This window comes from Mirounga angustirostris, unplaced genomic scaffold, assembly GCF_029215605.1.
Source record: "Mirounga angustirostris isolate CCGP_5_RB_7025 unplaced genomic scaffold, mMirAng1.0.hap1 SCAF_8, whole genome shotgun sequence".
In the NCBI taxonomy this organism is placed as follows: Eukaryota; Metazoa; Chordata; class Mammalia; order Carnivora; family Phocidae; genus Mirounga; species Mirounga angustirostris.
The window spans coordinates 112,198,413-112,270,501 of NW_026991716.1; the positions used below are offsets into that span (position 1 = coordinate 112,198,413).

The 72,089-nt window shown below is 37.3% G+C and overlaps 1 protein-coding gene across 1 annotated transcript; it reads right to left on the reverse strand.

The window, feature by feature from the left end:
- Positions 1-1,949: 1,949 nt before the first annotated feature.
- Positions 1,950-27,130, reverse strand: TMEM244 (transmembrane protein 244). The gene is made up of 7 exons (XM_064596965.1): positions 27,098-27,130; positions 19,517-19,611; positions 14,882-15,004; positions 13,279-13,352; positions 9,670-9,795; positions 8,063-8,107; positions 1,950-6,083 (listed from the first exon to the last, which is right to left on the reverse strand). Exons 1-7 carry the CDS (start codon positions 27,128-27,130, stop codon positions 5,989-5,991), a joined length of 591 nt encoding a protein of 196 aa, XP_064453035.1. The 3' UTR covers positions 1,950-5,988.
- Positions 27,131-72,089: the final 44,959 nt, after the last annotated feature.

The window sequence follows — 72,089 nt, forward strand, 5'->3', positions numbered from 1 at the left end:
AATTGTGCAAGACTGTTGAATCTCAGATCTGTACCTCTGAAACAAATAATGCCATATATGTTAAGAAAAAAAAAGAAGAAGAAGGTAGCGGGAGGGGAAGAATGAAGTGGGGGAAATCGGAGGGGTAGACGAACCATGAGAGACGATGGACTCTGAAAAACAAACAGGGTTCTAGAGGGAAGGGGGTGTGGGAGGATGGGTTAGCCGGTGGTGGGTATTGAGGAGGGCACGTTCTGCATGGAACACTGGGTGTTATGCACAAACAATGAATCATGGAACACTTCATCTAAAACTAATGATGTAATGTATGGGGATTAACATAAGAATAAAAAAAAAAAAGATTTTATTTTGGTTACTGATATATATTCACTGTGGTCAGAACCTGACTGGCATATCGGGCATTTTTAGAGGCTATGTGGAGAGAAGGTGAGGAAGCAGAGAGAGACATGGTCATTGGCAGCAGATAGGGAAGAAAGCCAGGATGTCTAAAGAGGAGATGAGTAAGTGCACTATGGTGAGTGAAATATAACCCTCTTCTCCATCTGCCCCCCAAAATCTTGTATAAAATACACATTACTCACCAATACCTTGGGAGTTGAAAATGTTGTTTTTCTGAGTCTGCTCTAACATGAGTATTGTGAAGGTGTAATGTGTCCAATTATGTTCAGCTTAAACATTTCATTCCCTTGCTACTGGGTATCCTCTTTCTCCAAGGGCAATCTGTGCATGTCTTTTCCTTTTGACACTAAAGACTTTGGCTGGATCAGTACAACGATCAGTCACCTCCCAGGTGTGCCATTGTTGGACACGTTCCCAGAGTCTTCCAACATGCAATTAATTTGAAATAAACTTGTTTTTTTCTTCTCATTTAACAAATATTTATCTGCACATGATGTGTCTGATACATCCCAAACTCTATTCTAGGAGCTGGCTATATGACATTGAACAAACCATAACCCTGTCATCAAATAGATTAAATCTCTTCTATTACCTCCCATCATCTACCCAACAACAGTTAAAGATATAACAAGTACTAAGTATGTTGCTTTACCTGTGCTGCATTTGATCATTTCTAGTGCCGGGCATGACAGCCCCAGAACTTAGCAAAAATATTTGTGGGCTGGTTGAATGAAAGGATAGATGGCCACGTAACTGATGTCCTGTACCAGGTAGGCATTTGATCTATATTTGTTGTTAAAGGCCACTCCAGAAGTAGGATGAAATTAAGTTCCTCTAAATTAGAATTGGCTTCCTGACCATCTTAATTTAGGTCTCAGTGACAGAAATCATTTTGTTGTAATAACTGAGGTATTGATATGCATTGTAAAAATGTCATTTAATAGACACATACTAATAGTGTAAACATGAAAATTTTGGGGTTGGAAGAGTATAGCAAAATAGAGACTATAGTAAAATAGGGACTGTGTAGGAGGAGTATAGTAAAATAGACACATATTAATAGTGTAAAAATGACAATTTTTGTGTTGGAGGAGTTAGTAAAATAGGGCTTTTGGTGGGAGAATAAATAGGTTCAAACTTTCTGAATGGCAATTTGGAAATATTTTTCAGTAATTCAAAGACATTTATACCATATGACCTAATAATTTCACTCCTAGTGACCCATTTTAAAGAAATACCTGTGAATGCAAGTGAAGGTGTATCTATTTACTTAATGTAAGAGAGAATTATAAAGAACTTAAGCATCAATAATAAAAAAATGGCTGTTGGGGCACCTGGGTGGCTCAGTCAGTGAAGCAACTGCCTTCAGCTCAGCTCATGATCTCAGGGTCCTGGGATCTAGCCCTGCGTCATCGGGCTCCCTGCTCAGCAGGGAGTCTGCTTCTCCCTCTCCCTCTGCCCCCCTGACCCCCAACCTGCTCACGCTCTCTAACTCAAATTAAATAAAATTTAAAAAAAGAAATAGCTATATAAATTTTTATTCACTTATATTGCACACACACACACACACACACACAAATACTAAATTGAGATTATGAATGATCTTTATTGTCTTCTTCAAAACTTTTATATTTTCCTATTTTGAACAATAAATAATATATTACAGTGATAATTTCTAAGAGTGTTAATATATAAGAGATATACAGGAATAGTAAGATGAGTTCGGTTTTAAATAACTATGATATCAGCTAGATTAACAAACTGATACTTTGTGCAGGTTTAATTTAAGGTAATTATTAAATATTTTTATTTATTATTATTATTAAATTATTATTATTAAATTATTAAATATTTAATTTAAGGTAATTATTGGGGTAATATTTTTAATTCCTTCCTATTTGAATTATTGGTCATATGGGAGAGAGTGAATATTCTTCATCAAGAGAGTCAGTTGGTAATTAACTCTGTTTTTAAGGATGCTTTGGTCCTCTTGTTACTGAACTACCAGAACATTTAGATAGAATAAAAGAAAATCTAAAAGAAACGCTAAGGTAAGTAAAGCATAATGCTTGGAAAAGTTGTAACTTTATTGTCCTCTATTAAAAATGTGAAACATTCTTAAATTTTTACATCTTTTATGAGGCCTTTTTCTGCAGTAGGAAATTTCTGTAGAAGAATTAGATTATCTTCATATGAACCAAATTGTGTTTCTTCCCTTTTCTGAGATTTTTACCACAAACATATCTATGGATGTTCTTGTTATAGACTTATTTGCCTAGCAATTCAGGTTTACAAAGTTTATGGAGCAACAATTTTAGGAAATGCCTTTGTTTCTCCTTAGGATGTTTGTCATAAAATTCTCTATCTCGTAGTATATATGTTAACATTTCCTTTAAATAAAAGAATTTATTTATTTATTTATTTACTTACTTACTTACTTATTTATTTAAGAGGGAGAGGGTAAGAGGAGGGGAAGGGCAGAGGGAGAGAGAATTTTAAGCAGGCTCCATGGTCAGTGCAGAGCCTGACATGGAGCTCAATCTCATGCCCTTGAGATCATGACACTGAACTCATGAACCTGAGCTGAAAGCAAGAGTTAGATATTAACAACTTGAGCCACCCAGGTGCCCCTGTTTGCATGTCTATAGAATAATCCCTACTGCTTTAGAGTGATAGCAAACAGCTTTTGAAATTATCAATTCAGCTACTGGGGTACATTGGCTTAATAAAGCCCATTAAATTGTAGATAGGAGCCTAATCTTTACACTAGAGCTATGAAAATAGTCCTTATATATATATTTTGGGATCATTGTCAGCAAAAGTAAAGATATTTTTCATTCATATGGGAAATAATAACATTATTAAAGGAATATGCAAATTGATTTACATTATACCACAATGGTATAGTAATGGAAGGGATATTAATGGAAGGTTGTGCATGACATAAAAGTATTACCTTTTAAAAAAATATGTAAGTAAATTCAGTCCTGCCTCAAAAATATGCATCAAAATACTGGGTAGGATTTCATCTTCTTATGATTCTGTGAGGGACACTGGAAAAGTATGTTAAGTGGGCATGACTCTTGGTCTTTGAGTTAATATACAGTTCAAAGCAATAAAAGCTAAAGTGATTATTATTTGCTATGTTTGATTTACAATATATTTAAGCTAAAATATGTACTCTAATTGTATTTTTAATTTTTGTGTGCCAAATGGTGTCATCAAATAGATAATGATAATCACTTTAATGAGTAAGAGAAGAAAATCACAGATTATTCTTGTGATCAGGAGAAAAAAAAAATAAAGAGAAGGATTCACACAATAGTAATTACCTGAGCAGATGGATTCCTAATCCTAGAAATAAACATGCTAATTAAGCTACACTACAGAATGACAAGATATTATGGTCTTCTGAGTCTGGAGAAATTGTTATTCTAATTTACTAGTGTAACTTAATTCTCAGTATATTAAAAAGTACTTAATCAACCAAATCTTTTTTTAATTATCAAACTTATTTAGGCAGTTTTAATGTTTCTGTAAATCTCTTCCATGTGTGAGTTTCTATAGGGTCAAACTTTCTCATCAGTGATTTGTTTGATATTTGTATTTTTCATACAGCAGGATTGAGTTTTGTTATATATCTAACAAGACACTCTTTTCTGTATGCTGTCAGTGGGGTTTTAATTAGAGAATCAAAGATCATAATGCTGACCTGTTCATAGCTGTCCTATGCTGCCTTCCTTTAAAGATGACACAAAGTCTTTATTAATAATAGGAATTTACAATCCTTTGACTGATTTAGTGAGTTACATATTTTGCTACTTCCATGACTAAATATTTTGGAGGAAAGTAATGGGAAAATTGAGAATAATGGGTGGAAGACAAAAGTTTGTGGAAATAAGTACATGTGAGAAAGAAGCAAGGAAGAGAGTATCATTATTTTCAAACTTACATGTGCATGAGAAGTTTGAATTATCTAACTAGTAACTGGTCAACACAAAGTAGTTTTTGGAAGGTTACCTGAAATACATATAATTAGCATGACATTTCTTAGTGGTTGGATGCAAATCTTTATGGAAAACATAGATTTTTTTTTTTAAGATTTTATTTTTAAGTAATTCCTACACCCAACATGGGGCTCGAGCCCACACCCTCAAGATCAAGAGTCACATGCTCCACTGAATGAGCCAGCCAGGCACCCCAAAAGAAAGAGATTTTTAGAGTAAAAAGAGTCATCTAGGAAAAAATTCCAGAGCTGGTTTAATTTAGTTTCTAATTGTTTCCCAAAAATGTTTGTGTGTGGGAATATATGGATGGAGGGGAAGTGGTGAATGTTACTTTCCTATCCTTTTTCCTATATTTATATTTTAGTTGTAACCTTGGTATGCACTTCTTTTATATTAAAAGGTATTTTAACTACATTTAAAAGTGGTAAATATTTAAGACAATTATGGAGGTGTAACTCGCCTCAGTTTTAATCTAATTCAACAAACATTTATTGAATAAACATAGGACTGGCAGTACAGAGCTATATAACCTTAAAAAATATCTGGTCCCAACCACTTAGACCTTGTTACTCAAACTGTGGTTCATGGACCAGACAGGCATTTTCCAGGAATTTTTAGATATACAGAATTTTAGGGGCACCTGGGTGGCTCAGTCAGTTACGCGCCCAGCTCTTGGTTTTGGCTCAGGTCATGATCTCAGCATCATGGGATTCAGCCCCGCACTGGGCTCCATGCTTAGTGAGGAGTTGCCTTGAGGATTCTCTCCCTTTTCCTCTGCCCCTCGCCCTGTGCTCTGTCTCTCTCTTTCTAAAATAAATAAATAAATCTCAAAAAAAAAAAAAAAAAGATATACAGAATCTTTGGCTTCATCCCAGCCCCTCTAAACCAAAATCTGCCTTGTAACAAGTTTTCCAGGTGATTCAAAATGCATACTAAATTTTGAGAAGCACTATGTTAGAAGAACATAGTCTAAGGAAGGAAATGGACACTAATATTTTTAAAAAGGCAATAATTTTACAAGAAACAACACTATGGAACAGTAATAGAATCTAATTCTGCTTATAGAGATTTGTAACAGTTTTAACTCCGCTCTCACCTATGTTATACTTTCCACATGATACATCAGCATATTCTAAAGTGTGTCCCTGGGTCAAATACAGCTGCAAAATGGTGCATAATTTGTACTGCTGCTTTGAGATGCCCTGTTCACAGTAGTACGTTGAAGGTTCTGAGAGGTCCTAAAATAAACGTCTGTTTTACATAAACCCAGGAATCCACAAATATACTTAAACATGCAACTTTTTTTCCTTGCGTGGTACTACTCACATGCTACAGAACTAGCGTTCTATCAAATACACTTTGGTAAACAATGCATTTTATGAGTTTGGCAACATTTTGCTCATGAATACCTTCCTAGGATTCTTCTGCTCTCCACTAACACCTCGTTTTCTTTTTATGGTTATAAAGTATCTAGAATAAATTCAACCTTGCATATCGGTGTGAACAAAAAAATACAATTTAGCTGCGACACAATGTATATAATAATATAGAAAGTCTGAGGCGAATTAATTCAGCTGTTCTGTTAAAACTCATCCAGATCTGGATAGATAAAGTTGTCTTTGAACAAACAGTATGCGAAAGCCTGGCCTCCACATATCATTGAAATTAAGCCGGATCCTGCAAGTAATGAAAGGGAAGTTTTGGTTAACTACCAATAATGAATAATTCATTGGTGAGATTATGAATAAGAACAATTGTCACAACTAAAATAATGTTCCTGAAACTGACACAGCATTTGAAATAGGATAGTTTATAGATTCAGCTAAGAAACAGTAGGTATATATTCTGTGCTGATAAATTGTTGAAATTCAAAACTTCCTTCAGGGAATAGATGCATGGTTCTCTTAAAACTCAGAAATTCAAAGGCAATGGAGTCAAAGCACATGCCAAGGATTTTACAATTCTCAATTCTTTTAGCTCTTCAGACCTGCCATTTGTCTTGTGTTGTTGTTATTTAAAAATATTTTATAAGGTATTTTCTCTCTAATTATAAAAGGAAAATATGCTCTCCTCTAACTTGGAAAATATTTTTTAGTGTAGAAAAGATTTTGAAAACAGAAGTCTACCTACCTGAGCTATTTGGTTATATGAAAATGCCTTTAGCTCTTTCATTGGCCCAAGATTCTTGTTCGTTTTAAAATGTTAATCTAGCCTAACAGGGCTTTCATAAATCTGTTATTCCTTGTATGACGATAACAGTGTAACTCTCATGAAAGGTAAAAGTCCCTGAGGTAAGAGCCCTTAGTGGATCAGAGGCTTGGCAGGACCGCACAACTTCCTCACACAAAGACGCACAACCAGTGCGAAACCATGAGATAGAATTTCCAAGATGTTTAGCCACTACTATTTTGTGTCTAAGTTTTTTAACTCAAAGAAAAATCAAAGAAAGTTACCTCAAACATCATTTGGCAACCGTTCTCTGCGTAATCCAACCCTAGTTCTTGAAATTGAAATAGTGACCCAACTATTTTAGCAAATTCTTTTGGCCATTCCAGGATGCCAACCCTGACTCTCCTTGTCATCGAGGTGGCATGGGCTATGTGACTGAATTGCCTAGGGCTTAGTAAATTTTGTGGTATTGTGAAGAAAATCCAAGGGATACGTTGTTGTTTTTCTTTCTTTTTTTTTTTTTTAAAGATTTTATTTATTCATTTGAGAGAGAATGAGATAGAGAGAGCATGAGAGGGGGGAGGGTCAGAGGGAGAACCAGACTCCCTGCCGAGCAGGGAGCCCGATGCGGGACTCGATCCCGGGACTCTAGGATCATGACCTGAGCCGAAGGCAGTCGCTTAACCAACTGAGCCACCCAGGCGCCCAAGTTGTTGTTTTTCATAGAGAGAAAAGATCATTTCTACTTATACTGATAGCACATCTTTCAGGTATCTTCTTTCTGATTCATTAAAAATGTGCATTTTTGAAAAGTGTCATTCAAAATAAAATATCAGTACTTTCTACATGTGTTTTCTGTATGAACCAAACAATATTAGAAAAGAGTACACACTAAGACTTACGGATATGTAAGGGAAGTGGAAAATTAACCTGTAATGAAGGGAGCTAATGGTAATATAAATAATACTGATACTATAAACAGATAATTTGGCTTTGGGGAAAACAATGTGGTGAAATGCTGCATTTCCATTTCTCATCATTAAGCATGACAATACTTAAATAAAAATTATTGCCAAATTTACTGAAAAGGGGAAATGTAAAAATATTTGTAGTCAATACCTAGCTTAAGCTAAAGAAAAAGCTTTAGAAAAGTCCGCTTTAACTGGGTTAGTTTTCTTACTAGATGTAAAATTGATGAATTCAGTTGTTCCATTTGTGGGAAGAAAAAAGTAAATGAAATAATGCTACTATAAAAATAGTAATGCCATTCATGTTGAAAGAGAACCAAAAGAATATGTCACAAATATATATCCAGTGTTTTATTCCATGCAGTTTTAGAGTGATGAACCCTTTGAGCAGTCTTCTAGTCCAATTACCTGACCCACATAAAAAATATTTTGATGACCCCACTTTATATATAAGTATTTATGTTGAACATGATACATAAACATATGTGTATAATATATTTGGGTATCATGCATATATACCTAAAGCAGCCCACCAATGTGATGTCAAGGGGAACTCCAACATAACTGAAAAAGAAAAAAAAAAGTGGTGTTGTTCATTTTAAAAATACGCATTATTTTTTCCACATGAAGAAATACTTCTGTTTGGTCAGATCATATCCACATGACAAAGAGAAATTTTATTCACATTCATGAAATCAGGTAGCCCCAAAGCTGTACTTAGATCATAGTTTACAAAGTCATTTATTAAGTCAGATACCTGAAACTCCTCTTCTAGGAAACATGTTATGAACTGTCAGTTTCCTGGGTCAGCTCACAGAATTGATTTGAGTGTTATGTAACAGATGGTCCTAAGGCCATCCCGAATCCTTGATACCTGACTTTCTCTGGAGTTCTGAGCCACTGCACCCTGAACTCAATTCTATTCAACTTAAAGTATTTTCTTAAGTATTTTCTATGTGCCATGTGTTAGACAATTACCCTGTAACTTTTCTGGGTCTGGTACATATTGCTTATCTCAACCTTGAAGATTCAGCCACCCTATGACCCAGAGCCCTTTTGCAACTCTCCCATGGCTGTCTTCCATGTAAACTTAGCCCCAAAGTAAAATTGAGAATTTGAGATATGGGGTTTAGTGGTTCTGAAAGTTACTAAGGGAGGGCATGTGTCTGGAGACAAGGAGACTGATATACTAGCATTCTCTAATAACAGTGACGCTAGGATGTAACAATTCCTTTGGAAATTGTGTATTCTTAAATTGGAGACTGACAAAGATCACAGCACTGAAAAAAAAATAAGAGTAGTTTAAGTTGTTAATAAATAATAATAACTTTGTATTATAACTTGTGGTTGATTCCCACCCATTCTTTGACTAGTATTTTTTTTTTAATAATGGAAGATGGGAAAGGAGAAAAGTTATAATAGAGGAGTAAATTTTGAATGGATGAATGAAAGAACGGATGAAACTGTCATTTACTGAGTAATTATTATATGCTTAGCCACTATGTCAGACAATTTCTCATTCTCATCAAAAGGTCCTTAGGTCTCCCTGCTCCATAGAGGAGGCAACTAATGTGTATGATGTTGTGATTTCCCTTAAGACTACACACCTAATTAAAAAGGTAGAACTGGAATTTGAATTCATTTTCTTTTGACTCCAAAGATCACAGGTAGAAACAGAACCCCTTAGTTTAAGAATGTGGTATTCTTGGTAGAATAACTATTATGGGGAAGTTTGCAAGCCTGCCAGGATGGGTTTCCTCAGGGCCCTGTTCCTAGCCTTTGTTCAATTTCCACCTCAAGAAAGGGTTTTGGAAGAAGAGTATTCTGAATGGAGGCAAACCCTTTACAAGCTGATGACAAGTTGAACATGACAGGAGAGTAAGAAACATCTACATTCAGTAGTTTTGAATCAGAAGATGTAGCCAATCAAAACCCCTCCCAGGAAGTGGTAGAAGAACTTAGTGGGGGAGGAGAAGTGAGGGGAGGGAAGGAGAACTAGCATCATCAGTTTTTATGCTTAAGCCATCAGAGGACAATATGCATATAACAAAGTTTTACTCTTGTGAAGCAATTTAGGTACAAACTCAGATTTAATATATTTTCTTTGTTTATTTTATTTTGCTTACCAGTGGAAGTGATGACAACATGAAGAATAGTGACTGAAATAGCATAATCCCAGACCCATTCTTCTACAACCAGAATGAAAAGCAATCCGCAAACAAAGTAGGTGACCTGTGTTGAGACTAGAAGAACTGCAAATAGAATGAAGAATATAGTTATTTGGAACTAGAGAAACTAACAGTTTTGAAACACAATTAGTAACAGGACCATTACAACTTACTCTGCGAAGAAATTTTGGTAAGAATTTTCAAAATATCCCATCTCTTAACAATTTCCAAATTTGGATGAGAACTTTTTAACATATTCTGTCTCTAATAACAGTATATAATTTGTTTCACATTCTTTGTACTTGTCACTTTAAAAGTAAAATACAATAAGGAAAAGTTACCCTGTAACCAATACCTGCTGATCTGTAATTGGATTGCAACTCTCTGTTTAAGATATATTAAAAACTAATGAAAAATTCAGTTCTGAGTTTTCAGAAATGAAAAAAAGAAATGTAAGAGTTCAATGACTTATAATATTTCTCTGGTCCCAGTTATTGCCTTACTTGGAAATGAGTTCCTTCGTGACTTTATAATAAAATGGCATGTTCAGATAGTCATCTGGGACACATAACTGGTAACAATGGATGAAAGGACTTGTGTGGATGGAGGCACTCTTCTAAACCACCCCGTTGTCTCAGAGTGGTCTCCCCAAACATGTATAAGGAGCTAGTTACTTACAGGTCAGGACCACAAATCTCTAAAAGCCTTGAACGTGTGAAGGGTCAACCTTTTGCCTCTTGTCTTTGATGTGGATCTTTAAGACTACAGTGGTTTCGAAGGAGAGATCCGTCAAACATATGTGACAAATACATGTGACATACCATCAAGGTCCCTTTGTAAAGATATCACTTTCTGTAAACATTACCTTTCATTTCTTTTTAAACAAAAACTCAGCAAATGATTAGTATGTTCTTAAAATTCGGGAGTCAATGACTCTAGACAGGCAAACTCTCCATTTTTCAAAGCAAAATGTAAAATAATCACATTATATCATATCATGCAGAGGTAATTTATTAACCAGCAAGCCAGTGATTGTCTCATGCTGAACAAGGCACTAACCAAGTGAGCAAGTCCCAAGTGCCATTCTTTTGAAAGGCCTTATACTTTCTCCTCCTCAATTTGGTTTAATTTCACTTACCGGGTTTCAAAAAGTTGAAGGGCGAATTCATACCAACTCCTTTTTTTATCATATGGGAACAAAGTTCAGTTCAGCATGTCCTGTTCCCTAAAATCGAGGCTGTGGAAGGAACTGCATTGCTGTATCACACTGACCCCACCTCTTCTCACCACATGTCCACCTCTACCTCTGTCAGTGGCTCTCAGAGCCTCCAGATTATTCTAGCGAAATAAAAGATGCCTCTTTTATCAGCATTGACAGATTTTATAGGTTAACTTGCAGCTGCTTGGAGACATTGATTTTAGTCTTGAACAAGTTGTATTTGCCTATATTGATAAAAAAAAAAAGGCTTATGCTTTGCTTATAATATGAAAGAAAGCATGATTTAAAAGAAGTAGTACAAAATTTAAAGTCAGGATACCAGTGTTATAGTCTTGCCTTAGAGCTTAGGAGTTATAAAACCTTGAGTACAATTTTAACCTCTGGGTCAGTCTTGCTTTTTTCTCTATAACTGGGAAATGGAGTGCTATCTTATCTACCTCAAGAAATTGTTGGGAGGATTTTAATTTAAAATGAAAGCAATTTGTAATCTATTTTCTGCTATGCAAAAGAAAGATATTAGTAATCAAAATGTTTTAACTAGGCTTAAACTTTCCAGTGTCCTTGCTAAACCTACTCTCCTGGGTGACAAAAATCATTGAAACAGACAAGAAACTTGACCTTAACTACATGCCCACGGCTCTGAGATTACTCTTATACTTTATCTCCAAGATTAAAGTCTAAATTCTCAAAGTAACAACTTTGAAGAGTTATGGCAGTTATCTCCTCAAGCCCAAAATTAAAGATCTAATAGGCTAAGGTTTTATTGATATCTTTGTACAATGTTAGTGTTTTGTGAGAGGAGAGAATGATATAAACTGTGCCAGGCTTCCTGGGGATCTTCACTAATCTCCACTATGTAAAAACACAGCCTCTCCAATAAGCTGTGTCATTCCTATCTTTCATTGACTAACCCAAAGGCAAGAATTAAATAGTAACAGTTGAGTTTTAAATACCCTCCCAAAAAACACACATACTGCCCTTACTTAATTCTTTACTGTGACTATTTCCTTATCAATTGTGGACAGTTTTGATAGAAAATAAGTTAATTCTATCTTCAATAGGAAAGCACATAAAGAGAAAGTTAAGATAGATTGTTGGACCTCTTGTGTCTCATTAGAATGAAAGTCTCTTTTTCCTAACATATTCTTTGTCTACCCAAAATTGAGTCGATAATAGCACCAAACAAGGTTACCCATTTGAGGGGGTTGTTCTAAAGCTTTTTAATTTGAATTCCGTAATTTTGACTGACCATGTTTCCTGTACAAGTCATATTCAAAAATCTGGTTTTTCTGGCTTGAGGCAATTTTTGTATATTTGCATATTTGTTCCAAAAAAAACATGTCCAGTGGTTTTCTAACGAATTGTAACGTTTAAAAAATCCACAATTTATTAAAAAAAAAAAAAGAGTAGGAAGAAATTTAACAGACTGTTGAGAATAATTATGTTTAGAAAGTAAGTTTGTGATTGAATTTCTTCTTTTTCTCCTCCCTACTTATAGGTATTTTATAAGCTTTCATTAATTTATGTGTATTATTTTATAATGAAAATAACATTAAAATCTCATTTTTCTAAAGATGAGATGAACTCACCACAAATCCCCCCAAAACAAGTATGTTTGACATATATTCAATACAAGTAGCTGTTATTATTAACATACATAAGGCTAATGAATGTAGTAGATATTAATTAATAATTATTTTTTCAACCAAAATTATGAATTTAAAAGAGATAAATTTTTTCTTAGTGTACTCTCACATATTACTTTTCCTTTGGAACATTTTTTTTTTTTTTTCCTATTTTCGAAAGAAAAATCAAACTAAGCAGAAATGTACAAAGCAGAAAATGAAAGTCCTCTGTCATCCCAGCTGGGAGAGAACAGTTTGTTGCATAATTCTCCAGATTTCTTACCACTGACACCATGTATTTTACTCTGTTCTACAAAAATGAATAATTACACTACACAAACACAATTGTCATCTTCATTTTCCATGCTATATCTCATGAGAATTTCTCTACATTAATATATTAAATCAGTCTTCTTCCTCATCTTTGAAAAATATTTAATGTGCAAAAAATTTACCTACAAGATCACCAAATAAATATATATATATAATATATAATAATTCTATTCAATTTTTCCACTGTTCCATTCTATCCCATCTTTCACGAATAGCCACTTTAAAATTTGTGATGGCATTTTTCCACATTAATTTTTGAAGTCTGATATAAGATACAGATGGCTGAGAGGAAGGCCTGATATGTTGTAAATTTTTATAAAACAAAAACTATTTTGTTTTTTGAGGCATTTAACTCACTAATTGACAAAGTTGGAAATTAAAACCAATTACCTTTATTATTTGTGTTGAGCCATGAGGGGTTTGTTTTGAAATCAAATGGTGCCAGGACATCCAACTCATACACCCTGAAGATGTTGCAAATGAAAATAGTTTACTCCGGGGGAGGCAGTTCATAACTTCGCACATCAAGGCTTTGAATATTATCGCTTTTCACATGGTAAGTCATTAGCTTTTCCCACATTGTGGCACATTTAGAAGCTGGCTGACTTGCCTGGCAGCCAAATAATCTTTTTATCCACATTGTCTTATTTGTCCAGTTAAGTCCCCCAAGTGGACTTCATTGTGTTTTAGCCCTTAGCTGTCATCTTGAAAGTCCTTTCCATCAAACGTGGGAGGAGAACGCAACCTAATCCTGTGGCAAGAGCATCCGCACAGAAATAAACCAGACCCAGGTTCCAAACCTGATGGTGTTGGGAAACTGTGAATTTGGGCAAGTCAGTTCCATTTGGAGCTGAACTTCAGTGTCTTTTTTGTAAATTGAAAAGGTTAATCTCTCGGCTCTCTTCCTGTTGTAAAATCTGAGTCTATAAATACACACCCTCTACTGTGCCTGTTCGTAGTTGTGTGCCGCTGGTCCATCAGTTAGCTGCCTCCTGGAGCTTTAAGGCCCAAGAACTTAAAATTCCTCTCCTCTGACTCACATTAACTACAAATCCCTGAAATCAGCCCTGAAGATTCTTAGCTCTTCCCTGCTCCAGGCATGGCCTCACCATCTCCAGTCCCAGGAACAGCTGAGATTGTGTGTGAGCAGCAGATGCTTCCTCAGTGGGTTTGCCTGCAAGCATGCTGAATAACATTCTTCCCATTGCAAAAGTTGGGATAATTATTTTTGGTTACTAATTTGCATATTGAAATCAAAGGGTCCTAACTCCTCACTTGCACAATAAAATTAAATTATATCAACACTCGACTTCTTAGAAATTATTTGTAAATCTTCATGATGTATTTCAAGGCAATCAATGTATTGGCGACCTAAATTTGTAGAGGCAAAAGTCAACCATAGCCAGACAAAAAAATTACCTGAAAAAAAAATGCCTCACACTTACATAGAAATATCACTGAAAATACACATTTTACTTCGTCCTCATAATAACCCTCTTTTGATCAATTACTTCCATTTGACAAATGAGGACAATGAAGAGAAGCTCTATGGCTTGGTTAAGATGTTCCCAGAAAGTTAGTAAGAACCTGGGCCAGAAGTTAGGTCTCCTGACTTGGGTCCAAGAGATATTTCAAGTACATATCAGAAAATATTTAAATTTGATATAGATTATCTCTAAATTCCCTTATAATTCAAATTTGCTCTGCTTCAATATCAGCCCAGGGAGTAAGAGCTTCATTTTTTTTCCATCACCATCTTCCGAAGAAGTAAGAGAACGGTCCTGTCTGGTCCTATCTATCCACATCATTTCATGATTGTTGCTTTGATCATTTTCAAAGATGGCACATTTGCTGTCTTTCCTTTAAAAAGGTACAAAAATACACCATTTTTAAAACATTGCATCCTCTATTCCATAAAGGCATGTCAAGTATCAAATATAAACTCCTTTCATATTCACTCTTAGCTTTTTAATTTTGCTTGAAGGCAACTTACTTGAACATCATGCAGCACATGCTCAGAACTGCATAGTACATGGTGTAGAAGAGGATGACACATATAAGAAGATTCTGCAAAACACGCTGTGGAGAACACAGGCGTGAGCACCAAGAGCCTGGGCTTTTTCACATGGTTGTTGGTAACAAGCCTGACAAACAAAAGACGATGGATGAGCCCTCAATAGTGTTGGCTCGCTTTGTTTTGCTTGGAGACCCAGGGGGTGGGAAGGACTTCCAAGTCCACAATGAGAGCTTTTCTGACTGGAAAGCCTGGCATGGTCCACATTTGCACCGAGGATTAATGCAGTACAAAAATCCCTATCACTTATCTTTCATCTACCACAACACACTCCCTACACACTAAAAGTTTACAATTTAATTTGACAAAATGACCTTAAATCGCAGCTATCATAGTAGTCAAAATAGGAGAACAACTGAGAAATTTTGAAAAGCGTGAACAAAAAAGTACATAATAAGACAGTAATAACTAAACCTGTGTGCAAGAATTTACAGAGCAACTGACTGAAACACAATAGACAGTCCTAAAATGGCCTCTGACACAAATGAGACTTTTGAAGGAAGCACTGCAGATTAATGGGGACCAGATGGATTACTCAACAAACAGTGTTGTGAAAATTGTCTAACTTCTAGACAGAAAAATCCCATTAGATTCCAGTCTTGTACCAGACACCAAAATAAACTTGAAATGGATTAAAGGCTTAAATGCCAAGAAGTAAAATGGGAGAAAATATTTGCAATATATATTATGAGCAAAGGATTGATATCCACAATACATAAGCACATACAAATAAAAAAAGACAAACAAACCAAGAGAAAAATGGACAAAGTATATAAATAGGCGGTTCACATGAATAAACATTTAAAAAGCCAATAAACAATTGAAAATGTCTGAACCTCACTATTCATCTTTTGAAATATATTCTTATGAATATAATAAAAATGTCAGCATTTCACATGGAAATTTCCCAGTTTATTCTTTTCCCTTTCTATCTTTTTAAAAGTCTTCTTGTTTGGTCAACACTTTAACACTTCAGCATTATTCATTTTCTCTGAATGACCAATTCACCAAATTTACCAAATCTTTTAATTGGCCTGGGTACAGAAGAGCCTCCCACTAGATGCAAGAAGAGAAGAGAGCATAGAGCACACCACAGCCATTTGGATGAATGGACCAAGTTTACAGACTTACCAAGAACTTACTTCTTTCAACTATCTAAAAATGGGTGGATTGTCTGGCCTAAGAGAACCGGAGGAAATCAGCACTAAAGGGTTCTAGCACCTTCAGAATCCCAGGCCCCCACCCTGCCCACACCCATCCCATCCCTAGCCCCTCCTACTCTTTGTCTGTAGTCTCCCCTTTGCCAAGTCTCTTCTCCCTCTACCCATCATTCTCATCCCCCCTTTGCCCTTCAGGATCTCCCACTCCAGGTTGCATAATCGCCCCTCCCTCATGACCCTTAGTCTCTTCGTAGCCTCATTCTTTTATTTATTCATTTATTTTATTTTATTATTTTTAGTTGAAGTATATTTGACATATAATTTGTGTAAATTTAAGGTGTACAACATGTTGATTTGATACATTTATATACTATAATATGAGTGCCATTGTAGTGATAGTTAGCACTTCATCCTGTCTCATAATTATTTCTTTTTTGCGGTTGAAACAATTAAGATCTAGTCTGTTAGCAAGTTTGATGATTATAATACGATATTGTTGTCTATATTCTCTATCCTGTGCATTCGATATCTAGGACTTACTACTAGCTGCAAGTTTGTACCCTTAACACCTCAATATTTCTTTAAGACCTGGATAGCCTTGTCGTTTCATGATGGCTGACACAATCCTTTTTAAGAGAAGAAATAAAAGGATGAGACCTTCTCACAGCTCTCTTTCTCTTACTAGAGAATAAAAACTTCCCAGAAACCCTCATCAGATGTCCCAATATGTCTCATTGACCATCACTTGGGGTCATGTCCTCACTTCCTGAACAACTGCAGACAAAGAGTAAAGGGGTCTACCATGATGGGTTTAGAACATTGGGACGCTGCTCCCAGGGCTCGGCACCTACTGCTATAAAATAAGAATTATTAGCGATTATTAGCAAGGAAGGAAAAAGGGGAGCAGGGTCTACTACAAGGTAGACAACTCACAGTGTCTTCCAAGTGGTGGAACCAATATGGAAACATTGATTTGTAGAGAAGATTATTTAGAGGTCAAGAGAATATGTGAAAGTTTTACCTGAGTTGAAGGTCCAACTATTGTGCCCACATTTAAGTTGGTTGAATTTCTTCCCAACTGTGGGGATAAAAGAATCTGCTGATGGAAGATGAGTATGTGATAGGGAACAACATTGGTGCTTCTGCAGCCTTAAAATTTTCCTAAGGGTCATGTGTCTTTGGGATTGCTTTACTCTTTATTCTATATATCAATATCAATTTGTTTTTCTTTTAATTTGAGCATTAATAGCCTCTAGTTGAAATATTTCTAGATGACTGCTTCATTTCAATTCAATCTAAAATAAGATAAATAATATATAGTCTCTATACTAATATACAGTCAAACATGAAATTATTTTTATTTCTATGTTAATATTAAAATTTAAATAATTTTAAATATATTCACTTGCTATAAAATTTCACTTTTATAATCTAAACAGGATTGTGATACATCCTTAGAAAACACACAAATACTAATATGTGTAAGACATTTGTAGCTATTCTTTAAAAAAATGAAATCATAATTCGTGGGAGAACATATTTATTGACAAATTTTACATATAGGTATGTCTACTTTCCCCCCAAATTTACAAAACACTATATATAAATAGAATTACACATTTTAAAGTTATTTTAAAAGAAATACTTTGAAAAGCAAGGCATAATTTTTGAAAATAATTACCTGTTTTTCCACCTGAATAATATATTTAGATTTTTCAAATAATAATTTTCCAATAGGCAAATTCAGTTGCCTCTAGTAACTTCTTCCTATAATCTATACTCTACACAGCTTGCAAAAGTAACTTTCTAAAAGGTAATCAGACCATGACATTCCCCTGCTGGATATCCTCCTATGGCCCCACAGTCATCAGGATTCATTCATCCATTTTTTTCATTTGACAAATAATCACTGGGCTGAGTGGCAATGCAGAGTGAACTGGATGTGGTCCCAAGCCCAGAAACTCAGTGTAGCAGTGTTTCTCAAATGGATAAGTATCAGACTCACCTTGAGGGCCTGTTAAAATACAGATTTCTGGGCCGCAGTCCCAGAGTTTCTGATTCAGTAGGTCTGAGGTGGGACCCAGAAATTTGTGTTTCTGACAAGATCCCAGGGGGATGCTGGGTCTTCTGTTTCTATGACCACACTTTGAGGACCACTGAGCTAAACACAAGAATGATGAATAAACAGATAGCTACAATACAGGGAGCTCTGGTTGGGGAGTGTACATAGTGCTGTTTTAATAACATATTTTATTTAGCCCAGTATATCCAACATATTATAATTTCAATGCATACTAAAGATTAAAAATTATTAATGAGATATTTTATGGGTTTTGTTCATACTCCATCTTAGAAACCTAGAGTACTTACTTACAACACATCTCAATTTGGACTAGCCACCTTTCAAGTGCTCAGTAGCCATGTGTGGCTAAGGGCCATTTCATTAGACGAGGTAGTTCGAACCATTGCCATTGCCTTTCCTTCTGGCCTCATCCCCTCAACCCTGTCCCAAACGGTTGACAGTCTAACTCTATTTACTATTTATTGTTGGATTACTATGTGTCAAGCACTATAACCATAATTTCTCAATTTATCCACCTTTCCCCATACCCCATCATTATGTGCACACATGAAAAACTTTCTGGGTATGGGTAACTATTCTCTGCATTTCACAGATTTGGAAACTGAGGCAAGAGAGGTTAAACCTAGCTCAATGGCCTGTATGTGGCAGGGCTCCAGTCCAGAGCTGCAGGATGTCAAAGCTCTTCTTTGTCATGTGCTGTCCTGCCTCCCACCTGCTAGGCTCTCGATAAAAGAATGTTGACTAGTCAATTCATGGAAATGAATGGAATGGTGGAAAACAATGATGGAAACTGATTTCTTGACTAGGTTGAGTGAATGGCCCAAGGTCATACCTTTATTTAGTGGCAGAGACAGAAAAAAAAATTGTATTCAATTACCAAAAGAAAGATACTTAATAATGCTACCCAAATGACTGAATATATAACTTCTTTATGATACGATTATTATTGTACTTTAGGAAAAACTAATACATAAGAATCAGAATTTGTAGAAGTCTAGATATTTAGCAACTGCCAAAATTTTTATTACTCCTTTAAAAAACATATTTGGGTCCTGAACCAAACAAAGTGTAAAAAAAAATGACATTTGGCTATTTGAACCCAACTGGATATTTGATGATGTTAATATTTTAGAGTGTGATAATGACTGGAGATTTATCATATGCAAATACAGATCATTAGAAATGCAATTTCTTTATTAAAAAGCTCCCATGTTGTTTTATTTGTGCATAATAACAAAACTATTTTGAGAGTAGAATATATATGCCCAAGTCTGCAAAATGTGCAAATGTAGGATCTGGTAAATACTTTACAAGTTGCTTTCAAAAACACTGTCTGCTAAAAGTTGTTTTACACTGTCATCTTTTTTGATGCAAAATATTGTGATGTCAGCTCTCCTTTCACTGCCCTAAACACAAAGCATTTTTTTTTAATGAGTTGAAATTAAGAAAGGACTACACCTACTAAAAAAGAATAAAATTCTTTTAGTTTGGGGTCTCAGAATCGCCCAAACCAGAACTACTATCGGCAGGTGGTGTTTCAGAGATTTCGTGGCGTCTGAGCGCCCAGCTGCATAACTCATTCAACTCTCCTGCCAGTTTCCAAACTGGTTTGACTGGTGTAGGACACCAGTCCTACACTAGTCAGCTGGTGTCAGCTGACAATACTGACTCCATCTTTGGCTCTCCATCTTGTTCATGCCCACACAATGACCACCCTCGGGGCTGTGTGTTCCCGGCCCCATGGAGGTTGACCTATGCTCTGACCAGAATGCAGGAAGGCTTTTTCGGATCTCCCCGCTGATGCACAAATGGCGCCACTTTAGATAACTGCCCTTTGCTCTATAAAATCCATGTGTTAAGATCTGGACGTGGTGGAGAATAGCAGTGTGGCACCTGGATCATTATCTACCTGATCCCCACTGTCAGTAAGTTACCCTGAATAAAACTCTGTGTAAATGGTATATAGAGTAGCTTGCTTCGTTTGTTGGTCTCAAAGTGCCTTCTTGGTCTGGAAGAGACTTTACTGTCCCTCCTCCACTTTCTAACTCTGGGCTTAATTAAAAAAAGGAAAAGCTTGGGGCACCTGGGTGGCTCAGTCAGTTAAGTGTCCAACTCTTGGTTCTGGCTTAGGTCATGATCTTGCAGCTGTGGGATCTAGCCCAACGTCCGGCTCTGTGCTCAGTGCAGAGTCTGCTTCAGATTCTTTCTCCCTCTCACTCACTCTCTCTCAAATAAATAAATAAATAAATAAATAAATAAATAAAATCTTTAAGGAAAAAAAAAAAGGAAAAGCTCACATTCATTCCATTCTTCTGGAGTCAATAGCTACCTTTTTTTTTTTTTTTTTAAGATTTTATTTATTTATTTGACAGAGAGAGACACAGTGAGAGAGGGAACACAAGCAGGGGGAGCAGGAGAGGGAGAAGCAGGCTTCCCGCCGAGCAGGGAGCCCGATGCGGGGCTTGATCCCAGGACCCTGGGATCATGACCTGAGCCGAAGGCAGGTGCCTAATGACTGAGCCACCCAGGCACCCCAATAGCTACCTTTGATCCTTCTCTTCATTTACCTTTTAAATTTTTCTTGTTGTATCATTTCATAACACCCCAGAGGGATGTCTTCCACATATTTTATGGTATTTCTTCAAGCAATTGGCTAAAAGATATGGGGTCTAATTGTTCTATGATACTTAGCCCATTTTATCTAGAGGAGGAATGGGGCATGTCCTTTATGCTCACTAATGTATCACAGTGTCTAGTCTGGTTCCTGGCACACAGTAGGTTCTCAGTGAATATGAACTGACTGACTCATTACAGTTTTAAGGATTGAGAGAGCATGGCTGATTTTCAGCCTGCACAGGAGTTAAGGAGTATCCATTATGACAGATCAGAGCCCAGGCCACACGGAACACCACCTCATATAAGAGCAATCTTTGCTGAACAATAAGATAGTAATCAATCACCAGATAGTTATCAAGTGTTGACATCGTGCCCAAAGTTATCACACAGTAAACAATTAGAACAAATCAATATATCCAATATTTACATGACTGTCTAAAGTATACCTCTACAGATGAGCTCACCCTTCAAAATAAACAGTAAGATTGAGCTAGGATAATAATCACCTCTTTTCAGATGAAGAAACAGAGGTTCAGAGAAATGAAGTGATATTCACAAAAGCTGATCAATGGAAAAGTTGCAATTTTATATCTAGTTTATAAACTCCAAGTCAGAAAGTAAATTTTGTGGTTCAGATTATGAGGGCAAAACTACTTCACAGAAGGGAGAGAACCTTGGTTTCACAATGACATAGAGCTGTTAGTAAGAATCATAATGGTCCACACTCTTCATATTTAAATCAGCTCACATGACCTGTATGTAAGTGGTTCTCAAATTTTATTATTCTTGGGGCACCTGGGTGGCTCAGTTGGTTAAGCGACCGCCTTCGGCTCAGGTCATGATCCTGGAGTCCCAGGATTGAGTCCCACATCAGGCTCCTTGCTCAGCAGGGAGTCTGCTTCTCCCTCTGACCCTCCCCCCTCGCATGTGCTCTCTCTCTCTCATTCTCTCTCTTTCAAATAAATAAATCTTAAAAAATTTTTTTTATTATTCTTAAGAAATACCAAGTGCTTGCATGTAGAAAGTGCAAATTCCTCACATTCCATATCTGGATATTAGGGTTCTGTAGATATTGGGTAGAGCCTACTGAGGATGTAGGAACAAGTCCAGGTGAAAAACAGAAGATAGGTTTCTCCTATAGTTTCCTCCTGGGGTAGAATTTCTAAATGGGAAGAGGGTGAACAGCTGGGAGAACTGGATTCCTGACTAAAATGGGCAAGAAGGATGAGAGATAGATTTCCAACCGGAATGAACAAATATAATCTTTTACTTCACTGATAATTAGGAAATGTACACTGAAACAATAAGACACTATTGTTCTCCTGTAGGCAAGATTTTTTTTTTTTTTTAAAGAATCACTTGTTCTGGTGAATATAATAGACATTATTCTAGACTGCTGGTGTGAGTAGAATTTAGTACAAGTCTAAGAGGAAGCAATATATCAATACGTAGTTTTCAAAAGTGTGATTCTGAGCCTAAATACATATTTCTGGTAGGAAGTAGAAAATTCTTAAAGTTGTCTGTCTTTACCTGGTGAAATCATTGGTAATTTCTCCCCCTTTTTTCTGTATTTTATAAATTTTTAATGAAAGAAAGAGACCTAGTTTCTAGCAATCACAACTTGTATGATTGTAGGCAAGTAACTCTGAGTAATGTTTTTATCTGTAAAATAAGGCAATGGTGTTTTTAACCCTTAGGGGCTCATTATTATGTGGAATGTCTAATGTAAACTATGGACTATGCAGAAAAATAGATATGCTTACAAATACACAGGATGTTGTGTGCAATTTCAATGTTTTCACAGAACCTCTGAATCCCATGCATGGATCCCAGGTTATCTTAAAGGATAATTCCAAGTCTAACGAAGTGCACTTCAAATCCTATGGGGGACAGAGTCTCCCCACCCCCATTAGAAGAACTAAAGAGACCATCAGTCTAGTCATCGTATCTATAGCTATGGCAGATGCTGCAAACTATAAAAATATTATTTGTAGGATTAGTACTCTAAATTGTATTTCAAATTTCAATATGTTCACTAGGCTCCTTTTCTAGTTGAAGGGAACAGAAAAGCTCACTCTCTTTTTTTTTTTTTTAAGATTTTATTTATTTATTTGACAGAGAGAGAGAGAGCACAAGCAGGGGGGGTGGCAGGCAGAGGGAGACACAGGCTCCCCGAGGAGCAAGGAGCCCTATGCGGGGCTCGATCCCAGAACCCCAGGATCATGACCTGAGCCATTGGCAGTTGCCCAACCAACTGAGCCACCCAGGCGCCCCAGGATATTGTAGCTATGTTTTATGTTTATGTTTGCTTCCAAATAAACTTCAAAATCTACTTGAATAGCTCCAAAAAACAACTTTATGCTATTTTTATTGGGATAATATTAAATTTATTATTAAGATGCGAATAAATGATAGCTTTATAATGTTTACTCCTGCTATCCAAAAAACAAAATAAACAAGATCCCCAAATTTATTCAAATTTACTTTTGTATCTTTCAAAGGTATTTTAATTTTTCCTCACACACCTTTAACACACTTCCTGCTAAGTTTATTCTTAAATAAATCCTGCTTTTGCTACTAGTGGAACAGAAGATTTATCTTGTGGTATCATCTAACTAGCTATTGTTTATGTACATAAAGACTTCTGGTTTTTGTTTTTAATTTAACATTCCGTCACTTTACAGAATCATTTTTCATTATGTTAGTGTTTTTATTGATTCTCTTGGATTGCCCAAATACACTACAATATCATCTGTAAATATAGTTTCACTTCTTCTATTCCAATTCTTATGGCTCCATTGTTTATTGTAATCTGATTGCATTGGCTAGTACCTCTAAACCATAAGAGACTCTGAATCATACAAAACAAACTGAGGGTTGCTGGAGGGGAGGGGGGTCAGGGGAGGGGATAACTGGGTGATGGACATTAAGGAGAGCATGTGATATAATGAGCACCTGTCATCACGGGCCTGTACCTCTGAAACCAATAATATATTATATGTTAATCAACTGAATTTAAATAAAAAATATTTAAAAAATAATAATTTATTTTGTAGTGGAGTTAGTATCTTTGCCTCGTTCTTGGCCTTACTGTGAATGCTTCTAACATCCTCCATCAAGAAATATACTGGCTTTAGGACTGCAATGTGTGTGTTTGTGTTTTTCTTGTTATAGATATATATTATTACCAAAGAAGAAATAATCATTTCCTATTTTATTCAGTATTAATCAGGAATGGTTGTTAACCTTTGTCGAAGGCCATTTCAGCATCTATGAAGATGATTCTACAATTTTCTACTTAGATTTACAAACATGGTAAATTATGTGAGTGGATTATCTGATATTGAACCACCCTTACATTTTAGGAATAAACATTACTTGTTCATAATGTATGTTATTTTAGATTTTTACTTTTATAGTCCTAATAAGATTGAGCTGTAGTTTATTTTTTGTACTATATTCATAAAGTTTAGATGACAATGTAATTTTTGTTTCATAAAAGTATCTGTGCCTTTTTTTTTCTATACTCAGAAATAATTTAAGTAGCATTAGGAGTATATGATCTTTGGAGTTATAGAATTCCTCTATGGGAATTCTGGGTCTAGTCCTTTTATAATAACTTTCTCTATTCTACGAAAACTGGAAACCCTTATGTGATTTTGCAGAGCAGAATGCTCCCATTACCCTTCACTACAGAGCAAATATATGTATATTCTTCAAGGTCTAGCTCATATATCATATCACCACTCCATCCCCTACTGTAGGACAGAATCAATCCTTTCTTATTTCTTCAGCCCCCATAGCATTGTGCATATTTCTTACACGTCTGATGACATTATTTGTAGCATACCTATCTATAGAGGTTTCCCTTTCAAAGAGAGAGACATGGATTTAATCATGTTTAATTCTCCAGCCTCGAAACTATTGCTTAGTTCTTGATAAGCAGGCAATAAATATATTTTGAATAATGATGAGTGAAGAGAAGTAAAAATAATAATAAAATTTCACTTCAGTATGAACCATAGTCTATTTGTAAAACAGGTAGACTCCAGGGTCAGATACACTAGGGTTTCTTTCCCAGTTTCTCACCGGCAAGTCTATGACCTTGGTCAATTATTCTGTGTTTTGTTTTACTCATCTATAAAAATAGAGGTAAAATCTCATGGGGGTTTTGTATTCAGAACATGTGTAAAACCCCTAGCATTAAGTACTTTATGTACTCAACAGATAATAACTTGCCCTATTACTCCCCATGTGAAAGCTTACTTTGTAGTTCTTTGGGCAACTCCAGAGAAATCATGAAATATGGCTCTCTCACTTGTAGGACCACAGTGCACAATCCAGCCTTCTGATAGTGGTTCCTTCCAAAAGTGTCTGTATGGATGAAATTCTCTAGTTCATGGCAACAACCACATGCAGGACTGCAGTGTGTCTTTGTGATTTTTTAAATTCAACATTTGTTTTACAATTGTAACTTTGCATTAGTTCAATGTAGTTATGAAATGTGCATCCTACTGGAGTTCTGAACAACAATACATTGTATTCTGAACAACAGTTTAGCAGTCCTCATACCTGGGCTTTCTTCCCAGTTCCTGTGCTATTTCCCCAGCAGCAAATTAATTAAATGGCCTTTGGCCATGGCTCTTTCCCTTGAGTCAGCTTTTCTCTCATTTAAAGTATAGAGACAGGGGGGATTTAATTAGCCCAATGCCTGGCACATTGCATACACTCAATAAATGTTTGTTAAGCCTTGGAATTCTCTTTGGATAAAGGTCACGTTTGCTATTACTATTAATTTATGAGCATCTGAACAGTTTCTGTGATGATGATATTGACAATGAAAAAGGACTTAAGGAAAGTTAACTCATAACTTACACGGATGTATCATGAGACCAGATTTTCAACAACTCACCTATTTTGAACGTATTCACTATTGGCCTAATGTTCTATGGTTGTGATTCTACACAAAAAGCTCTGGGATTCTTTTTTTTTTTTTTTAAAGATTTTATTTATTTATTTGACAGAGAGATAGCGAGAGCAGGAACACAAGCAGGGGGAGTGGGAGAGGGAGAAGCAGGCTTCGTTGCTGAGCAGGAAGCCCGACATGGGGCTCGATCCCAGGACCCTGGGATCATGACCTGAGCCGAAGGCAGACGCTTAACGACTGAGCCACCCAGGCGCCCAAGCCCTGGGATTCTAAAAAAGTGAAGACCTACAGCAATTACCTGAATATTTACACTAGAAGGAGAGAGAGAGAGAGAGAGTGTGTGTGTGTGTGTGTGTAAGCCCAAACTAAATATAGAGTCCCCATTCTTTATGTAAGCTACTTAAGGGAAAGGATATTACCTTTAAATTTTTTTCTCTCCAGTAAAAGTTATTATTGCTCCTTCACTCCCCAAACTATATATAAATTATGAATAGTTTAAAAGCTCTTAAAAATAAGCTCTTAAAAAAAATATTTTTAAAAAATATTTTCCCTGAAATAATGTTTTCACTGACCTAGAAAATTTTTCTTAGCTGTTGCCATACTTAACATTTCTAACTGATGATGTATGTTGTGATGATGGCAGTGAGCAGAAAAATCTCGAGGAAACATGCACAGTGCTGATATTTTATTAAAGCGAATGGAGCACTAATTCATAAAACATAATTTAATTTTTAAGTAAAAATCTGACTTGCCAGAGTGTCATTCCCTTAAGGCTAGATCTTTATAGGCCCAAAGCCTGTGTGAATTTACACAGCTGCTTTGAGGCTTTGCATACTTCCTTGTTTTAGGTGCTTTGATTTTTTTTTTTAAGGGGTATTTTTATACTGAAATAAAACATAACTATTAACACTAGCCTCAAGGGAAAAAGAAACTAACAAACGACCAGCTTAAAGTGTTCCAATACTTTTCCTTTAAAATCTTGCACGTCTTTTAGAAGTTGGAAAAATTAAAGCCATCCCCTGCCCCCAAAAGAGGAAGGACGAACTGTCATGAGTTCAGAACCCCAGAGCAGAGGTGCAGGTGTTAATACTAGGTTTGCCTGTGAGTGAGAGCGTCTCCTAAATGACCATTATCTGAACGCTTTAGAATCTTTTCTTGGGCACGGGTGTCTCTAGACTGCCACCCTCACCGCGGGCGCAAGGAATACTGCAGAACGTTCTCTGCATTAGCTCCCAGCCAAAAGTGAAACAAGTTGCCTACTGACCGAGAGGCCATTTATAGAACAGATTTGCTTACACAAGTGCGAGGCAGTAACTGAAAGCCAATGCAAAGAAGTCATTCCTCCTTACCTTGCTCGGAGCGACTCTGGTCTGGAGAGCCATGGCCGCATCCTCTGTCAGAGAGGTGGCGAAGGACACGCTCTTCCTACTGACGACATCTGGAAGAAGAGACACTTGCCGCGGTGAGCTTTTCAATTACTCCCGGAGACGAAGTGTGAGACACAGGCGTGCAGGATGATCGGATTACACAGAACGAGCCAGAAGCCATCTGTGCGCCACACGTAAGCGCTGAGTGCCGGGAGCGCACCCTTCGGGGACGACCGAGTTCTCATTCCAGTCGTAGTTTGGTCAAGTTTGAAGGATGACTTGCTTGTTTTTAGACAGCACTGCAAATAGGCAGGGATTTGAAATTCTCCCTGGCTGTATGAGTAATTATTGTCTCCTACTTAAATTAGAAACATGGATTTTCAGTTAGGACGTCCCGAGATGGTCTCCAAAGGATGCTACTGGCATTCGTGTTGAAGCGTGGCCTGTTCCCTCCTTCACTCGCTGGGGCCTTGGCCTGCTGAGGGAAGAAATCCGTTCCCATCGGGACACAGCAATATACGAGTTCTGGCTTGGGGTTGGGAAGGAGAGTGATACTCATGCTCTAAGATAAAGGCCTGCATACAGTCAGTGAAATGTTTTTAAGAATTGCCAGGCGCTCTGTCTCTCTCTATGCCCCGAGGCTCCAGAACCAGTCCTTCACTTACACATTTAACCATCGCCGCATCTTTTGACTGGCACCAGCTTCCAACTTGTAGATGGAAATTTACTTGTTTTGGGGGTGGGTCCCCCTTTTCCTAGTATAGCACCTTCTTCACCTTTTCTTGATCAATCACATTCTGCAATACATACCCCCATACAGAAGAGCATGGGCTCTGGTAAAAGGGAAAAGATTGTCTTAGCAAGCCCAGGGTTTGGTATCTTTCTTCTGGAAATGTTTTTAAATTTGACTTTCATAATGCATATTACTAATATTATCAGTGCTCTTGTACTAATAGACCTTGGATAATTCCTTTAGTCTGTGGTTGCCCTGCATGTCTGTTTGCATTGTGAGTTCTTGCAGAGGAAAGGCCCTTTTGCCTGCCAGTAGCTTTGTACTAGTTCCCAGGGGCTGCTTTCAGATTTTGGCACATGGGGAACCCTCAGTCAGTGTTTGACTCTGCCAGTCCTGTGCTTTGCCCTGTTTGTGCCAGCAATGAGCTAGCCTTTCTCCCAAGAAAAGCCCAGGGAGTGCTTCCTGGGAGTCACAGCCCAGTGCCGAGCAAAAGACCTGTGCCCCCAACACTTTCAGAGTGTTTTGTATACAACTCCTCTCCCATCAGAATTATTCAGTTCTGTAGTAATCACACCAAACCTATCCTCCCACAAAGTTGGCATCATGCATTGGGAGCCAACACTCATTTCAGTAATAACCACTCCACCAGATAAAATATTGAAAAGTACCAATCTTCTATAATGACACTAGGAAAAGTAGGTGGCTGATGAAAGATCTTGTGTGGAGATGGTGTGTATATGTGTGTGTAGTTACATCTACAACAATAAATATCTTTTATTTGAATGACTACTATGATCTCTTGTGAGCAGACAGTATGATATAGAAACACACACACAGTCAATATTTATAAATCTGTTTTCCAAGTTTGCCATTACATGGATAAGATACACCCACGTGTACATATTATAAGTACATGTGTATGTGCATTCCTTTTCATTCGGCACATCCACATGGAAGTTAAGGAATAAAATGTGGAAATCTCTTCACATTCTTGTATTCTGACTTGTGCCCCTTGGCACCATGTTTTAAAGTATTTTCAGTCCCTTTGTGTAACTTGTATTCCGAGTTCTTTGTTGAAACAACGACTTAGTGATTTCCTTCATAGTAGAGACATTTGGAAATGTCAAGGTATTAAGTAGATATTTTCAAGACAATAGTACATAATTGAGAACTGCTTTCTGATAAAGTTAGGGGAGAAAAAATGTGTTCAGGCCCAAGATCCTATATCTTCCAGGCCAGATATGTTTCCAAATTCAGAGAATTTAAAATTTTAAACAGATAATAGGATCCATATAATATATTACATCATATGCCCAAGCGGTCTGGAACTTCATTCTGTGTTCAAACACATTGTTTGAGAAGCTCAATGTATGAATATTCACCCCACGTGGGATAAACAAAAACTAAATAATTTTTACGTCGGCTTACGTCAGGTTTTGACACCAAATTAGTTCAGCTCAGGTAATATTCTACCACCCTAAGAGTTCTAAAAACAGTTTTCAGAGCTTTTAGATTTAGGGTTCATAGATAGCAAATTGTGGACAAGTACCAATTTAACCATAAGAATCTAAAGACTGAGGGGCACCTGTCTGGCTCAGTCAGTAGACTATGTGACTCTTGATTTCAGGGTCATGAGTTCCAGCCCCACATTGGGTGTAGAGATTACTTAAAAATAAAATCTTCAAAAAACAAAAAATCCAAAGACTGCTGTTGATGACAGAACTCCAAATACAAATGATGAAGCTGAAGATGCTGCTTTAACACCGTCACAGTACCCATAAGAAGTAAAAAAGTACAATTCCTTTGCTCCCAGTGCCAGAATTAAACGAAACTGGTTCCTACTAATGCTTCCTGCTCCTTCTATTATAGCCAGCGTGGCTTTGGAAGCCTGGTGCTGTGTATTTTTAGTTTGACTGATTTTCTCTAACCCATTTCTCCCTTTCACGGCCTTCTACCACATCTGTTGTTCAGTGCGTTCTTGAAATTAAAATAAAGTACTCTATAGGATATCACTAAATCATAAAAACATATTCAGAACAAACAGGCTCTATTTTATTTCAGGGAGCCATGGGAATACCAATCAGAGTTGAGGTAAATTTCTTTCTGTTTATAGCCTTCATAGAGTTTCCTTAAGTTTGGGCCCATGGTAAAGAGAAGATATATGGATACACACGTAAGTACACACTGATTTCATTGTTTCAGATTTACTAGGTAATAAACTGTGTCTTGAAAGGTAAAGTCACAATAAGGGACAGTGTCTCTGAACAGTTACAGCACAGAATCCAGAAACAATTGGCTTGGCCAAGTAGTTGTGGGTTTGGACAGTTATGTCCATACTCCCTCCCGTAGACCTAAGTCAGGGCTACTAGTAACTGTAAATGTGGACACATGAGTTTCGCTATCTCACTTCCCCTACTTTTAAGTGGTTGACCACAGATCTTGGCCTAAAAGGATAGTAAAGAGTAAAAGAACATTGGGAGGATGTAGGGAAAACATCTGGAGGGAAGATACATTGTATCAACTTGAAATAATGCCTGGGAAAGACACCTACAACTTAGGGCAAATTCAATACAGTCATCACAGAGTTAAAATAAATGTTGAATGATAAACTTAGGGTCCTGAGTCAAAGAATGTGAATTGGATTTACAGCAGGAAGAGGCTCTGGAGCAGAGAGAAGGAGAGGGTGGGCATTCCAAACAAGAGAAACGGAAAATACAGAGGAAGTGAAACAAGCCAATGAGAGCAGCTTTGCTCGAAAGGTCCGAGCCTGAGGCCACCGAGGAATGTGGATTGCTGGAAGCCTCAAAGGATGAGCCAGATTATTGTATTTTGGTTCAAAATGAAATAGCGCTGTTCTGGAGCAACGCTGTGGCAGATAAAGTCGGCACAGAAGGAAAATTATTCTAATAGCCGTGTGGAATCAGAGACTTGCAGAGAGGATAATGGTTGGTTTATAGGAAAAGGCTGGGATTTGAGTTTGTGTGGACCCACAATACGTGAGGAGGATTCGATTTCTAAACACACCTTGGTGACAAAATGGGCTATCTTTGTGAGAGGGGCTGAAGAAGAAGGCAAAACGAAGAAGAGGAAAAATGGCTTCACAATTCTGACAACAAACAAAAATGGTTGTGATGCTGTTGATAAGGATGCTGAGTGAAATAAGTCAAGCAGAGAAAGACAATTATCATACAGTTTCACTCATATGCGGAACATAAGGAATAGCGCGGAGGACCACAGGGGAAGGGAGGGAAAACCGAATGGGAAGAAATCAGAGAGGGAGACGAACCATGAGAGACTGTGGACTCTGGAAACCAAACTGAGGGTTACAGAGGGGCGGGGGGTGGGAGGATGGAGGGACCAGGTGTGGGGATGAGCACTGGGTGTTATATGCAACTAAGGAATCGTTGAACACTACAACAAAAACTTATGCTGGCTAACTGAACATAATAATAATAATAATAATAAAAGAACAGTGAGGTTAAGGAAATAGGAAATTAGAAGCAACCTGGTGGAGTCAAGACGTGAAGTTTCAGGGCCTGGGCTCGCTCCAGGGGGTGTCAGAGTCACCTGAAGGGCTTGTTGAAGTACAGATGCAGGACGCCGCCCTCAGAGTTTCCCATTCAGTAGGTCTGGGATGGGCCCAGTGCTACCATGTTTTGAGAACCATTACTTTAAATCATGTACTCAGGGGCACCTGGGTGGCTCAGTGGGTTAAGCAGTGGACTCTTGATTCTGGCTCAGGTCGTGATCTGTGTCCTGAGATGGGACTCAGTGGGGAGTCTGCTGGAGATTCTCTCCCTCTTCCTCTGCTCCTCCGCCTGCTGTGTGCTCTCCCACGCTCTAAAATAAATAGATAAATCTTTTAAAAAATCAACCAATTAACCAATCAATCAATCATGTACTCAAAGGCAGTGATGGTGGAGGCGAGGATGGAGAGCCGGGGCCAAGGGCATAAATGTGGGAATTATCCACACCCAGGTCACTGGTGAAACTATGTTGTGGGGACTTCTGATTTACAGCACCTTCCATCATTTTTATACTCTCTAGCATCTGTTTCCTTAATTATATTGCGAGCATTAAAGTGAAATAAGTGTTGGTCTCTGGCAACTGTTATAAAAGGGACTGAAAGTTTAAGAAATAAAAACCCTTGTTCTGAAAATAGACAAGGAGCGCAGAAGGGAAGATCCGAGCATAGCTTTCGAAGGATGCAACAGAAAGAGATTCGGCAGCAAATTGCAATCAGGCATTTTGTGGAGGTAGGATAAAGGACCTCTAGGTGCTTGACAATCTACTAGAGAAATGTCCTCTCACTCTCTGTGAAGAAGCAAAAAGGCAGAAAGTTTGAAAGGAAAGTTAATAAGTCTACTTTGTATTTTAATTATCGTCAAGTACCCAGGTGCTCCAGTGAAGAGTTTCATGTACATATAAATTACTTCTGTGCCCTAGCATATTTGCAGAAATCTAAATGAGATGTTGTTCCATTTAAAATTTAAATAACTCCCTTGAGAAAATGCCAACCAGATTGCTTCAACTAGAAGCCAATGCATAAACATGTATTTGTTATTTACTTGTTAATGTGTTCGGCATCTTTACGTATTTTGGTCTTTTTGCAGAAATCTGAAGTCCTCTGTAATGTGATTTGATGACCCTAAAATGATCTATAAAGAACTAAACAAACAATATTATGGTAGATGCAGGGGACTATAGAGAGCACCCCGCCCCCCAGCATTTCAGAGGTAATGATTACAAAATGTGATACTCCATTGTTCCAAAAGAGTTCAGATGTGCATCAGCTTGCACTGTTTGCAAAATGGCAGATTGGGATCCACAAGTGCAACTTTTTTTTCACAGTGACTCAGCGGAGGGAAGTTCGCCTGAGACCTGAGAGCGCTGAGGGTGATTAAGGGGCGCCCTTGGCTTTGTTCAGCACGCTCAGGCTGACTCAGCCTCGGTCCTGGCAAGGAGGCTGCTGGCAGAAATGTGCAGGCATTTCACATGCTCCATCTTCTGACTGGAACTCACCTCTTACAGGAATAATTGGAAGTTAAAATGGGGGTGGGAGGAAGTTCAAATTCAATGCTTCATACTTGCAAATGCACAACTTCCATCCTCCAACTGGGGAAAAATTGGACTAAAGACAGATTATATTAAAAAAATGCCCCTAGGGTTTCTTGGATATAAAATTGTTTTTTGAAAACAACATTATGATGAGTTAAGAGTGAATGAATCAGAAACATACGGATTAAATTTTCCCTGAATTTGCATGGATTTGGAAGTCATGGAGGAAAGGGCACTTAGCAAGATGTGTTTGAGATTTTACCCAACCAAAAACATTTGGGAAATAATGTGAGGTGCTTTGGTGGATGCAAAGCTCTGCCAAATTCTTTCATTTTTATAAACTGCACTACCATAAAAAAAAAAAAAAGGAATAAAAATGACCTAATTGTAATTTAATGAAGACATGGAAGACTGTAAAGCGGCAAGCAAGTTCTACAGATAAGCACCAGCTTTCTGAGGGATTAGGCGCAGGGTGTTCAAGAGCAAATCGCCATCCAATGGGGACAGTAGTTCTGCGGACTACAAATGCTCCCGCCCACAGATCCCGGGGGAGTACACCTGATGCTGTGAGAATGTTTTATTGGCTGGCCATTTATCCCCCTCACCTACGTGAAATTAAAATCAATGACGACAATAACTAAAGCATGATTTTAAGAAAAACACATGGTAGTGCTTATCTGTATGCATTACTAACTTTTTTTTGTTCGTTTTTTGGTTTTTGGGTTTTGGTTTTTGGTTTTTGGTTTTTTTTTTTAGTATACAGCATGTCAATAAGCTGACACTCTTGGGCTCAGACTGCTGTAAAGGCCTTCTGGTACATCTAATATCAGGTAAGACAGCCAGATTTATACAAACTTTGGCACTTTAGCAAGTCAAAAGAAGCTTCAAGTTGCTTTATAAGCGTTTATGAAGTCATTTACAAATGATTTATGAGAAAAATATGTTTAAAAAAACCCCTCAGTTCTATTGTCTTCATTGTGCTAAATATTTTTCAGCCTTAGAAGAGTTCTCAGGGTAAGATTTTTTTTCCCCGTGCCTTTCTCTGGTGGATCAAATACTAACATAACAGACACATAAGATCCCATTCGTTAACTACTTTCATGTAATAGCTTAGAAAGTGGCTATGTAGATAAAGACAGACATTTTCCAAGTATTCAGTGTTTAGCTGAAAAAAGAGGTAAAGAAGAGAAGCACAATGCACAGTGAGAGCCTTTTGTAGAGATAGAGACCAGAAAGTATGATCATCCTTGTAGTATTTAATCCATGGACCTAAAATTTTAACTTCTACCAAGGACACAGGCAAGGATATTTGAAACATAGACCTACTCCAGATTTGCTCTTGATCCTGGGTAAGTGGGTTCACGATTTCCTTACTTTGCAGATGGGCTCGAGCTCCCTAGAATGAAGGTTTCTATGATCATAAGATCTATCATAAGCACTTCACTTTCTGACGAATAAGCTAGTAATAAGGGCACTTTTTAAGTGAAACCCAAGATGAACTGGGGAGTCAATCATAGAGCAGATCTTGCTGGGTATGTACATTATTACTTGAGTAAACTACACTGGTTGTATAAATAATATTTGAAATAGGTGAGAGTTCATCCTTCTGGCATCTTAACTTGGGCAATATCATATGCTGGGAAAGGGAACTTTTTTTTAAAGATTTTATTTATTTATTTGACAGAGAGAGACACAGTGAGAGAAGGAACAGAAGCAGGGGGAGTGGGAGAGGGAGAAGCAGGCTTCCCATGGAGCAGGGAGTCCGATGTGGGGGCTCCATCCCAGGACCCTGAGATCATGACCTGAGCTGAAGGCAGACACCTAACGACTGAGCCACCCAGGTGCCCAGGGAAAGGGGACTTTGAAAGGGTCAACGGCAATGCAAAAATGGGTGGATTTACTCAGGAGATGTTAAGAGAGACCCAAGACGCAGATGTTGGGTTTGTAGAAGTCTTTCTCTACAGAAAATGTCATATCCATCCAAAGGGGATAGAGAGCTTTCTGTTTCCAGAGAGGAGATCCTGAACTCTTCGTGAATGTCCACATTTGTGAATTCCACCATAATAGACTATTTTCCCACAAAACAAAATAAAACCACAGGTGAACATCTATGTACCTCTTCGGACACATGACTTACCTTTGTCACCTAATGAGCACATTTTTACTATTTCTGGTACTTCTGAATCAGTTTTACAATTTGCTTTTACTTGTTTCCACATAGAACCCACAGGGAAACTCAGTTGCCTCACAGAGCTAAGCCATTGTGAACCCCAAAATACCACTTTTCAATATATCAGAAATTTTTATTTTTCTGGCTCAAAGTCATTAATTTCTTATACCAGCTTGCTTCATTTTCACTTCCATCATTGGCCTTCACAATTGACTCCCACGCCCCCCCCCCTCCCTGCTCCCAGGGCTTTTAAAAGAAATAGACACAATTTCTGTCTTTCTACCAGTCTTCCTCCATGTGCCATGTTAGAGAAAGAAAAGATGCTACATTGAAGTGTGGGTACTGCATGAATGGTTGGCTGATACCTTAGCAAGGCGGCCCATGCTTACAAATGACCTCCGGAGCATCTGCAACTTAAATTGGGCCCTCAGACTGGAGGTCACCTCTTCCAGGGAGGTTTCCAAGTCCTACCCCAAGTTACCCAGCTTCTTAGTTACTACTTCTATGTGTGTGTTTCTATGGTACCTTGAACATTGCCCGTGATAACTCTTGTCACTTTCCATTGTGATGACCTGGTTACTTATTTTTATACACATTAGGTTGTAAGGCCTAGGAAGGCAAGTACTGTGTCAGACCTAGTTTGTCTATTTCTATAACCAAGGCACATAGAAAAATTCCCAGGACATAATATGTATTATGGACATACTGAACTCCATTCAGATTTGTACAGTCCTTCAATAAAATGTGATATTTGCTAAAGGACTATGTACATTTGAAAGCATGAATAATATCAAGAATGTGCAAAATTTGAACAATAGACTTAAACATGATACAAAGGTTTCCAGACTAAAGATATTTTTAAAAAACTTTAAAGTGTACCTTTTCTTTTAGAAACAATTTTCAATGATACAATAGCCTATTTTGCACAATCTTCCATTGTCTTCTGTTCCCCAACATCGAGTACCCTGTTGGCCCCTTTAGATTTCATTGACAAACCGATGGACACTAAAACTTGTTGCTTTCCACATTCCTAATGATATCCATCTTTGTCTGAAGGCATCCCATCCAAGAGACCCATCCTTTTTATCACTGATACCAACATTTTCACTTTCGCCATTTGTATTGTTTTATAAAATATTAAGGGGTAGGCCAGTGATGATTAAAATGACTATTCCAACAGTGCTGAACAGGCCAGAAATGTTCCAGTGCCAGAACAGCTGAGGTTTGGCAGGCAGCGCGAGCCCCCCCCTTCCACCTGCAGTGCATCAGCAAGAGCAAGCTTTGCATATATCAACTTCCCTCCCTCCCTGTGACCACGGCCGTACCCTGCCCTCTCCTACTGTACCAATCTCCTAACAACTCCCTGCTCTTACTTTTGCCCCAGACAGTACCCCAGTTTTCACAGAGCAGCAGGAAGGATCCTTTAGAAATAGAAGTCAAATAACTGGTTTAAAATCCTCCTTGGCTTCTCATCGCTTTTAGAAAAAGATCCTGATTTCTTATTCTACTGCACAAAGGCCTCCCCAGCTGGGCTGGTCTATCTCTCTGACCCCATCTTGTACCACCCTGTGGACTCTTCCCTGCCCACTGGCCTTCATTTCATCTTCAATACACCGAGCTCTTCCCCACCTTGTGGCCTTTATACTCTGCTCCTTCTGCCTGTATTTCCTTTCATGTGTGCCGCCCCCCCCCCTTTTTTTTTCAGGTCTCGGGCTATATGGCCTTTAAAGCAGCCACCTGACGGCTCTGGCATCTCATCCTATTTTGCATCTCTGTGTAGAAGTCACTGCTCTGTGGTAATTTTCTTTCTTTTGTTTTCTTTTTTGGTGATTATCAGTTTCCTCTCAAGAATGAAGCTCTTTGAGAGCAGAAGCCTATGTCTCCGGGGGAAGGTGAAGCTCTTGGTTAATGGGTAGTTCTCAGATTTTCTTTCCCCACACCAAAAACTGATTACATCTTTAAAAAGAAAGTCATGTCAGAAAGATTCTAAATGCTAACAAACTCCCTTTGTCCCTGAGATGACTTTCTTCTTGAGTACAATGGGTTCTTGGGAAGATCAGATGCATATGAAGTATTATCAAAAGTGCTGCACGCACACAACGGGGTGATTGGAGTGGAGGCATGAAACATAACCAGAAAACATTCGACATGGTACCTGATGCATGTTAGGCACCAAATATTCATTGGTTCATATATTTTTCACCTATTATTCACTAATCCCTTTATTCATTCACTTGCTAGATGCGGTTCACCACACCCAGGGGGCACCAGCAGGGATTGACTGTAAAAGGGGCATGTCTTCAGACAGGGATAAGAAGTAAAACCACTAATGCAGTTAAAAGGTAGGGAAGTTGGGCTTGGAACTGGCTGCTTTGCAGCTTTCAGTATTAGGTAATATCAAAGGTGGCAAGGAAGTTAACAGCCCGGAACTGAATACACTCAACAGAGAAAATTTTCCTAAGAAGATAAATTTGATAGAAGATTATTGGAGGATCTGAGTGTGTACTTGATCTTAGAATCACTATGGACTTTTATGTCCTAAAAAAGTGAGAGTTAAATCTATAAATTTGCCCAATACATCGACAGATACCACTTTACTTACTGTGACCATGTATGAAGAACTCCAAAAATTCATGCCATAAAATAATAAATTATTATGCTTACAAATTCTAAGTCAGTAATTCAAGAAGGGCACTGTTGATTAGTTCTCACTTAGGACTCTCTTGTAGTTACAGTCAAATTTTGGATGGTCATCCAAAGGCTTGACTGGGGCTTGAGAATCCACTTCCAAGGGGGATCCCCCGCAGGTGTGGCAAACTGATCAGGTGCCCCAACTCTTCTCCATGAGGACCTGTCCAAGGGTATGCTTGAGTGTTCCTACAGTGTGGTGGCTCGCTTCCTCCAGAATGAGTAATCCAAGAGATCAGGGTACAGTGCCTTTCACGACCTTGACTGTCACCACTGTCACTTCTGTACTCTATTGGTCACACCCAGGCAGCTTGGATTCACTAGGGGAGGGGATGACACCAGGTTGTGAATACCATGGGTTTGGATCATTTGGGACCATTTTGGCAGCTAGCTAATGCACATATCATGGAACATTAACATTTGGGATAAATAATATGACTACAAAGTGCCCAAGGACCAAAAAAGGATTTTTCCATGAGAAAAGTTAAGAAAAATTAATTAATTGTAGCAATTAGTAATATAATTTTTAACTATTTTGTATACTTTTAAATTTTAAAATAAAAAAGTAGGATTTTATTTTTAAAATGAAAACATAAAATTGTGTATGAGAATACAAAATTGTACTAACCATAGAAAATTCCAAATATCTTTGTAGACAAAATCATTATTAATTCATTCATTCATCCAAATATTCATTTTACTAAAATTTATTGAATAACTGCTATATACATAGTCCTGTAAATGCAGCAATGAAAGAAGGATTTTTTTTAAAGCAACTTAGGCCAACAAAGGTATTGGTGCTTTGACCAAGAAATTTCAGAAAGGAATGATTCTCTGCATAGATTGCTGTCTTAAAAAAATAATTCCAGGGGCACCTGGGTGGCTCAGTCGTTAAGCGTCTGCCTTCGGCTCAGGTCATGGTCTCAGGGTCCTAGGATCGAGCCCCGCATCGGGCTCTCTGCTCGGCCGGGAGCCTGCTTCTCCCTCTCCCATTCCCCCTGCTTGTGTTCCCTCTCTAGCTGTCTCTCTCTCTGTCAAATAGATAAAATAAAATCTTTAAAAATAATAATAATAATTCCAAAAAAAAGTTTTGGAACATTAGATCCATTTCTTAATAGTTTTCCACTATTCCTTCCAGTGCAAACCCACACTCAGTGTGGGGAGGTGGGGTTGGAGCCTGAAAACTAGATTTGAATAATCACTAGGTTTAACATATAGTTTGGTTTTTGTTTAAAGACGCATACTTGCATGTACACACATACATGCACACAGATGCACACACACAGCCCACACGCACATGCACATACCCACAAAGTATTGGGCTGACATTAAGTCATGCAGCTGAATTTTGAACTTCAGGTTCTTCCTTCTGAAAATCAAGTCCAGATGACTCTAACAAAAGCTAACGGTATGAATGAGAGAACAGGTTTTACCAAATTTAGAACCACTCAAAGCCTCATGGAATCCACGTTTAAATAAATCAAGTTTTCCAAATCTCTCTGGTTTTGCTTTGCCTAGCACTAGGGAGTGGGTCTTTCCAGTAACTTAAAAGAAGAAGGAGAGGAGAAGAAACAACAGCAGTGGTTCCTGAAGTAAGTTCTGCAGCTTCTTAGAAATTGAACTGTGACGATAAAACAATACCCTGACAACTTGATTGTTGACTTAGCATGCGGATAGCGAAGGATTCAGTTACCTTTAATGTATGAATCGTTCCAAACAGGTGGGAGGAGGAGGATGTTTCTTTTGAGTTTTACCAAACCCAAAGCATTTGAAAGCTACCTGGAAATAAATGAGCCCAAACTACCCCTGGATTTATAATAGATACTATGTTATAGAGTTGGGCCTATTCAAAATTCATGAAAAGACCCATTCAAAAACACCATTCGAGACTGCCATGTTGCAGACAGGTGTTCCATAAATAAGTCCACAAACTCTGTATTTACGTTTCTAGACTGATGTTCTTGTAAAATTCAACCATAATGGCTCTTGAATCCAACAACACAGCAGAGCATAGTTGAATATATACAAATTTACATAGGACGTCTTGTGCCAACACAGGATATTTATGTTTGAAGATAGCAATGACATTCCTGGAAAATATAAAGTTTTGCATAAAAGTCTCAGGTGAGATAACACTTGATATACTAATTAAACTAGGCTAGCTTGAATGAATTGCTATGGTATAAATTCACATAGTTTCTTCACCATGGGGTAAAAAAATAATGATCTATTGCAGGAAGTGAAACCTGATTGCATGAAACTGAACCCACGCAAAACTGAAGCTATTCAGATAAACAAAATTTCCTCCAAGAAAGCTCTACAGTGCCCTTCTCTAAGACATTAAATGTTTAATACTACATATGAGATTTAAATTTACCTATTAGGTAATTTAAAGATAAATACTTGCTTTACAAGAAGCTTTTTGTCCCTTCTCCTTTCAATTGCAAGGTCAGTTTGTTCTTCATGCCTGCTCATTTGGGGGAACACGTTTATTATATAAGAAAGAGATTTTGGAGAAAGTCTTACTATTATACACACCAGTCTCTTAGTCACTGTTTATGTAAATGTTCATTCACAGACCTGGTCAGGCCCATGACTTAATGTACCTGACATGCATAGTGTTAGTAAAAATAATTTGAGAAAGATTTCTCCTACTTTTCAGTTGTTCCAAAGTTTTGCTTTGAATAAATTATTAATAACTTAACTCACAGAGATGAGTGAGACGCTCAGGGACTACTGAAAAGAAAAAAGACTTCTCTCAGGACTTCCCCTTGACCTTACCAACAGAGAAGTGATGAAACAACAGAAACCAAAACCAAATCCAAACAAAACAGGTCACACTGAGAGCAGGAAAGAGAGAGATGGGTCACATTGCCTAGGACAGGGGTAAAGGGCAAGAGTACCTGGCTGGGGTGGGAATCCAGACGACATAGAAGCCAAATGTAATGGTAACCCAGAGTCAGTACTTGGAAAAAAATAAGGAGATGTGTCAAATTCATTTAGAAATCCATTTAGAAAACTAGGGGAATTTGGAAATTCACAAAGAAGAATATAAAATCGACACAAAATTTCACCCCTCAGATATAATCTTGGTTAAATTTCAGAGTTTTAATATAATAGTTTTTGTTGTTGTTTTTTTAACAACAGAGATCATATTTTGTAACTTTTCTTCTACTAAGATATAATTGACATATTATATTAGTTTCAGGTGTACAACATAAGGAGTTGATATTTGTATATACTGCAAAATGATCATTACAGTAAGTCTAATTAACATTCATCACACACACAGCTACAGAAAAATATTTTTTCTTTGGATGAGGACTTTTAAGATCTACTGTCTTAACAACTTGCCGATTTACAATACAGTACTATTAACATGTAGTCATCACGAATGTGCATTACATCCCCACGAGTTATTTATTTTATAACTGAAGTTTGTACCTGAACCCAAGTTCTGTAAACTTCTTATTGACATTTCCATGTTCCAATAACTAATTTATGTTTAGATGGCTATGAATTACCACACGGTATGGAAGTCTCATTCCCCTTAACAAATCCCTTACTGCTGGATTGACCATATACGGATGTGGTTGGAATGGTTGCTCTTGTACTATTTTAAATGATGCTGTGATATGGATTCTTTTGTGTTTATGAATAAATCTTTGCATATGGTAGATAACTAAAAGTGGAATTTCTGGGCCCATGAGTTTGCACATTTTCCAGACATCTGCGGAGTATTGAGTGTTCCTCTAGAAAGACTATAAAACTGATAATCAGCAGTATAGGCAAGGTGAGGCTCTTTTCAAGCCTTCAGACCCAGTTCTTGAAAGTGTGCCTCAGTGGGTCTTACAGGGACAATACCTGGGGTCTAGAATTTGGGAGGGAGGGGGGAAAGTCTAGTTAAACTTGGGTGCAACCATGCTTTGTCAGCTTTCTCTGCTTATTTCATACTATCTTGTCTTTTTAAAATTTAAATTCCATTAATTAACATATAGTGTGTTATTAGTTTCAGAGGTAGAGTTCAGTGATTCATCAGTTGTATATAACACCCAGTGCTCATTACAACATGTGCCCTCCTTAATGCCCATCACCCGGTTACACCATCCACACACACCCCTCCCCTCCAGCAACCCTCAGTTTGTTTCCTATGATTAAGAGTCTCTTATGGTTTGTCTCCCTCTCTGATTTTGCCTTGTTTTATTTTTCCCTTCCTTCTTCTATGATCCTCTGTTTTGTTTCTTAAGTTCCACATGACTGAGATCATATGATAATTGTCTTTCTCTGATTGGCTTATTTTGCTTAGCATAATATCCTCTACCTCCATCCACATCATTGCAAATGGCAAGATTTCATTTTTTGATGGCTGAGTAGTATTCCATTGCATATATATATATGCCACATCTGCTCTATCCATTCATCTGTTGATGGACATCTGGGCTCTTTCCATAGTTTGGCTATTGTGGACATTGCTGCTATAAACATTGGGGTGCAGGTGCCCCTACGGATTATTACGTTTATATCTCTGGGGTAAATACCCAGTAGTGCAATTACTGGGTCATAGGGTAGCTCTATTTTCAACTTTTTGAGGCACCTCCATTCTGTTTTCCAGAATGGCTGCACAAGTTCGCATTCCCACCAACTGTGTAAGAGGGTTCCCCTTTCTCTGCATCCTCACCAACATCTGTCATTTCCTAACTTGTTAATTTTAACCATTCTGACCAGTGTGAGGTGGTATCTCATTGTGCTTTTGATTTGTATTTTCCTGATGCGGAGTGATTTGGAACATTTTTTCATGTGTCTATTGGCCATTTGGATGTCTTCTTTGGAGAAATATCTGTTCCTATCTTCTGCCCATTTATCGATGGATTATTTGTTTTTTGGGTGTTGAGTTTGATAAGTGTTTTATAGGTTTTGGATACTAGCCCTTTATCTGATAAGACATTTGCAAGTATCTTCTCCCATTCTGTCGGTTGTCTTTTGGTTTTGTCGACTGTTTCCTTTGCCGTGCAAATGCTTTTTGTCTTAGGAGAACACATTACACATAGGAGCGCCGTTGGGCAGTGCTAAGGAGCAGAAAGCAGGATAAAACTAAGCTTCATAATTTTTATCTTAAGACTGGGAGAGATTTATGGACTTTCTGAAGGTTATACAAGCACCTGAAGACATGACCTAAGAATAAAACACAGACTAGTGACTATTCAGATAATTATCAAACCAGTTTTTTTTTCTAATAAAAATAACTCAGTTTAATTTCTAGGTTAATTTAAAATTAATAAAAAGATGTCAGATGAATAGCTCAGAAGATTCCTACCTTCTCAATCTATGATCCGAACAATAGCATGCTTCTAATAACATCATTCACAAGTGAGCTAAAACTGTGTCCTCTCCATGGCCATAACTCGGAACTATGGCAGAATTATATGTGTCTAAGAAACTTAGGTCAGTATCTTAAGACTTTTTAAAATGCCCTGCTGGAGAGAAGACAGCGGGTGGGGGGCACTGTGGCAGGGCGGAAGCACTCACACAGGCAATGTCAATTGAAATGATTAAATCAATGTGGTCATGTTTAATTATTCTGTAGTCATTTTGCCACCGATTATCTTTCTAAATTTATTTTCTGGCTTTTTTCATCCATCATATCACTGGGAGGCAGCACCGTCTTGAGGAGCACACTGGACAGGGACACCAGGATTCTTGGCTTGGCTATTAACTAATCCAAAGCCTTGGGATAATTCCCTTGCCCTTTCTGGTCTACAGTTCCTTCACTGTCATGTAGTAACTTATATTTATAATAAGCAAAGACCACTAATGAATGTAGATATGAGCCAGCTTAGCCTCTGTGGTGCTTAAGGTATTTGACTATGAAGCCTGATTATAGGTTCAAATCCTGGCTGCGTACCACTTAACAACCACATAACCAGGAAATTTGCTTAACCTCTCTGTGTGTCAGTGTCCTTGTCTGTAAAACATGCATAATAGTAGCACCTACTCGTGACAGTTCACGTGAGAATCCAATGATAGAGTTCTTGCCTGACCTATGGTAAGCAGCATTACCTGTCGGCTGCCAATAATACATTCTCATCATAATGGGGCAGAAATTTATCACATAAGACCTTCCATTCACCTGGTTTAGGAATCCTTTGGAGATTAATCTTTTTATCGCATCTATTTGCGCCCCAGTGCAGCTCAGTGTCTTTCTAGCAGTAATGATTTGGGTTCACGTCTCACGGCTCGATCTCCTTCATTTTCTGAATAACTTTTTTTCTACTTAGAGAGGCCTTCATTTCCTCTTTATCTTCTCGTTTGGGGCCTGCTTTCAGAAAAAACACGAAAAGAGCTGTTTGTATTGATGATTTAATTATATTCAGTTAGCTCCTAAAATATGCTGCAAATGTCATGAGAGCCTCAAATTTGTACCTTGGTTTTTCAAAGTTATTTTGAGTCACATCAGTCATTCTGTTGAATAAAAATTCAGATGAGGCAATCTACTACGATGTTGAAATGTATCATTGTGTGTCTCCATTTGGTCCTCCTCTAAGGGAGCTTAGTTATTAGAGGGGCAGATAAACCTCATTACAACGTGATTTACCCTGGAGAGGTCCTTCAGCTGTCCCAGAGGTCAACTGGACTAACAAGCAAGGCTTTCGTGTAAAGAGAATTTTTATTACTGTAAGAAGAATTTTTATTAGTATCCAAAATTTAATACCACATATTCAATTACTTTAGTTCTCACATGATAAAATCAAAATTAAATAAGCGATCAACATAAACTCGCACAGGCTCTAGTATTTTGGTGGTGGAAGTGTCTTCCATATCAAGAGGAAATATGTTAAAGCATATTAAAAAGCTCCATTATTTCAGTTCATGAAGGGGTGACAAGTAATAAAATAGATGCAAAAGAAATCTATCTATCATCTATCTATCATACCAGAGACACAAAGATAAATCAATCATTATCCCAAATTTGTGATATTTTAGGAAGTTGCGGTTTTTCTTGGATTTATAGCAACAAGATAAACAAAACAATTCTTGAAAAAAATCAATCCTCCTTGCCCCCACTTTTTAGAGAAGAAGAGATTTTTTTCTTCAAAATATTGTGATGCTCATTTTTTAAGATGAGTTATTGAACTGGTTGCAATTTATGGTTATTTACTTCAATCCAAATGTAAAAAGGGGTGACTTTGTGTATTTTAGCTCCCTTTTTAACATACCTAATTAAACTTGGGGATTATTTTAAATTTCAGATTGAAAACACATAATGTAAGGGAAATCAGAGCAATAACTAAATTTTAACATCAAACAGTCTGATGAGGATAGCACCTCATCAATTTGAAGTGTTTTCTAAATATGCAAAGTGACTGGAAGCCATAAATTAACTTTCAATCCCAATTTTTTATAGTAAAGAGTTTCTGAACTTCCCGCAATAAAGGGGTTTGTCTGAAGAACGAGTGATGTCTCCATTTCATTATATATTCTAATTCTTAATCATGTCTGGCCATCCTAAAACCAGGTGCTTGGGCCATGTTATTTTACTGACCCACATTATTACCTTTCTTTTCACTGAGAGTCAAGAAATACTAGTATGAAACGCCATTTCTGAAAGTATTGCTGGTCTTCCCTCCTACTGCCTCTTCACATGGGGAGAGCTATTCTCCCTCGGGCACCTTTTTTTTCCCCTCTAAAGAAAATGAGATCTTTATTTCTTTTTTTGCTTTGTCTTCCTGGAAGCTCAGAGCCAAAGTTGTTCTCAAAATGTAACAGCTCTGTTGGATTTTAGGACATGCTTACATGTGTTTTCACATCATGTTCTTTTTTTCATCTCCTGGACCCGTTTTTACTTTAGTATTTATAATTCCTAATTTCCTCTAAATATTTGCTGTATGCTGCTTTAAATTCTTTGAGGAAAAAGGTCATGGCTGGATAGCTAGCTAGCTAGATATGATTGATAGATCTGAGGAACATGAGAGGAATCCCAGTTGGCTGAAGTTTATAAACAAGGAGGGAATGGGTTATTAAAAGTAATATTTTATGCAGATGGCAAACGTACACATCCGTCAGTGAAAATGCAGACAAGTTAAAAACGAAAATAAAATTCCCACCATGTCACCTGCTAGAGACATCTGCTGCTAACATTTTGGTGTAGTTCTCTTCAGTATTTGGTCTCCACACAGGCTATGCAGCAGATGAGCACTCACTCTGGGCACGCTCTCGACCTAGGCAGTTCACATACAACATCACGTCATCCTCACATCTCGGGGGCAGGTACTACCCTCCTCCCACCAACCATGAGTGAAGAAACTGAGACACAGAGAGACGATATAATTGGCTCAGAGTTAGTTATGTTAACATTCCAGTTTGGGTCCAGGCAGACTAACCTGGAAGCGTGTGCCTCACCACTGCTCTGTGTTGTCACTGAGAACAAGTGTCATTTTTATTCAAAATCTTTCTAAGTTCAGGGGCATTTGGATGATGCAGTCAGTTAAGCATCGAACTCTTGATTTCAGCTCAGGCCTGGATCTCAGGGTTCGGAAGTTGCAGTTTTTCTTGGATTTATATCAACAAGATAAACAAAACAATTCTTGAAAAAATCAATCCTCCTTGCCCCCACTTTTTAGAGAAGAAGAGATTTGCATTCAAGCCCTGCACTGAGCTCCATGGTGGGTGTGAAGCCTACTTAAAAAAAAAAAAGAAAATCCTTCTAAGTTCAGTGTACTGAGCCTCCTTCGATGCACTTGATTAGTTGAAAGCTCAGTTTTTCCCGAGATGAACCTCATGACATGGTCCCTCTAGGAAGATTCAGCATGATGCGTTATTGCACATACTCAGAGTCCCTGCCGTCAGCTTTGTTCTATACTCTAAGGTTACCATGACTTACTCCCTCATTATGTATTACTGCTCATATTGATGCCCAGTTGCTAGAAGTTTCTGGACCACTGATTCTATAATGCTCACTTAGCTGACACTGACTTCTTCCAGTCTGGGGAAGTATATATTCACTTCATACGACAGACAAGGGTTAATAACCTTAAAACACAAAAAGCACTTGGTAATCAATAAGAAAAAAAAAAAAAACCTCACTAGAAAAATTGGTAAAGGATAAAAGGCATAAAAGGTAGTTTTTAGAAAATACTACTGTTCAATAAGCATATAAAAATATGCCCAGTCTCACTTTGATTTTTAAAATAGTGAGAAACCAAGCTCAGCTTCCTCCCTCCCCTATTGATAAATTGGTAAGCAAAAGGGTGTAAGGGAAATAAGCATTCTCATAAACTGTTACCAAGAGAAACATTGGTGCAAACTTTTGTGAAATAATTTGGCATTGCTTATTAAATATTTAAAGGATTTACCTTTTGATCTTGCAACATCACTGCTAAGCACTTATGCTGAGACTATATTGCAGATTTACACAGAGATAGATGATAAATTATTTTTGTAACAATTTGTATAATAAAAATCCGAAAACAACCTAACTAGTTATATGTAGGAGATTAGATTTATAGATTGTGTTCATTCATACAATGAAATATTGCTCAATTGTTAAGAAGGATGAGATCTATCTATCTATCTATCTATCTATCTATCTATCTACCCATCTATCTATCCATCTATCTATCTATCATCTATCTATCTATACACCAAGATTTATATACACTATTCATACCAAGCAGCAGCTTAGCTTAGTGATCAGGAGTAGCTTCCAGAACCTTAGTGCAGACTCTGGAACCATACCTGGGTTTGAATTCTGGCTCCACCACTTAGACCTGGGATTTTCTATAGCAAGTATTGTGATCTCTGTATGACTCACTTTGCTTATCTGCAAAGTAGACACAAGAACAATCCCCATCTCATAGGTTGTAATGAGGTTTAAACAATGCAATGTTTGCAAAGTGCTTGGAGGAGGGCTTGGCCCTTAGAGAGTAGAGAGCATTATATCATTTTTTTGAAATAAAATAAATACTGATATGGAAAGTTGTTTAAAGTACATAAAGTAGAAAGTGAAATGACACAGAACAGTATAATTCCATATATCTAAAAAAAATGATGGGGGTGGGTTACATGTTCGCACAAGAACGCAGCATTTCTGGAAACCACAGAGAGAAATGTTGAGTTTACTCCTGTGATATGGATGGGAAGTAGATGATCTAAGGGCCCTTTTATTTTCAACCCCTGTGCACTTTGAAGCGCTTCTATTTCTACTTTGTCAGGAAATAAAAGAGACAGCAGCAACAGCTCCTGGAAGATTTTGAGAGGCAGAAGGTTGGTTTGCCCCAAGCTCACAAAAGACCTCTGTGGGGGGGGGGGGGGGGGCGGGGGGGGCGGGGAGTGGTAGGTTGAATGCTACCAGCCAGGCTCACATCATCTTGCCTCTGACTCAGCCAAGAGACTGTTTCTCTCTCTCTGTCTCTGTCTCTCTCTCTGTCTCTGTCTCTCTGTCTTTCTCTCTCACACACATGTCGCATGCACACACATGTACACACAGAGACTTGGCCAAAATATTATCTCTTTCTCTCTCACACACACACATTCACACACACTCACGTGTGTAAACTCACACAAAAGCACGCATGTGCACATGTGTTACAAAATTAGGATCATGAAATAAATACAATTTCTGTTCCCATTTTTAATTAACGATATTAAATTTTCTTCAAAGATAGGATTTTAGCAACTGCACAATGTTCTACCACGTATGTGTGCCACATCCTTTCCTGAATGGTTTTAAGGGACTAAATGAGCCTCGTTGAGCAGAGAATCAAGTCAGGGTGTCCTGTGACCTGCACGGTGCGTCCACACAGCCTTCTTTTTTCATTTTTTTACTGTCCTGTGACATTTCCTTCCTCATCATTATAAAATTGCAGCAAGGATCAGGCAAGCTGTTTCACTTTAAGGCACAAATTACTAGTATGGTGGAAAAAAAAAAACTGATACTGATAGGAAAAAAAAACCCACAACTCTGCATTTTAACAAGGAACCAACTATTAATCCAAAGATTTAATTTCAGTGGTAGATTTTCAGTAGTCAGCAAGAAGAGTAAGGGAAGGATTGAGTGGAATGGAGGAACATTTAGAGCTGCCATTTGCAGTTTGGACTCAGTAAATGTTGGTTGAATTGGAATATTCAGAGGTTGGCACAAACAGGCCTTCAATATGTCTTCCCTTTATTGTTGCAAATCACTACAGCATACAAACCATAGGAAGTCAAACAAGTCACAACAATAACAGGAAACAACAGACTTCTGGAGTATAAAATACTAGTTTTCCAATTTTGTCCACTCATGCTTTTTAGCTTTGTTATAACCTTGGGCAAGTTTACTCAACTTCTCTGTGTCTCACTTTTATCTACACAGAATGACCGACCCTACAAAGATATTGTGAGAAGCTATTTCTCACAATATGCAATTCTATGTCTCTTGCTCTCATCCTTTCCTACCCTCGACTCACAGGGAAGCTTGGATGTCAGAAGAGACGGCACTTCAAACCCTTGACAATGAACTTGAATTCAAGTCTTGCTTTTACACATACCACCTAGGTGAGCAACTTAACTTCGCTTTGCTAATCCATATAAATAGGCTAAAATATATAAATTTATGGTTTAACTTCATTGAATGTTAATACCTATTGTGCCTACTGCCTGACGTTTTTATCATCCTCAGGAAGAGAGGCAGAAAGATAAAAACATATCTCACATTTTTGAGAACATAATATGAGTTAGGTTCTTTGATTACTCCCTTTAATCTGCAAAATAGCTGTTTAAGTTAGATACTTTACACATAGAAAGGTAAAAGTTTAGAGCTTGCCCAAATGCACACACCTCAGGAGTAGCATAGCTGGAATTAAAATTCTAAAGCTTCTATTTGCTCCACACTGCCTATGTGATCTTCAGAGGTCTGTAGAGGCACATACAAATTAAGTATTGCTATTATCATATTACTAAAAAGGTTATAAAACCAAAAGAACATGAGTCACCCAAATGGGGTGACTCACCAACCTCTCTATTGTGAGAACTTTTTGTTCTGGAAATCCTCCCTCAATATGGAAAGGACTAATTTATGATGAAGTGTTTCATAAAATAAAATCATGATATGTCAATGATTATAACTGCACATGCCAGCAATAGCTGGATTTTTCGACACAGATGATTAACTTTCTTAGAGGTGTATAAAGTATATTTTATATAGGTATTTATATATGGATATTACATATATAGGATTATATGTATATGCATTATATGTTATACATATATACACATGTATTTACACATATCTATATACATATACATATGGTTGGACTCTTACTTTATACCTGACCTACTGATAGCTAAGATTTTTGTCAAGTAAGCTATATATCTTCCAGCTGCTTTCCTGGAGAATCATCTTAGCATTATATCCGTTCACATTATTTTGCCTTCCCATTCATGTTATCGCCATGGAAACCAAGGAAGCACATCTTACACACCTGTCTCCTCTTCCCCCTTGAATGTGGTCAAATGTCTTAGCATCCATTCAACAAACATCTCCGAGCTCCTTTCCCATGCCAGTCGCTGTGCCAGGCAGGGCAAGGTGAAGCACCACCCATGCAGACATGAAGTCACCTTCTGCTCCAGGCACTCACAGTTTAATGAGATGAAACACGTTTGGGGTGGGGTGATGGTGCCACAGAGGGAACTGCAATGGTGGGAAAGTGAAGAACAGAAAGTCCTTTCTGAAGATGGTATCAGTGGACAGGGTCAGTGATCATTTTTTGAGAAAGGATGAGAAGGCTGTTCAGGAAGTATAGAGAAGATACTAGAAGAATGTAAGTTTTAAAAGGGTTTCAGGCCACATGGTTTTGTGGCTTCCTTTGGTGGGCTTTAGCAGGACAGAGATTAGAAAACAAGCCTCACCTTCGGGGAGAAAAACCAGGGCATGGAGGCATTTTTCCCATCTTGATATTGACGTCCCCCCCCCCCCCCCCGTCGCCATGCTACTGAAAATATCTGTCAACATGCAAGAATAGCTTATCCCAAGCCATGTAGCCAGACCCCCCAAGTAAGAATTATCACATAGCCTTTTTCACCTCATGTGTGCCTGGGCCCTGAGCTACGTGGTGATCAGCGGGGGAACCTGTTGTTCCAGTCAGATGGAGGGGACAGTCAACTCTGCCTGCCATTTGCTAGAGTTGTGGCTTCTGCTGGTTTGCTTGAATTGTCTAATCTTTGCCTTTTGCATCGCTGTAATGGAGATATTAATACTTATCTCACAGGATTTGTGTGTGTGTGTGTGTGTGTGTGGTGAAAATTAAAGAAAAAATATATGTAAAGCATTTAGCCTAGTGTCTGGCATATGGCAAATGGTCAAAATTGTATTTAATATTGTTTTGCTTCCACACACATGTGATTTTCCTCCCTGATCTTTTCCTAATATCCATGGCTTCTCATTTTCTTTCCTTTTCTACCCCACTTGTGTTTTAAACTGCCTCTTGACTCCCTCACACTGGCCACATCCACATGTCTCTTAGCCTGGTACAGCTTTGGTCCTAATAAGCTAGCTTCGTGGGCTGGGTATGCCCTGTTCCCCCATCCTAGTACAAAAACCTGCTCTCAGGCCTGATGTATATCCCTACTCTGGAATACTCCGTGGCTTTTTAAAAAACACAAGATATGTAATGTGAATATACTGATGAGGGGGAGGGGTCTAAGATCTATTACTGAATGGAAAAAGTGAGGTACAGTTCAGGATACATGAGAGGATTTCATTTTTGAAATAAAATCTACTTCTCTATGGTTTAAAATTCTTTAATAAGCATGTACTACTTTTACCATTGTGTATGGGTATTTTTAAAGAAATCGGTATAGGTTACAGGCATTACAAAGACTCTGGTGAGATAGAAAATACAGATTAAAATAGAGTAATGGTGGTAGGGAGTCACCTGAACTGGTGTTTTCCCAAATGGTTGTGGAAGGCAAGCTTGGCAGATGCTAATGGCTTTCTTTTACAGATACAAAATGGCCCTAGTCAAGTAAGTCAGAAAAACACTAAGTCAGGTGAAGTCAACAGGTTCATTTGCTTAGGGCAGGAAATCTCTGAGGCTATAATGTGTTTGTGTTTCCTGTGTCTGCAAAGTGAAGAGTAGATGGGTCTTGACAGCACCATCTTTTTCTAGGGAGCAAGCCCAGCACTGGTGTTCCATGGGAGAAGGAACTTCTCAAATTTGAGAAATGCTGATCTAAACTACTTCTCTCCTTAAATATCTCTATTTTTACCATTGTTCTCTTTTATTCTCTTCCCACTTACACCCCACCAAGTATTTGTATCAGACTGTTACACTTAAGCTCAAAACTTTGTCCATTTAATAACTATATTCAAAATCTCAATGCCCAGTGAACCTGAAATATAAATAACTTCAGGGCATTTACAATGAGCTCCAAACAAAACTCATCCGGCTAAAATAAGTTATCTCCTCTCGCTGGGAGAAATATTCCCTTTGCTAAGGAGAGAAATTTTTGCTTTTTTTAAAAATCACTTTTACATTCGATTCTTAAATTTGGCACAATCATCATTATTATTTGGGCCTCGTGTTCAGAGACTGAGCTGACCTTCATCAGCAGTGAGTCCTCAGTTTAAAGGACATCATCATCATGGGTCCTTACAAGGCCCTTTCTCGTGGAGTTGGTTATTAATTTGTTCCTTCACTTGTTCGTTTTTATATCCATCCCCCAATTCCATCTCCCTCATCCAACCATTCTGATGAATTTAAATACATTAAATACAAATTTGGGGGATTTTACATTTGTGTAAAATGCGGATTGTTTTATATTCAGTATTTTATTTTTTTTAAAGATTTTATTTATTTATTTTAACATAGAGAGAGAGACAGGAGAGAGGGAACACAAGCTGGGGGAGTGGGAGAGGGAGAAGCAGGCTTCCCATGGAGCAGGGAGCCTGATGCGGGGCTTGATCCCGGCACCCTGGGATCATGACCTGAGCCAAAGGCAGACGCTTAACCGACTGAGCCACCCAGGCGCCACTATATTTAGTATTTTAACTTACAAATTGGTGCATGTTGCATAATTTCTTTCTGTTTTAACTTTTCCACTGTGCACTATGTTTTTAAGATTCGCTATGTTGCTGAATACACATAGCTGTTATTTTTAACTGCTGCATAGTAGTTCACGGGGAAAATTCATTCATTTTGCTCTATTCACTTGCCCAGTGATAGATATCTTGAAATCTTCCAGCTTCCTACCTCTGCAAACAGGACTGTGATGATCATCTTCTTGTATGTCCGTTAAGGGCCCGTGTGAGATGTTGGAGTGTATACCAAGGAGGAGCTATATACTGGGTCATAGGATAAGCATATTCTTAAGTGTTGTCATATTGCTGGGGCCTGAATGACTGCACTCATCTACATTCCTACCAATAATGCGTGAAACTTTATATGATATCACATTCTCTTTTATTTAAGTTTTTACTTATTTATTTTTTTAGTAATCTCTCCCCCCAACATGGGGCCCTAACTAATGGCCCAGAGATCTAGAGTCACATGCACTTCTGACTGAGCCAGCCAGGCGCCTCTGATACCACATTCTTGCCAAAATTTTTCATTGGCCAGATTCTAATTTTTGCAAGTCTAATTAATACCTCACCTTTATTTGCAATTTTGTGAGAATTATTCCAACCCTGCTGCCCAGGACTTTATGAGATTTTTGACTGTATTAAATAGTCAAATAGGAACAACCATGAAATTCTTCGAGTCACACAGGCCAAAATGTGCATATGATAAATCAATGAATGTTGCAACTGTGTGTGTATATTTTGCTAAGCAATATTGAGTGAAAAACGGAAAGCCACCACATCCAAAGCACATCCTCGTATTATTTGCTAAAAATTGAAATGTTCGTTTTATCATTCTCTACATTCTTCTCGTAACAGGAAATGACTTCTGAATATACTGCCTCATCTGTCATTGTCAAGGATTAAATATGAACCAAATTTGCAAGGTATTTTTTTTAAGTTTGCTAGAGCAGAATAATGTGATTGTCAACACTTTTAAACATTTTATGACTTTGGAATCTTTCCTTAAAAAAAAAAAATCAAACTAATTAAAATTGGTCATGAATATTAATGTTTGAGTTGAAAACAACTGCCACTAGGTGGCAAACAATCTACACATAGAATTATACAAAAGAGAAAATTATAAATACACTATCATATATGCATATTATGCTAGACAGTGAAATATATATATAGTTAATACAGTATCTTCTATGTATTGTTAATAATATCGCCACTGGAAACATAAGCATAATGGTGCAAAGAGTAACAAATGTTCTTGGTGAAAAATTAAGTGAGAACAATTTTTTTTTTTAAGAGAATGAGAATAGCAGACATTTAGCCTTACATCTAACATTTTTCCTTAATGTAGAACTGGTACATGGACATTTATTATTTATCTCATCTATGCTCTCCAACTAAGTCCTCTCCCTGTGGTTGAAGATACATTGATGATGAAACACTATAGCCCTGAGTGACCTTGAACCTGTCCTAGGGCCTCTTGTTTGGTTTCAGGAATTCTATATAGTTATCAGTTTTTATACCATGTTGCATGTAGAAGAGGAGTACTATTGGGATTTTCCTTTCACCATTTGATTCAACCATCTTGGAAATGGGGAAAATAGGATGTTACGGTGAAGAAGGCAGACTCTGGTGCTAGACTGCCATGTTTGAAACTACTGACAAGTTGTATAACTATGGTAGATTGCATTATTCTTCTCAAATAATAATTTTCTCTTCTTATGAGAGGATGATATGTTTCTTATCCTATTGCTCTTAGGCATGACCATGTGTGTGCTCTGGCCAGTGGTATGTGAGGATACAATGTGGTATGTGAGGTACACAATGTATACCATACCTAGCAAGCAGCCAGCTTTAAGAATTGTTATAATTTCCCATCATCTTTCTTGCTCTTTCCCTCTACCAAGAAAATGGTGTGTACCTACTAAGACTTGGCTACTTCTTCAGCCTAGGGTCTAGATTGAGAAGAGTCGTAAAGAAGAGCTAAAGAAAATGACATAGAAGTACCAAAATACAATTTGTGTAAAAAATTAGTATGCATTGTTATAAGCTACTGGAATTTTGAGGTTAGTTTATTTTTTGTTTGGTTTTTTTAATCAGAGCATTACCTACTGAAAACCAACTATTACAATGATTTTTGGGCTTCAGTTTCTTCACCTATAAAATGGAGCTGATAATATTTTTCATCTCATAGGCCTTGTGGGGGATTGAATGAGCTAATACATATAAAGAATATAAAATAGTACGTTGCATCAGAGTGGATAGATATCTTTATTAAAATAGTCTAAATGTATATGCAATAAGAGCTCTCATTTATTGAATGACTTATAGTCTAGGACTGTTTTACTCATGGTTTTATTTAATCATAAAATATCTTTCTAAAGTTTTGACATTCCTTTTTTTTTAAAGATTTTATTTATTTATTTTAGAAAGAGAGAGCACATGTGAGTTGGGGGGTGCGGGTAGCAGCAGAAGGGGTTGAGCAAAGGCGGAGGGAGAGAGACAAGTAGACTCTGTGCTGAGCATGGAGCCTGATGTGGGGCTCAATCTCACGACCCTAAGATCATGACCCGAGGCGAAACCAAGAGTCGGATGCTTAACTGGCTGAGCCACCCAGGTACCCCTAAAGTATTGACATTCTTATTTTATAGAAGAGGAAACTGAGACTCAGAAAGACCTCTTAATCCAGTGATTATCCATTCATTTGTGGCTAAGGACTAATTTTTGGGTGTGTTTTTCCCCAGTCACAGAATTATATTTTTAGAAAATACAATAAAAATGAGTTATTAGAAAATGTAATGAAATTAACAAATTTAAAAAGTCAGACAAAATAGAATTCCAACTTTTATTAATAGATTCAATAAATATAAAATTACATTTTAATTAATATCATTAAAACAAATGGAATATTTTTAAAAATTACAAAAACTAGCCACATTGCTCAGTGAAAACATGCATATCAATGGCTAATATGGAAAATCACTATTTTACTCCTGATTTTTTTTATCATTTCATACTTGTAAATTAACAAAGATGAATGAAAAGCAATTTCCCAAATTAAACACTTATATACATACTTTAGACTACACACAGTTTCTAATATAACAAATAAGCTTGCTCCTTATTTGTTAGCTCATCTAACCTACTTCTGTTTTAATAACACTCAGAGTCGAGTCCCAAGTTCTCACAGACCTGTGTGGATGGGAATGGAAGAAGAGATAGAGGCAATTTCAGGATATTTATTTATAACTTCAATCAAAAATGAAGCAAATGATGCAGTATATTCAGAATTTGTGTTTCATCAGAAGCCAAATCCAACAATTTATCCTGTAGAGTTATGGTAGTTCCTCCACCCCTTATCTACAGTTTGCTTCCAGCGGATTCAGTCACCCCGTCAACCGCTGTCCAGGACCAGATGATCTCCCATCTGACGAATCGTCAGAAGGTCAGTAGCAGCCTAATGCTGTGTCACAATGCCTACATCATTCTGATGAACCGCGGGAAGGTCAATAGATGCCCAACACTACCTCACTGTATCTATGTCATTCATCTCCCTCCAGGTCCTCACGTGGGCATTTTATCATCTCGCGTCATCAAAAGAAGGGTGAGGACTGTCCACCACGGTATTTCGAGAGAGACAGTGAGAGAAACCACATTCACATAACTTATATTACAGTATATTGTTGTGATTGTTCTATTTTATTATTAGTTATTACTGTTAATCTCTTACTGTGCCTACTTTACAAATTAGCTTTATCATAGATAGGTATATGTATGAGAATAAACATACTATATAGAGAGTTCAGTACTATCTGTGGTTTCAGGCATCCACTGGGGGTCTTGAAACCTCTCCCCCGTAGATAAGGGTGGGACTATGGTATAGTTGAATTTAAACTATTTTTTAATGAAATAAAAAAAAATTCTACATTTAACACTTTTGGATTGCAGTTGACAAACTAATCTGAAAATACCATGTCATAACCAGGTCCTACTGTGCACAATGAGTAGGCATCTTTGAGCTGATGTAGTGTGAATCCATGTAAGATTCATCATGTGACTTCAAGAACTAAACTGTTCTGTACTTTCTTCATGAGATTCAGCAACACTCTCAAGAAACTGCGCATATTATGTTAACCATAGTGGAGTTAAAATAAAAGCTTAATAAAAAAACCAAACCAACAAATAAAAAAGAGACTGAGCATATTGATCACTCTCAAACGTTTTCTCCTGTCTTTTTAAAAATTTTCATTCTATTTGTGTTTTTATTTCATTTTTTAAAATTGAGATATAATAGACATACAGCATTTTATTAGTTTCATGTATAGTGCATAATGATTTGATATTTGTATATATGATGAAATGATCACCACAATAAGTCTAGGTAACATCCATTGCCATACGTAGTTATAATTCTTTTCTTTGTGATGAGAACTTCTGAGATCTACCCTCCTAGTAACTTTAAAATATACAATACAGTATTATTAACTATAATCACCATACTGTACATTATCATTTCAAATATTTTAAAATTGTTTTATTATATTGGATATTATAAGTTTTTTTAAAAATGCAAAGACTATCCATATATTGAGAACACTGGCATTTTAAAATAAAAGTTACTGTGCTCTTTTAATTTTATTCAATATAATTTTTTATCAAAGCAATTTCATCTACCTATATAAATGTAAAAAAATATAAACAAGCTCTTTCTTAAAATATAAGACATTTTATTTTATTTTTCTTAAATTACTTTCTTTCTTTCTTTTTTTTTTTAAAGTAGACTCCACACCAGACATGGGGCTCAAACTCACAACCCGGCAATCAAGAGTCACATGCTCGCCACTCTGAAAAACAGTATGGAGGTTCCTCAAAAAGTTAAAAATAGGACTACCCTACAATTCAACAATTGCACTACCAGGTATTTACCCAAAGGATACAAAAACACTGACTTGAAGGGACACATACACCCTGATGTTTATAGCAGCATTATCAGCAATAGCCAAATTATGGAAAGAGCCCAAATGTTCATCTACTGATGAATGGATAAGGAAGATGTGGGGTGTGTGTGTGTGTGTGTGTGTATTTATATATATATATAATGTATATATATTTACATATATATATATAAAGTGGAATTTATATATACTATATATATGTATATACATATATAACAGAATATTTTATGTTTATATTTATAACAAATATATATATAACAGAATATTACTCAGCCATAAAAAAGAATGAAATACTACCATTTGCAACAACAGGGTTGTAGCTAGAGTGTATTATGCTAAACAAACTAAGTCAGGCAGAGAAAGACAAATACCATATGATTTCACTTATAAGTGGAATTTAAGAAATAAAACAGATGAACATAGGGGAAAAAAGAGAGAGAGGGAAACCATAAAACACACTTAACTATAGGGAACAAACTGAGGGTTGCTGGAAAGAGAGTAGGTGGGGGATGGGCTAAATGGGGGATGGGTATTAAGGAGGGCCCTTGTGATGAGCACTGGGTGTTGTATGTAAGTGATGAGTCACAAAATTCTACTCCCGAAACAAATTTTACACTATATGTTAACCAACTGGAATTTAAATAAAAACTTGAAACAATAAATAAATAAATAAATAAATAAACAAACAAAATCATTCAGTTCTTAAAACAAAAGAGTCACATGCTCTACTGACTGAGCCAGTCAGGCACCCCTAAAATGTAAGACATTTTAAATCTTTCTTTTTTCTCTTTCAAAACATATTTCTAATTCTTGAGAATTTTAATATATATATATTTATGATGCATATTTATGCTTGAAAGTCTTGTCTTATTCTCTAACACTTTATGTCTATAACTTAAATTTTAAAATTCTATGACCAGAGGCTTTGTTAAAAATTCCACCTGGATTGAGTTATCCTTATGATTTTTAGTGTACAATTGATTCAAACAGCATTTATTATAAACCTTGATAAATATGCATTAAACATAAAGTTTTGCAAATACATCTTTTAATGAGATAAATGAGACTGTATCTATGTATGAATATTACTTATTATTAAAATAAAAAATATATTTCCAGTTTTCACTGTTATAGATGTAAGCACTGAGAAACACAGTTTGCCTGAATAAGTAGATGGAACTGGAAAAGATTTTGTTATGGCCCTGTTATTCAATTCTTTGAACTCCTTTTGAGTTACATAACAAAAATCCATAGTGATCTATCATCAAAAAATAGTTTATAATGATCTATTGGTTAAGAACTCAGATTCTCATTGAATTCTGATTTTAAAAAAACTAAAAGGGAACCTCTCATTTAGGATTTGCTAACCAATCATTTGAATTATTCACCTTCTCAACACCACCACCAATATTTGAAATTGTCCTCTTTCTTTTTTATGGTTGAAGTTTTTTTTAAACCAAGGAAAATATAATACAGTACAATTCAGTTCAGGATAGGTGGGTCATGGGAGATTATAAAAGGAGCCTGGAAAATGGGAAAGCACAGAAAAACATTTTAGCAGTTTTAAGTTTTAAAAACATTTTAGCAGTTATACATAACATATGTATAAAGTTGAAGATCTGGAAATTGATTTCCTTAAAATCACAGGATTTTATATAGGCCTTGGAAAGTTTCCAGGTGCTCCCTGGTGTACACAACCCCAATTTGAAGATTACTGCTTTTTTTTTGTCAAGAGAGTGTTCTTTCCTGAGATAGATGAAGGGGGCTTTGCTTTATAACTTTATCAAAGTCCACTCCCAGTCAATAGACTTAATATCATTATTTTACAAGTTGCTCTTTTGAGACAGAATGGACAACTCATTAGTTACTGTGTGTAAAAAGAAAGCTCTTGTCTAAATGATCATGGTCTTGCCAAAGGAGAAAGCCATCTTTAGTTCTAAAATTACCTTTCCTGCTATGCTGTTTAATCAGAGCAAACTCTTCTCTAGATTGTAGGGACACTGAGCCGCACAAAACCAGGTGGAAAGATATTGAGAAAGCCTTCCCTGAAATCTCAGGCTTGACTAAGTTCCCTTGTTCTGGGTATCCATAACTCTCTCTTCAGACCTTTATCTAACAAAAATATTAAAATCACTTTCTTATTATCTGTTTCCCCACCAAATTGTGAAGTCCTTGAGGTGAAAGGATGTCATATTCATTTTTGAACCCCCAATTCCTGCACAGTGCTTGTTATATAGAGGTTCTCAATAAATATATATTAAAAAGAACTTCACTGAATGAGGCAGAAATAATTATATTTGCATAGTATGATGTGAGAGATACAGATAAAACTTTTCTGCCCTGAAATAGTAACCCCACCAGTTATTCTTAATTCCTTTGATAAAGCCTTTTGCATCTCCTGGAATGCTAATACTAAAAAATGAAATATGACAAAGATTTAGCTGGGAAATTAATACCAGAGAAGAGAGAAACTACTCCCTACAGTGGGAACAATCTCAGCAACATCGTGGAGAGAGAATGTTCTAGGAGAACAAAGAGCTGGACATACCCATGATCATCAGAGTCAGATATGAGATTTGGGATTTGATCCTAAGGATAATAAATAGCCATTAGAGAATAATAAGCAGAATATTGACATGATCTGATTTGGTTATTAGAAGATTATTCTGGCATACATCTTTTCCCGGTAAAAAGCCAAACTGGGCTAATTATACAACTCTCCTACTAAAAACAGTCTAAACTTCTGGAAAAAATTATTTTTAAAAATGTCTTTAAAACACTGAAAAGACAATAAAAGGGTAAAGAACTTCCAGGCCAAAATCAAATAAAAAATGGGAATCCTGAATGTTCAAGGAACCCAGTGAATTCCAAGTGGGATAAATTAAAAGAAGCCCATAGTTAGATATATCCTGGTGAAGCTGTAGAGCACCAAAAAACAAGGAAAAACAATTCTTAAAGCAATCAGAAAAATTAACACATACTAGTTTGGGTGGCTTAAAACAATAGAAACAATAGAAATTTAACCTCTCATATTCTGGAGACCAGAAGTCTGAAATTAATGTGTTGGCAGGATTAATTCCTCCTGGGAGCACCACTGGAGAATCTGTTCCCTACCTCTCTCCTGGCTTCTGGTGGCTGCTGGCAGTCCTTGGCATTCCTTGGCTTGCAGCTGCATCACTCCAATCTTTGCCTCCTACTTCACATGACATCCTCCTGTCTGTGTCTTCATGTGTTCTCTCCTCTTTTTCTAAGGACAAAAGTCATTCAATTTAGGGTCTACCCTAAATCCAGGATGATTCGTCTTGAGATTCTGAACTTATTACGTCTGCAAAGACCATACTTCCAAATAAGGTCACATTCTGAGGTTCGGGATAGACAGATTTGGAGAGCCACCATTCAACCCAATACAGTTAGGTTACCCTCAAAAGAGAAATAGTAGACTGATTTTCCTACAGTAATAATAGAAGGTAAAAAATATGAAATTATATTTTCAACACGCTGAAAGTGATTTTCAACCTAAGCCCGGTGAAAATATATTTTAAGAACAAAGGCAAAATAGAGTCATTTTCAGACCAATGCTAGGCAAATTTGCTACCAGTAGACATTTGCTTAAGAAAATTCTGAAGGGGGCGCCTGGGTGGCTCAGTTGGTTAAGCGACTACCTTCGGCTCAGGTCATGATCCTGGAGTCCCGGGATCGAGTCCCGCATCGGGCTCCCTGCTCAGCAGGGGGTCTGCTTCTCCCTCTGCCCTCTTCCCTCTCGTGCTCTCTGTCTCTCATTCTCTCTCTCTCAAATAAATAAAGAAAATCTTAAAAAAAAAAAAAAAAGAAAATTCTGAAGGGTACACTTCAGGCAGAAGGAAAATAGGCCTAGGTACTGAAAAGAATGAAGAATGTAGAGAAAGGTAAATATGTAAGTCTATATGAGCATTGACAATGTAAAATAATAATGATGATAATAATAGTGGACTTTTTAAAAGATAAAAGTAAAAAAAAGACAACTAAAATACATGAATCAGGATGGGGTAAAGTGAAGTTAAAATGTTCTAAAGATTGTGGATTGTCTGAAAGGAAAGTAAAAGTAATCATTACTTTTTTTGTTGATTTCAAATACACAGTTTAAAATTTCTCAGGCAACCACCAAAGGAAGAGGAAGAGAGTGAATAAATTCAAAAGAAGTAATTAAAAAGAATGCACAGTGATTTAGACACACACACTCTCAAACAATCACCCCAAGGCAAACAAGGAAAAAGAAAAAGTAAACAGAATAGGCGGGACAAGTAGGAAGTACAAAATAAGATGTTAAATTTACATTAGGTATACCAGCAGTAATTATATTAAACAAAACTAGACTAAATGAATTAAAGGACAAAGATTGTCAGAAAAATAAAAAATACAACTGCATGATTTTATAATGAACATAACTCAGATATATGTATATGAAAGTTTGAAAATGAAGAGATAAAAAAAGAAATACAATGGAAGTACAAATTTTAAAGCAAAATGCATTATTAGAGAAAAAATGATTACTTCATACTTATTAATAAGTTTCACTTGCCAGGACAATATAACAATTTTGTAATTGTCTTCAACTAATAATAGAACTTCAGACTCCATTTTTCAAAACAATAATTAAATGAAATAAAAAGAAAAATCAATAATTATAGTGCATGATTTTAATACACTTCTTGATAATTGATAAAAGAAACAAGTAAGTATAAGATTTGAAAAATATAATTAGTAAAAGTGACCTAAGGGACAAATTCAAATACTATTGAATACAGTCTTTTTAAGCACAAATGAACCATTTTCAAAAATTGATCATATATGGAGCCATAAACAAATTTCATCGTATCTCAAAGGACTATAGAAATACAAATTCAAATACTATTGAATACAGTCTTTTTAAGCACAAATGAACCATTTTCTAAAATTGATCATATATGGAGCCATAAACAAATTTCATCATATCTCAAAGGACTATAGAAATAATAAAAAGTGTATTTTTCTAATATTTTCTGATCAGACACGATTGAACTAGATGTCATTTTTTAAAAAGTATATCTAAAACATTCCCATGCTTATAAATTAAGAAATATACTTCATACCAACCCATGGGTCACTTCTAAGTCTTGTAGAATGTAATTAAACTTGTTCTTAGAAGAAAATTTATAACCGTGTGTATACTAACAAAATAGGAGCTAAAATGTAATGACCTAAGTGTCTCTTACAAGACGTTAGACATAATCCAGCAAAATAAACTCAAAAAAGGGAGAAGGACAAAAATAATAAAAGTAAAAACAGAGATTAATTAAATAGAAAACATACAATAAAGAGGATCAACTTAACCAAAAAATGGTTCTTCAAAAAGTTTAAACAGTCAAAATTCTAGTACTACTGAATGTGAATGTGAATGTGTGTGTGTGTGTGTGTGTGTGTGTGTGTGTGAGAGAGAGAGAGAGAGAGAGAATTCAGAAATTATTACTATCAGGAATAAAGAGGGAGACATTACTAGATGTTTTAAAAAGTTAACAAAAAATATTAGAAACAAATTGTGCTAATACATTTAACATTTTAGACAAATAAACAATTACTAAGAAAAAATGTATCATACTAAAATTGACTAGAGAAGAAATAGAAAACAAATATTTCTCTTATACAGTTCTTCTAAGGAAATTTGAATCAGTAAAGACTTTTCCACATACACACAAAAAAATCCCAGACCCATATGACTTTTATGCTGAGTTTTATCAAATGTTCAAAGAATAAATCATTTTCATCTTACACATAGTTTTACATATGAAAAAGACCCCCCAAATCAGTTTAGTAGGCTAACCTAACCTTCATAGAGAAAACAGATCAGCACAGTACCAGAAAGAAAAATTAAAGGTCAATTCAACTCATGAATATAGTTAGAAAAATCTTTAAAAAGATAATAGATCATAAAGAAGTGAAGTTTAACCCACTAAAGTTATATTTATCTGACACCAGGAAATAAATAAATACAATTTATCAGAAGTAACAGATTGAAGGATAATCACATGAGTATTTCAATAGATTAAAAAATGTTTAATTACATTCAGCAATCATATATATATATATACACACACAACTTGACAAACTAGTAATAAAAGTGGAATTCATTAATCCAGTAGAAGGTATCTACCAAACCCTACAGCAAAAATTTCTAATGATGAAATATTAATATCTTTCTCTTTAAAATTGGGAATGAGATGAGAATGCCTGCTATAGCACTACTTTCATGTAACATTTTATTGGAGATCTTAACCAGTCCAAGTAGACAAAAAATGAAGATATATATATAAGTATTAGAAAGAATTAACACCACTGTCATTATTTTCAATATAGTTGAGTAAACAGAAAGTCCAAAATAATCTAGATATAATTTATTAAAATTAATAAGAGAATGTAACAAGATTGATGAATATAATCTAAATATACAACATTGTATGCTATACAACTACATATCTGCAATAATCATATGAAGTGAAATTAAAAGATATAATTTAAATAATATAAAACTGTAAGAATTTAGAATTAAATATATTAAAATATATTAAATATATTAAAATATATTAAAATATATTTGCTCTCTCTCCAGCAAATTTATAGAATATTATTGAACACAGTTGCTTGTTGGAAGGAACACCTTCTGGTTACAGTTACAACAATTTTGAGCACAAAATGAAAAATGACATAATAGATTATAATGGATGGCCTAAAAAAAAGAATCTATAAGTTCATGCTGATAGCAAACATGTTAAAAAAGAAGGGTGAGAAGAATGGAAAGCTCTTCTTTACAAAAGAACACCACCTAATTTTAAAAAAATGATGGGATTTCAAGTCACTGTTTTGTAACCTCCATAGTAATAATTGATCATCAATGGATGCCAAAATCATTAGGTGAAAGATTACCAGGGAACAGGATATGCATACAATTTTATAATGTCATCCAGTAGGTTATTTATTAATTTCAAAGGAAAAAGGTACCTTTTCAAAGGTGAAATCTGGCAGACATCACCTTAATGAAGAGATCAAACTTGACATCAGCAATAATGAGACACTGAATCAAGTGTGTTCTGAGGTGAACACTGAGGGGAAAACATCACCTCTGCCACAGTACTCCTGCCAAAAACCTTAACCAGAATCTAATTGCAAGGAAACAATAACCCATCTAAGTTGAGGATTTATAAAACAATTGGCCCAGGATCTTCAAAAGGTCAAATTCAAGAATATCAATGTCATGAAAGACAGAAGAAGGAAGAGGAGGAGGAGGACAATGAACTACCTTAAACTTTATGAGATAAGACACATGACATTGCATGATCTTAGATGGTTTCTGGGTTTTTCAAAAAATGTCCAGGCAGATAGGGTATAGAGTTTTGGGCTTGACCAAAGAAGCAGAGACTTTATGAATGATTTACTATGGAGGTTAGATCTCATGCAATTCTGGAAGCTAGTGGAGTAGTCTATGCAGGCCAACGTCTCTGGGTCTAGCATTAGGCCAAAAATTGCTTTAGGCCAGCCAGTCTAGCTGTCAGGAAAGAAAGATGGATGTGGACAACAGCAAAGGCAAACCAGATTCTGAGTCTGTTTCTCACCACCCCAACCTCACTGTGGTGGGAGACCTGCAAGAGAAGGTAACCCGTTCACCATGGAGCTGCACATGCACTTGCAGAAGCTGAAGGAGGAGATCTGGCAGGAGCTGGAGGGGCTATGGGCTTAGGAGTTGTCCCAAACCAAGTGAGCTAGCAGAGCACGACAGTGTGTGTGAATTGCCACAGTGCCTGGTACCCAACACTGACCTTCAGAGTGTTACAAAATGGCCGCAGCTTCACAGCTACCTTCCAAATCTCATGCAAGTTTCTCTTATGAACAATGCTGAATCAGAACCACACAGAAAAGGGAATTCTGAGAAATGTAGTTCATCTTAACTGAGTTAAAGTACACAAAGCTACCACAAACTAGTCTTTACCAAGGTGGCATCCATACATTCCTCGTTTGATCATACTTTTCTTACAAATAAAGACGATAACAGAACTATCCTTCTGCCTAACGTGATGCAAATATTCCCTATGCAACAAAAAGAAATGTGGACTCTTTTCCCAGAAGTTAATGCAAAGCCCATTGTCCATCTTTGGGTGACATTCATACCTCTTCTAACTAAGCCCCACTCTTTCTTTGATATCTTGCAATTTAATACTGAGATGTAAGGTTAATTACTATCAACACATTTTATTTTAGATGGTACAGGAATGGTAAAGGGGAAAAAATTAAGACAAGGAAGAAGTACTTAAAACTATTATAGTCTTTGTTTTTGCAACTGGTCACATGGTCAAAGCTGCTATGTATAATTACCTTCTTCGGGTCCCCATTCTCTCTTCTTGCCCTGAGCAAGAATTTCATGATTCCTTGCCTGGTGGGTGACTCAAACCTTCATTCCTAAAGGGTCCGGCCCATCAGTAGTCCTGCCTGTGTTGGGTTGATGTAATTTTCCATTGACTTAATCCAGGATATGGAAGTACTAAGAGGCACCCCTATAGGATCTCCTGCATCCCAGACGTGCTTGTTCCAACCCCTCATGGTGCAGTAGCAATCCTTGAGAGTCAAGATCAATCATCATAGCCATACAGTAATCCAAAACCCCAAAATTAATTTGTATCTTCTACATTAGTGACAAAGATATTAGCAAAAAGAATATTGATCAATCATATGAGTGGAAGCATTATGGAATGAGAGGAGACAAAGGGAATGGAAATGGTGAATATAGAAAACATTTTTTAAGAAATTTAATGGGAAGGAGCAAAAAAGAGACAGATGTGAGGCCAAGGGAAATTGGAGTTTGTGTTTACGTCTGTGTGGATGTTTCTAAGTGGGAACTTTTGATACCTCTCCCAGCTCAGTAAGTGCAGAACCATGCACACTCATTTATTCAAACCAAAGGATTAGGAATAATTCAAATGTGCTTTCTTTCTTTTACCCCTGGTATCCAATCTATCAGTGAGTCCTGATCTGTCCCTCCATAATAAACCAAAATAAAATCACATTTTACTACTTCCACTTACCATTCTTCATGTGAACTATTACAATATCCTCCTAACTCCTTTCCTTGCTGCCATTCTTGCTGCTTTTCTCCCAATCCTTCATACCCTCCCCCCAGTCCATTCTCCACAGAGCAGTCAGAGAGATCCTTTAGGGTATAAATCAGAACAGGCCTCTCTAATACAATAAGGCTCTTAGTAGCTTTGCCTTGTATTTACCAACCGTGGCCTACAAAGCACTTCTTGATCTGGCCCCTGTCCACCTCACCAACTGTAAATTCTACTTTTGTGCTCCAGCTAGTGTCCTTTTCTCTGATCCTTGAATATATCAAACTTATCCCCCTGCCTCCCTCCCCCTCCTGGTCTTAGTCTTTGCACAGGCTCTTAGCTCTGCCTGGAATGTTTTTTCCCCTCTGTGGCTCCTTACATGACTCTTTCTTATCACCTAGTCTCACCTCAATGACCCCTTCTCCAAGAAGTGCCTTCCCCCATCCAAAATATCATTTCCTTCCCAATGCATCATCTCTTGCCTTCATAGCACATATCACCATCTAAAATTATCTTATATATTGTTTTATTGTTTGCTCATTGTCTTTCTCTCTTCCACTGTATAATAAACTCCCAAAAATCTAAGACCCTGTTTGTCTTTTTCAAGTTCTATTTCTAGAGCTAAGAAGAGTGATTGTCACATAATAGGTGCACAGTGAATATTTGCTTGATACAGATGAATGAATAATTTCCAAAGAAAAGAAGAGATAAACAATACAATGGAGGGAATAATTTACATTATTAGGGGGTGGTGCTAGTTGTTCTCCCCCCGGATGCATTGTCTGCCCTTCCTGGCGTTGTTCTGTGTCTCGGGAAGCTGAGCTCTGTGGAGCTACTACATGGTGGTCCCTTTGGTTGGTTTCTGGGTGGGTTGGGTCATTAGGGGGCAGTGGCACGAGACTGGAGAATAGGAGAGCTCAGAGTTTGCCTTCTCTGCTTCCTGGTTGCTTCAGGGCCACATCCCTGACAAGGACTGAATTTCCCTAAGATGACAGTTCACCCCCTCCCCTGCCACAAGGACTACAGTTCTCACTGAGTTCCAGTAACACTACTCCTCCTGTTCCACACTCTACCGTCTCTTCTATTTCCTAGCCTTGCTAAAATTTCCGTAAGTGGTCTCCTCAAATTCTCTTCATTAGAACCATTTGGAAGATGCTGGATATCTTCTGCCTGCCCTTCTCCTGCCACTTTCCACCTTTTCCACCATGTTTTGTGCCCTAGGCAGCTGAACTATATAGACTTACCAATGGTGTCCCTTGACCAAAGGCTCCCAGTTAAATTCAGATAAAGGGAGATATCAGCAGGGGATCAAGTGTGGGAAAGAAAGGAAGTCAGGGTATTTATACCCCCTCTCTAGCTGCCAGGTTGTCTCAAAATGAGTACCTTCCCCCCTCTCCACACCTCCCCCTGGCAAAAGGACTTAGCTCTTGTCAGAAGGTTCACTCTCACACCCAAACTGTACGTTCTCCCTTGCCCCTTTAGACCTAGAGGTGTGGAAGGCTTCCTGCTGCTACAAGTTGCAAGGTGTTTTTCTGTCCCTCCTCGTTTTTCCTAAACCTTGCCCACATCTTTGCATATAGTCCCTTTATTAAACTCTCTTCAAATTACTCAATTTAATTGTGCCATATGGTACCTGACAGGACCCTGACTGGTAAATGATGTGAGGCTCCCCCATGACCACATCAGATGCCGCCCCTCCCGTTGAGCTGTCTGTGCATATTAACTTATTCAGCGGAAAGGACTCTGCTTGTTATTCTCATTCTTTCCTCTCCCGCTAAGCAACAGTGACTGGATCAAACTCAAAGAACACATACCTGTGGGAAGGAGCGAGAGATGGGGCAGCTCTGCCTCACATGAGATTTCTCCTAACGCAGGTTCTGGTCCCTCAGCATCCCCGGACTGTGTAGCCCGCTATATGACATCTTAGCGCTATACCTGCTGAGCTGTGCGGAAGGGAGGGTTGTTGTGGACCACAGGTCTGCGTTGGATGGCCATTTCCCGTGTGATGCGGAGAATCCTCCGCTCAGATACACCTGGATGTAAGTTGTGACTGACTCGGCACAATGTGCGAACAGCAGCTTCCCACCAATACTACTGCTGCCTGCTGAGACAGAAGGACGTCCACCCCATGACAGGCAGATCGCAGTTACCTTATATTCGGGGCTAACTTCTCTCTTTCGGGATTTCCTTTGTGCTGTATCCGTTCTGCTCTAATAATGGGAAGGGCCGGTCTGAATTTGGGGGAAGAAAACAGCTTCCAGGTAGAACATTCTTTGAAAGTGGATCCCCCCAGTTGGCAGAACTCACTGCCTGTTACTTCCTGTGTTAACTGTGGCACAGCATCTTCTGCCTGAAGCAACCCAAGTTGTAGCCAATAAACGTTCATACACACCATCCAAGGGCTATATTTAGGCAAAGACACGGGCTATTATAGAATGTATGTCACAGGGGCGCCTGGGTGGCTCAGTTGGTTAAGCGACTGCCTTCAGCTCAGGTCATGATCCCAGGGTCCTGGGATCGAGCCCCACATCGGGCTCCCTGCTCAGCGGGAGGCCTGCTTCTCCCTCTCCCACTCTCCCTGCTTGTGTTCCTGCTCTCGCTCTGTCTTTCTCTGTCAAATAAATAAATAAAATCTTAAAAAAAAAAAAAAAAAGAAAAGAATGTATGTCACATATGGGCCTTTTAATGTATACTCTTCCACATTAAAAAAAATGTCACAAGTACAGAGGGTCCTGGATGACATTGCAGAACAGAGCCCACATAGCTAAACACTAAACACAGCTTACAGCTAAAAGGACTCGAAATGAGTAAATGGAGTCAGTGTGACCCTGTTTCGGGTCCCTTCTAAACTCTGACTCTGCCTGTTGTAAGCCGAGGTTCAAAAGAGGAAGTCTTTCCCTCTGACCAGCTTTTGGCATAACTGGAACTTCCTGTGTATCAGTATTTGTTTAGATGTCACCTAAGAAGAGGACTGGTCCAGGAAGGTGCAGCTATGAGACGAAGCTGGCAGGGACCTAGATTCACACGTTTCTGTCCTGCCATGCCTAGATTTTAACTTTAATCAGCACAACTGCAAAATGACTGTTCCAACCAGGCAACATGTCTGCATTCCTGGCAGGAAGGAGGAAGGGGCAGAAGGCCGAAAGAACAAGCCAACTAGGTTTCCCCAAGTGATTTCTGATCACACGTCATTGGCCAGGACTGTGTCACATGGCCAGCCCGAGCTGCACAGGAATCTAGGAAGGTATTTTTAACAGAGCTCGTTGCTATCATGACATAGTTGGGGTTCCTAACTAGGTTACTAAAGAAGAGAAGAGATCCGGAAGGCAACTAGCGGACCTGACACATGGTAACAACTTTCTTCTCTATCCCTATTATACATTTTCTTCCATCTTTGTATGTAGTCACTTTCTCCCCCTGGAAGCACATCTTGTGTACCCAAACCTGGAGCGATTACTCTCAGTTGCAATAGTATAATGCAGGGTATTTCTGTGTTGGGAGCGGGGTGGGGGTAGACTCTCAATTATAATCTGAATCAAGGTAGTTTATTATTTTCTGGCCATTTATTTTCTTTGTTTCTTCCCCCAGCCAAGTTTAATATGTTATCTTTATTGTCACTATAAAATTACAAAATAGAAACAAAAAACATTTAGGAAAAGAAAAGGATAATCACTAATAGCCGTGCTACTCTGATGCTTCCACAGCTAACATGTTTATATCTTTCTTGCCATTATTTTTACCACGGGTATTTTTTTTTATCGGAGTATTCATTGAATTTTTATATCCCAGTCTTCCAATTAAAAAATCATAGGCATTCTTCTATGTTATTCCAACAATAATGTCATTACATCATAAATAATATATGTAGTCATGTATGTATATGACTAAATATGAAACACCAATACATGCCATCTTATAAAATGGTTGACATTCCAATAAGGTCAAAATAATAGCCAGCACTTAGTGAGCACTCACCGTGCTCACTAAAAGCATGATTTGAGCATATTCAAATCCATGTTCTTATTTATTCCTTACAACAGCCCTATATACAAGGTATTATTATCATTCCCATGAACAAGTGAGAAACTCAGAGATGGTTATGTAGTCTTTCTGAGATAACACAGCTAGTGTTTGTTTCATTTTAAAAAATAATAATATAGGGACGCCTGGGTGGCTCAGTTGGTTAAGCGACTGCCTTCGGCTCAGGTCATGATCCTGGAGTCCCGGGATCGAGTCCCGCATCGGTCTCCCTGCTCGACAGGGAGTCTGCTTCTCCCTCTGACCCTCCTCCCTCTCATGCTCTCTGTATCTCATTCTCTCTGTCTCAAATAAATAAATAAAATCTTAAAAAAAATAATATATATAATAATAATGTATAATCCTGATAACATATCATTAATGCCAAAAATTTTTTTTTTAATTTTATTTATTTATTTGACAGAGAGAGGCACAGCGAGAGAGGGAACACAAGCAGGGGGAGTGGGAGAGGGAGAAGCAGGCTTCCCACTGAGCAGGGAGCCCGATGCGGAGCTTGATCCCAGGACGCTGGGATCATGACCTGAGCCGAAGGCAGACGTTTAGCTGATGAGCCACCCAGGCGCCCCATTAAAGCAAAATTTATCTCCAATTCTAACATCTTTGTTTTTCCCTGCTTCACCTTTATTATAGAAATCTTATTTTGAAGCAGGACTCATAATTCTACTGGAGAAGTCTTACTGTGAGAGCAAAATGTGTCTATGTGGTCACATGTAAAATGATGATTTGAAAATTATCCTGTAAAGTTAATGAATTTTGTCTGTTTTATCCAATTGGACCATCTATTGTAATCAAATTGCTACATTACTCTGATGCATAAAAAGCTTTTTAAAAAAATTCCTAAATATTTGATAATCCTCTGTATCTCAGCTAAATTATGTCACACTTTCCTGCTCTATTTTGTAGTATTTGTTAAAATGATGATTACCCACATCAAGGTTCAAATAGTTTTAGTACCTCCTTTTAAGACATAACATAAATGTATTTGAAGTACGGAGGTTTTGATGATTATCACTCTTGTCAGAAAAGGCATAATCAAAAAAAGTGAAAAAAGTCAGCAAAGTCAGTGTCGCTTAGGACATTCTAGGATTCATAACGCCATAAAATGGCAAATTACTAAATGATTGTCATGGGAATTTATCAGTACATTACTTTCATATTTTTCTTCAT

Excerpts from the sequence above, each read along its gene's own strand:
- TMEM244 (XM_064596965.1), bottom strand. The coding sequence starts at position 27,130 with ATGGCTCTCCAGACCAGAGTCGCTCCGAGCAAG. Across the intron at positions 9,796-13,278 it reads GCTCAACACAAATAATAAAG|TTCTTCTAGTCTCAACACAG; the intron begins GTAATTGGTTTT and ends TTCTATTTGCAG. Across the intron at positions 8,108-9,669 it reads TGTTGTCATCACTTCCACTG|TTATGTTGGAGTTCCCCTTG; the intron begins GTAAGCAAAATA and ends TTTCTTTTTCAG.